The sequence below is a fragment of the Phoenix dactylifera genome, chromosome 1 (assembly GCF_051530095.1).
Source record: "Phoenix dactylifera cultivar Ajwa chromosome 1, Ajwa_hap1_PhDact_Kaust_v1.1, whole genome shotgun sequence".
Classification (NCBI taxonomy): domain Eukaryota; kingdom Viridiplantae; phylum Streptophyta; class Magnoliopsida; order Arecales; family Arecaceae; genus Phoenix; species Phoenix dactylifera.
This window is the reverse complement of record NC_143190.1, coordinates 60,979,799-61,051,887: the sequence shown is the minus strand read 5'-3', so window position 1 is coordinate 61,051,887 and position 72,089 is coordinate 60,979,799. Positions and strand designations below refer to the sequence as shown.

Below are 72,089 nucleotides of genomic sequence, written 5' to 3'. Positions count from 1 at the left end.
CTTAAGCTTCTTAAACCTGTCGGAGGGAGAAGTTCCACATTATTAAAATCACCACTTATCTCAAAAGCTAAAGCTGATAGGATGAGGTAGATTTATTTATATATTTTATATTTTCTTACACTCTTCCTTATACGTGGGCCGGACTTCTCTGAGCCCAACATAAAAAATTTTTAATAATTGGGTTAAAGAGTGCGGAAACAAAGTTTGAAATCAGAACCGATACCATGTTGAAATCACCACTTGTCCCAAAAGCAGGTTAGCCCAACTTATGAAATTTTTAATAATTGGGTTAAAGAGTGCAGAGATAGGGTTCGAACTCAAGATCTTTGCTCTGATACCAAGTTAAACTCAAAGAATGAGGTAGATTTATTTATATATTTTATATTTTTTTTATACATACGGAGGGATGTTTGCAAATCTTACTGCAGAATTCTTCATGAGAACAAGGCATTGTGCGGAGAACCAAAACCAGGTCTACCACCCTGCAAATCTTCTGTCCTTCCTCAATCAAAGACCAGAGTCTCCAAAATACTCAATTTTTTTCTCCCCACAGTCATCTGTTTGGTGATAGTTTTAGCCTTCTGCTTTTACTCGTTACTAGTTCATAGGAAGAAGAAGCTGCAGGTCCTTATTGTACCTATTGAAGCGCCAGCGTTAGTGGACCATAGACTGATTTCATACCAACAACTAATCCATGCGACAGAAAATTTCGGTGAAGCTAATCTAATAGGGGTAGGCAGCCATAGTTCAGTCTGCAAAGGCATATTAGATGATGGCATGGTGGCTGCGATTAAGGTCCTGGATCTGCATTCTGAGGGAGCATTTAGAAGTTTTGATGCAGAATGCGAGGTTGTGCGCAAGGTTCGACATAGGAATCTTGTCAAGATAATCAGTACATGTTCCAACTTGGATTTCAAGGCCCTTGTCCTTCAATTCATGCCCAATGGCAGCCTTGACAGATGGTTGCATTCTTATGACTGCTCTCTTATTCTCTCCCAAAGGATCAACATTTTGCTGGATGTATCACTGGCATTGGGATATCTTCACCATGAGTGCTCTGAAGCTGTGGTGCACTGTGATTTGAAGCCAAGTACAGGCCTCCTGGATGATAACATGACTGCACACGTTAGTGACTTCGGTGTAGCTAAGCTATGGTCTAGCGGTCAGTCTATAGCACAATCTAGTGCCCCAGGAACCATTGGCTACATGGCTCCAGGTATGCATTACTATCATTCAATTCATTCTTCATTATGATATGCACTAACGTACTTTCTGATCCATGAATCTGAAAAATCCAGCTTATATGACATGCTAAACTAGTCCGCAGCAAACAAAAAACTCAAGAGCATTCGGTTTTGTTTGGTCTAAGTTCAATTAAATCAGACATGAATTGATATTTTATTATCATGTCCATGAAATAGAAAACATGGTGCCAAATATATGTTGATTTTTCAACGGAATTACGAAGAAATACGACATAATTGGGAAAAAAGAAAAGAAGTGGTGCAGATGTTGTGCAGTATATTTTAAAAAGAAACAGATATTGTTCAGAATCATATGTAGCGTTTATGGTTAAATAAAGAAGATAATGGAATCTTCTATGCCAAATTTTGAGAACCAACTATCTTTCTGATGATCATTTTTGGCTTCCTTAATGTAATTATTCGATAATTTTTTGCTTTATCTAGAATGTATAATTTGTGCTAGGCTTGGAGGGAAACTGATACTTGTCATAATTTTGTTATTTATCTGATTCCATACAACAGAATATGGACTGGAGGAAGAGTGTCGATAAAGGGCGATGTTTATAGCTTTGGAATCTTGATACTGGAGACTATATATATAACAGGAAGGAAGCCAACAGATGAGATGTTTGCAGGAGATTCAAGCTTAAGACAGTGGGTGAATGATGCATTTCCTTTCAATACTAAAGGTTGTAGACAGCAATCTCTTGAACAGTGAAGGCCTGACTGATCTCGCTTTATTGGAGGCTGAATATCCTAGTATCGAGTGCCAGTCTCTATCCTCACTTATGGAACTGGGTCTAGCTTGTTCAAAGGAATCCCCTAAAGAAAGTGTGAGGATCCATGCGGGCGTGTGTTTAGTCCTACATCGGTTGTTCGCTGGGTAGATCTTGGGTACTTATACAGGATCGAGGAACCCAAATAATACCTTCCGACTAGCTATTTTGGGTGAGGTCCTAGGTTGTTACAAATGGTATCAGAGCGGATCCGGCCCATAATCTATGTGGACATTGGGGCTGACCACGGCCCATCGTGGTGTTTGTGATTAGATTTGAATAGAGTTGAACTCTTAGCCTGACGAGAACGTCAGGGCTTGAACGGGGGGAGTATGTGAGGACCCATGCGGGCGTGTGTTTAGTCCCACATCGGTTATTCGCTGGGTAGATCTTGGGTACTTATACAGGATCAAGGAACTCAAATAATATCATCCGACTAGCCATTTTGGGTGAGATCCTGAGTTGTTATAGAAAGAATCAGTATGAAGGATGCGGAAGTAAAGACTGAAAATAATCAAAATGGATTTGAATGCCCAGAGCACAATTGCTTGAGAAACGTCAAGCATAACTTAAGTTCCTCCACCCTTGGTCCAACAGATTTTGGAAACGATATTATCACAACCCTGTGTTTTATAAGTATTTTACCTTTCCGATCTTTCTAACCGATAATAATGTGTCAGATAGGAATTTGGATAGAAATAAATTACTAAGTGTAATTTACTTAAGAATATAAAATGTCCCAAACCTTTGTCACCAGATAAGAAGATGTATACCCAGTTTGATAACCCAATAGATATAGATAACTACAAATACGTGTGCTAATATGTCTCTTCTTTGCTCATCAATGTAAATTTCAGAAATGAATCTCCAAATCAGTATTGTGGATTTTTACAGTATTTTTTAAATATTTTTTCTGAAAACTTGAGGGGTACATAGTCGACCATCTTTTGCTCAGGGTATATCCTAAAAACTAGAGGGAAATTCTTTAGATCGTTACTTATCGAGATTAGCAATATGAGGCGTGTACGTGGGCATGGATCAGATTCCTAGGACTCTACGTCAATAAGAAGTGAAGATGGAAGCCTCCTTCCTCTCCTCCGCCGGCGCTACCGCACTGGTAGAGTGGGACGATAATCATGAGAAGCAGCACGGCTCTATCTCGCGCTCAAGGGAGGAGGAGGAGGAGGAGGAGGAGGCAGAGGAGGAGGAGGGAGGGAATCGAAGGGGTCTTGGCTGGTGCTGGGGCCGCTACCCCGGCCGCGGAGGCGGTGACTATGAACCACCTACGGGCTCGGACCTCCTCTCGGAGAGTTGGCCTCCCTCCGGCTCCTCGCTGCAGCTTGTCGCCATCTATCGCGGAGGCCTCCGCACTGACCTCGAAGACGACATCGTGAGAGAACCCGTAGGGTTGAAAGAAACACCGAACATCGCGAGGAAATTACTCGTATTAGCCAGGCTCATTTCCTCTACGACGTTGTTGTTGTTTTTTTTATTTTAATACATTGGCGACTCACAACATAGGCGCAGGTGCACCAAGAGTTGACGAAAGGCGGAAAGAACAGCTTAAAGAAATTCTCTCAAGTAATGCACAGCAAAAAAAAAGCAATTCACACTATTCACTCTCCTAACTACGAAAATTGGCAAGCTCTCCAAAAATTCGGTAGATATTTCGAAGCAGCAGGTGCTGACTGCCAGCTATTACGAATTTAAAATCATAGTCTCGAATCACAAAGCGCACTCTCCCTCTACCTCCACCCTCTAAAATACGGTTATCTAAAATAACCTCCAGAAAGCTAGGCATACATAACAAGTGTCGGTATTTAATTGGACACAAGCAAATGCAGTATTTTAACTAGGGGTGGCAAAATATGACCCGACCCGCCAACCCGACCCGCGTTCGACCCGCCATAAACAGGTTTGGGTTTGGTCTAAACGGGTTCGGGTCGGATACGGGTTTTAAATGTCTGACCCGTTTATTAATTGGGTCAGATACGGGTTTTAACTGTCTGACCCGTGTAACCCGTGTAACCCGTTTAGCTATTGGGCTGATAGACCCGCTTCAGAGTTCAGCCCGTTTTATTTGCATCAGCCCAACGGCCCAACTTCCCGCGTCGGCCCAATTTCAGCGCGACCCGTTTAAGGTTTAAGTTTAACACCGCCCGTGACTTGAGAGTTGAGACTTCTCGACTTCGTGAATCGTGAGTTCGTGGCCTTAGGGATTTAGGGTTTGTGCTGCCGTCCGCCGTCGCCTCTCCTCCCGATTCTTCGCCTCCCAAGCTCTCTCCTCCAGACCACCGCCTCCGCCCTCTCCTCCAACTCGTCATCAGACCTCGCCACCGAAGAAAAAAGAACCAGAAATTTGAGCGAGAGAAAACGAGAGATAAGAAGAAAGCCAACACGATCTTTGTCGTCTGAATCGAGAGGGGAAAGAGGAGGGTTGATTGCTCGGTGTCTGTGTCGCCGTTTCGTTGTTTTGACGTGATTAGGCAGATCGGAGCGGCGATCTCCGGAGGCGTCGGCTGGATCTCGTGAGGATCTCCTTTGCGCCCGCATTTGTTTTATTTTCTGTGGTTTTTGGAAGAATTATCTGCTTCGTTGGATCGGTTTATGATTTTTCTGAGCGGATCCGTGTTGCGTTCTTCCCGTCTTCCGCGGATGTCTGATCTTTGTTGCAGTTTTTCGTTAGGGTTTTCCGATTTTTGCGTTTTGATTGCCTTTTTGAAGTGATTCTTTGTTGATTCTCTTTCCAGCGGATCCGTGGAGATGTTCCAGTTGTCAAAAAAATGTTTTTTTGAATGTGTTCCAGCGGATTCTTTGTTTTTTTGAATGTCAAAAAATCCAGTTACAATCCTAGATTTTTTTGAATGCTGGTAAAACCCCAAGATGCATGCCATCATGTTATACAAAATACTGTAGCTTTCTTAGAATGAGAGTGTCATTTTTTTGGAAAAATAATAGTAATAAACAGGTTAAACAGGTCGGGTCAGCATGGGTTAGACTAAACAGGTTAAACGGGTCAGGTCGGGTTGGGCAAACAGGTGACCTGTTTATTAAACAGGTTAAACGGGTCGGGTCGGGTTACCTGTTTATTAAACAGGTCAGGTTCAGGTTGCAATTTCTGACCTGTTTAATAAACAGGTCGGGTTCAGGTTTATGATTTTCTGACCCGACCTATATATGACCCGACCCGTTTATGTCCAACCCGACCCGATTGCCACCCCTAATTTTAACCCTTGATTAGCCCAGCTCATTACTTTTAACTTTATCTACAAGTATTTTAATCCTTGTAGATTGCTTTCTCGGGGGGGCTGCCGGGCAGGCATCCAGCTATATGGTCCGGAAAGAGAGGGCAAGAGGCGTGGGGCGAGATTGGAAAAAAGACCTCGAATCCTAGGGAAGCTGGATACTTTCTAAACAGGCCCTTAATTGGCCACGTTGACGTTATGGGCCCCCAAGAACGCGTGCTACAAGTTGGACGCAGGCTTACCGCATGCTTTCAGAGTAAGACACAGAAATTCGAAATCAAAACCAATTCTCACTTCATCATCCTCTTTTCTTCTCTTCCGGAAATCACCATGTCAATGGGCTGACATTCAAACCAACTAATCATAATATTTTAATTTTATCCATGTTGGCTATTTCACTTTGGCCTGACAGAAGCTTCCATAATAAACTCAAAATGTTAGTGCAGCTGGAATATTTATGGGCTCTTTTTTTTTTGGAAGAATATTTACGCGCACATTTATAACAAGAGCGGAATTCTCCCAACAATTGCAGCCATGAGTAGAAGCTCATGGTACAAGACCAAACCCTTAATGCAATTGCTGCTGCTGGGGCTGCTTGATGGTCAGCTCAGCTCTCAAGTGAAGCACATCATTGATGAAGTAAAGGCTATCATCCGCCATGAATGACGTCCATGGGATGCCAAAAAGATTCCGGTACCCAACGGCTTTACCGCCTGTGAAGGTGTAGTTCCCCTTGTATTTGCTTGCAAACTCCCCGGACGGCCTTGTCCTTGCAGCAAATTCGTAATCCACCGTGAAGCTGACAGAGCCCTTTTCTTGCATCCCCAAGAAAAGCCCGAAGCAGTGGCATGAGTTCTGATGGTCGATGTTGCAGTGTGCCGAGAGGAAGAAGCCTTGGCCGCCAAGGTGGAATGCTTGGGAGTACACCCGAGCCGATGGAAACAGGTTTCTACACTCCCCCCGCTTCAGATCCAAAAAGACGATGCACTGCGGGTGAGGCAGCTCGAACTCCACCACCTTCACCGGCCGATACTTGTAGGCCCGCTCTAGAAAGCGCCGGTTGGTCGATTCGTCCGCGGCGAGGGCGCGCTGCCGACGCGGGGCCTCGGCCTTGAAGAAGAGCGCCTCGAGGACAGCCTTGGATGCAATCTCGTGGTCCAGGTCGTTGTGCGTGAGGACCTTCCTAAGTTTCCTACAGGTCATGTAGGGGAATCGTACAAGGCGCCCTAGCCGGGAACCTAAGATCTCCCTCCGCTCCTGCAAGTTGGGGTAATGACGACGGGTCCACTTGAGCACAAAGTCATAGACCGAATCCTCAGAGGCAACCTGGAGGTCATCACTGGAAAGGATTGCCTCGATGCCGACAAGAGGAAGATCCAACAGCTCATCTTGCGGCCTGAAAATAACCGACAGATTAAATTTAGGCTTCAATTAAAGGTAAATGGTTGCTGATGCTGATGCTAAGAACAAAATCGCTTACTTGGTCAGGTCTTTAAAACTAGCGGCAAGGAACTCCCTCGCCGCATCGGTCAACGGCTGAACTGCTGAGGCCATCGAAACACTGGAAGGGAGCTCCAAGTAGAGCAGTGCAGAATCTTTAGTCATGGGCAAGCTCCTGAGCAGCTGACTGCAATACCTCATACAAGAAGCGACCTCAAATTTGTCAGCAGCCATCAGCACATCGAGCAGGAATTCAGGAGAGGTAGTTGACAGCTTCCCGCTGTACATAAAACCTAGGAGTTCCATGAGAGCAGCTTCCTCTGTTTCCAAAGGGAGAGGGGGAACTGATGTTACTTATAAAGCATTAAAATTAATCAGGCAGAATAGTCTTGATAATTACTATTCTTATGTCAGCACAAACTGATGATGTTTTTAATCACCAAAAATGTAGTTTTTCAAATTAGGGCGACAAGTGCAATTGACTTGTTTAAAAAAAAGGGACAGGAATTCCAGAACTGTATCTTAAAAGGTACTCGTACACTTTATAGTTCTAAATTAATTTACACCAAATTCTCATGGTTTAATTCTTCTCATTAAAAAAGTTATATTATGATGATTGTATATAATCGCTTGCATATAAGCAACTGATGAGCAACACTCACATAAAATTGCAGTAATATTTTGTTTGCATAAGCAAAGAGTTTCAAGTCTTTAAGAAGCCATGCATTTAACTAACAAAATCACTGAAAAGCAAATAACCAAGGAATACCACCTATCACTATAAGTTCTGGATTTAATAATCCAATAAATCTGCTGCTTCAGTGACTCGGGCTCAGGCCTAAAATACCGACATGAGACGCATAACTGAAAAATTCAACCCCCAGGATAATTATGAGGACTTAATTGATAATGACAGGTCAATTTGTTTTGAACATGTAAGGCATTAAGTATATACCGCATTATCATTCTGTGCGCCCCCTAATATCACTTTTATTTGCCCCTCTCTCTCCTCGCATTTTTCTCTTCCTCTTACAGTTCAATTATTTTTTTTTCATGTTCATCAGTTTAGGAAATTTTATATTTTAGCCGCTATAGATCCTTGATTGCTTTCAGACGTGTGTGTGTGTGTGTGTGTGTGTGTGTGTTGTGTTGACATGTCGAGAAATGCTGCTACAATATCTTTGTACAGTATTTTCAGGACTGTCAACATGCTCAGACTGGTATTTCCATCAGACACTTTGCGTGTATGAAATGCACCAAAATAAGGTCACTCAAAAACATGGTCACACATTCCAACTAGATTGCCCACTCTTGCCTGCCTCCAGAGTTTGGGTTGGAAAAAACACAAAGAAAAACATATGCAATTCAAAGTCAACAAGCGGTGTAGGAAGTTGTGTTGACATTTGAATGTCCAGTTTCCTCATTCAAAATTCTCAGCTACCCCCCCCCCCCTTCCTCTCTGCGTGCCCTGCACCGAGAACAGGTGTCCAATAACATTCATTTTTGTTTACAGAATAGTTGTCCCAAACAGTAAAAAATGCAAATTAAATATATATTTTCTGAGATATTCTCATGTTTAGGAGTATAGACACTTGGTGCCCTCCTAATAGAAAATAAATATATTTGACAATGCCTTCACCTGAAGAAATATGGATATACTAACTTTCTCACATGACGGTAGAATTTGTAAGGTAATCCCTTTCCTAGTTAATATCACCAGAAACTTTTTCATATATTGTTGATGCTGCAATTCCTACTTTCCCATGAATCATCTTGAACTCCTGCTTACTCTTAGTAATCCATTGAGCAATCTGCCATTAGGTTAAAAACCCCAAAGCATTATACACACAAATAAGGTTTATAATCTTCATTGACTTGACCACTACAACACCTTCCTGATAAAAGACTATACATCTCATTCTCTTGAAGATCTTGGCACCACCTCTAAGTCTAACCATCCAAGCAAACAAACAAATTTGTATCCACCATCAACTTCTTATTATGTGTTTCTAACAAATATTTATTTTTCCTCACTGCTACTGCTGTATATGCCCAGATCCCATCACAAAGCATCAGCTCATCAAGGGTGGAGAATGGCAATTAGGAAGAAAGGTTTGATGACAACCACAAAAATGTGGGTTCAACTATATCAGCAAACAACAAGAAAACTGTGACCTACTAAAGTGTACGCCATCAAACATGTATAGAAGGAAATACTATGAGGATAAATTAATCCGGTGGGAAAAGGATATAAATGGATATTCAATATTAAACAACATGAGACTTCATCCTGTTGCCAAATACCACTATGGTGGAGTAAACATTTCAGGTTAGCAGTATATCATGGACTGGTAGGGTGAAATTTTTCATCCTGCCAACAAGAATTAGCAGATTAACTTTTTCCCTTTTAGATCAACATATTTTACTTTTCAAGATTTAAAAAATAAATAATAAGATTATGATCTGCTTCAGTTACAATAAATAATATCAGAACAACTATAGCACAAAAAACATAGCAATTTGCTTTTGAATTACCTGAGGCATTTATTCGCAAGGTAGCATGCCGCTGATCAGATTCTCGCATACCATTTGAGAAAAGCTAAAATATAGAACACAAAATTAGTCACAAAAAGAAAGAGGAGGGTGCTGTCTAAAATATATAATATCTTACCTTGTAGAAGAAAGGGCTTTTTGCAGCTAATATTGCAGAACTGATGAATATAGATCTTATTCGACAAACAGGAGAAGCATCCATGCTCCAGGAAGAATCACTGCATTGCGAAGGCTCATCACCTACATCATAAAAAATGCACCATCCAGCTTAGAACATAAACAAAAATATAACACTCTGGAGGTTTTAGGACAATAGAAATTTTGTATCGATGGGCACAAATTTCAAATCAGGCAGGTGCTAAATAATTCACATCCAAAACATGATGGTGGAAGTGGAACAACCAAAACCATGTTACGCTTTCCTAGAAATGGAATTTCAGAAGGCTTCTTCAGGAAGCAAAACTTATACCCCAAGCGAGAACATTATCAAGGTGAGTAATTGAAGGTGACAGTAAAGAAGGTCCTCCATGCAAAGAAGAAATGGAGGGAAAAGAGAAAAGGAATTAAAAATGGCAGATCAATTAATCAATGCTTTCACAAAAATCTAACAATCCCAAATTATGTCTTCCAACGGCTATTTGGTTATTTTTTGACCATGGTACAGGTCCCCTTGTAAATCTCTTCATCACAATCTAAGGCAGTTAAATAGGGGTTCAGAAACAATCTACTAATTTGGACATTCTTCCAAAAAGTACCTAATACTGGAGATCAAAATATCATAAAAGACAGAGAAAAGAAGATCAGGATATCCAACCACGACTGAAATACAGTTGAGAATTGATAAAATTTTTTTAGAAAAAAATTACTGCAGATGCATCTGCATGTGGAAGCACGAGCAAGCACAGGGTTGGAGACAAGATTCTGAAGGGGGTGTGACTTTCAAGGTCAAGGATTCAAACTCCAAGGAAATGACAGAGTTACAACTTCTGGGTATCCAAATTTGTGTTTGAGGGCATATAAACTGAAATCAGGATAGAATTTTCAGAAACATTTAGCATCAAAAGTTGTGTACATTAGAGCTTAAACATAACTCCTTTATTTCACAAGAAAAAAAAAATAGACTAGAACTTCCATCATTTTTCCTTTTTAACATGTAAAATTTTACCAACTTAGAGATGAGAAGGTGATGAACTCAATTCATGAAGAAAGACTACTTAATTGTATAAACTTGACAAAAACCTGATGGAAATTCTTCAAGCATTGCCACAACTTCCTCATCATGGTTTTCATATGTCACATCATCCTCAGTGTCAGGTTGGTTGCAATTCTCCAAACTGTGCATTGAAGACTCCACAGCTAGTATAAAACAGAAATAAACATCGTTATTTTTGGAAAATTTCCCAATAAACAATGGATGCATGAGAGATGCAAGATTACCACAAAAAGAAATATGCAACATAAGGTTTTATGTCGATATAATGGGCAAATCAAGGTGAACATCTAATTGTTGTATGGTGGCACATATGATGGTTCTGTGCCACTTAGATACAAAACATATACAAAGTAAAAGATCAAAGGATACCATGTCTGTAACTAGAATGGGACATCTCCCATGTCAGAATCAATGCATAGGCATCTACAATCTGTCAATTTCATGGTGTCTTTGATAATCACAACAGAATGGGTGGGGAAGCGGCGATGTGACCCAATACCATAATTTTGAGAAGCAAGTGGAACCAGAATGTCACAACCCAAGGTGAAAACAAAATCACATTTTCATTTCCACTTGTCCATTCTATCCTATAATGATTTTCTTCCTCCCCTAATCACTTTCTCCTTTCAATTTTTATTTGCAACTTGTACTAGGTGGTTAGAAAATTATGGCTATTTTCATTGACTATAAAAATGACTTTATAACCAATTTAACAAGATCTTTTTTCTGTCACCATTTTGACTAATCAGTAAATCCCTAGTTCTTGGATGCTAACAGGACCCAAGACCTCCTGTCTAACATATAGAACTTTTAACATTTCAGTTATGAATAAACCAAGTATGACACCCTTCCAGATCATAGCTCCATATAATATAGTTGCAATATTCATATAATAAGCACACACATTTCTTTAAACAAACATTTTTAAAATTACTTATAGGCATAGGTACTTTGTTCACAAACTAAGAGAAAACATAGAAATTATGGATTATACCAAAAAATGAGAAAACGTCGAGCCAAGACTTCATAGGACCAAATAAAGGATCGTAAAGTGAAATTCCATCATGGTTTGAGAGAAGGGTAAGATTATCTATACTAAATATTAAGAATCCAAATCACTCACTTTCCACCTAGCAACAGAAGGCAAAGAAAATGAAGATAGACTGGTGCTGGTTCTCCCCGAAATATGCTGAAGCCAATAGTTGACTGGACATCTAAAAGTAAAGCATTGTTTCGGTGCGGGCCGCAAGAGCGGTAAATCATTTATATTTCCAATGTGCATAAAAGTTGACTCTTAAATTGTCCTAACATCACAGCTGAAAGCCACAACCAAGGTGCTAATTCGTAACACTCAATAAAAATCAGCAAAATAAGACTTGTTGCATAATCTATATCTATAATTCTACAATACTCCTAAAAGCAAAAATTAAGGAAGGTGTCAGTTCACCATGATGGTACATTCTCTTGGTGGCCATACTGGCTAGCCATAAGATGATTGATGCTCAGTCTAGATAGCAATAGTATCGTTTAATTGGTCAAAAAAAGACTTGCTGCTTGTTTTATGAGGCTAGGACTAAAGATAGTCACAAAATATGTCCATCTTCTTCAATTCATGACAAGATGATGGTTGAAATGTGTATACCCAACATGTATAAACCTGCTTGATGCAACTTTTTTGTTCTTCCCATTCAGACTCTCATAATAAATTTAAACCCCTCTCCCTGCCCAACCACTTCTTCTCATCCTGGAACAGCATAAGCTATTTTGCATTCTAAACTATTCGATCATAACTCTATCCTCTCAATCAACCAAGTCAGCCTCAACATCCTCATGTGTATAAAATATGATGATCAAATTAAGTGCAGAAAGCTTTGTCGCCTGCAGCCTGATCTCATAGCATAAGGAAAGCACGAATTTTTTTCTTTCTATTTTTTTTTAACAAAAATGTTGTGCGTTTATCGCACCACTTTTGCCCAGCCAAATGGCCTTTAGGGCGAATTTGGACTCCAGCAGAGTATCAAAAACGAAGCAAAATTTAAAATTTAACCGCGCTAAGTAGCATCCACGAAATAGAAGAAATTAAAGATTTACACACACTCGCTCAAACCCTAGTATTGTACAAATTTAGACGATAACCACAACAAACAAAAACATCATCCAGATTCCATTTTTTTTGTGAAAAACAAGACATGTACGTTGAAATGATAGGATGGTCGCTTACCTTTGTCCTTCTTGATCTCCTCTCTACGGCGCTTCCGGTGCCGGTCCCAGTCGGAGACGCCGACGCCGCCCTCCCAATCAGTCCTGCACTCCGCCGGCCCCTCCAGTATCTCGATCCGAAGGATCCGATCGGAGAAGTTGCTCGAGTTGAAGGCGAATTCGAAATTCTGCTCGCCGCTTGCGTGGGAGAAGTCGGGATCCATGGCGCGCCAACCAAGCCCAATCCCTTCCCCTTCCCCCTTCCTCGCGATAAACCCTAGCGCATCCGGAGAAGCGAACGACCAAGAAGAACACACCCTCGCTGTAATCCCAACCCTAACCCTAACCCTAACCCTAGCCTTCGAACGGCCCGATTTGGGGGCGAAGAGAGAGGTAGAGAAGGGCGAGAGAGAAAGAGAGAAATCGGAGCTGGAGCGCTTTAAATGGGAGAGGCACGGGAGCGAAGCCACGAACACGAGACCCACGAGGGCCAACCTAAAAGTATCCGCGTGTCCCAACCTCGCATAGATTTTAGCCGCAAAGACGCGGTAATTAATGTCCTCTTCCGTTTGGGACTATTTGCGAGGATACCGCCTTCCTTGTTCGCTGCGTCTCGAGTCGGTTTCGCTTTCGTTGGCGATGTGTTGGGTGTGTGCCCCTGCACAGTTGATTCAGCGAACAATTTGCCAAAAACAGTAACTCGAATTTGATTTTGGATACCAAAGGAGCCAAGCAACGTGTGCATCGGACGAAGGAGAGAGTTTGAAGTGCTTTTAGATCTGTGCAGAGCGTCATACAATGATGAACATGGTGAAAAAAGATCAGTCATTCTTCGGTTCGAAATATACAACCCAACCCAAATGGTTCATGCCATTATCTATCAATGGAAACATTTTCAATGGTGTTGTCCTTCAAAATCTCGCAGATTTCATTACCATGTAAAGAGAAGGGAATCCCACAATGGCTGGTTAACGCCAAAGCTGAAGAGTGATACGAGCAAAAGTAGTAAAGAAGTATAAAGAGATGAAAAAAAATCATTATCTCTTTAATAAGATTTCGATGGTAGGACCTGTCTCCCTCTTTTAATAAAAATAAGTACAAGAAGATGAAGGGATGTTTTTAGTTTGTTACAATATTATTATCTCCATATAAAATAAAACAAAAAAATTACAGTTTTATCTCCACGCCTGATCTTTCAAACTAGCAACCATGGGATCTGCTATCATTGCAAGCCCTAGAAATTCTTTACCTGAAACCAATGCTAGCTAGAACTCGAGCAAGACGGATATTATTAGGTTGCCATCCCTTCTCTTGGTTAGTGGACAATAATACCTTGATATTTTTTTTTCTTGTCATTTCTATGTTCTAATCTTTATACTCTTTGCTTTTGACGGCAATCATGTTTTGATTAATCATGTTTGAGTAAGTAAATTCTATAGCTAGAATATAAGTGACATGTCTAATATGACAAGTCAAGTTGTGCACTCAAATATTTTCATGAGATATAGTATAGTTGTCAAACAAAACTAAATATAAGAAGTCGCATCTCCATCGGTTGCCAGCGGCATGAACCATGAATACGGTTCTACTTCGTAACAAACACAAGTTACAGTTTGATATACCAAACAACGAATCCTAGTCCTATCCTATCTAACACAATTAAATACGAAGCAAAATAGATAACATTTCAGGGGGACGATGAGAATAAATTAACTCGTAAGTTGGTATTAACCCAATCACAGGGTGAGCATTCTCATAAAAACCTTTTTTTATTTTTTTTTTCAGGAATAGGGATCATGAAACGCATTAACCATGCAAAGCGATGGAAAATAGCCAAAGAAGATGAGGGTCGATTAGTAATTGAACTTAACGAGTTCGGGTCGTCAGCTCCGGTGGTCAACGGGCCGCCGGTCTTTGCCGGGTCTATTCTTGCAGGTTCCAACCCCGCGTGGACGGTCTTCTAAGCGCACCAGGAGCCGCCTTCCACACGTCGAAACGAATGGGTTTACTTCCTTTTAGCTCGGTCCGCGCAAGGATTGACCAAATATTATTTTATGAGTGGGTTGGGTGCTTCAATGTTTGTGTTGATCAACTTTTCGAATTCTCTATGGACTTGGGAGACCATGTTTCTTTCTTAATATTTCTCCTGGTAAACCAACTTGAATGATGCAAGACTATCATATAATCCCAGAGATTTATGACTAGCTACTGTTTTTGGATGCTAATTATTCTCATATTTAAAGTTTACTCGTGAGAGGTCTGTATTTTTTTTAACAATATTTTATGCTCCTTTTATGTGAAAAATTAAAAGGAGAACGATAAAAATATGGATGACGTTGAATTTATGGACTGGGCTTGTACTTTTGACGTGAAAGAAGGATTCTATCTTTGTTCAAGCAAATTCACAATTGGATCATCTGCTGCTTATTTTGAGATCTGTGCAGATCGATAGGTAGAGTTCGGAGTATTTTTGAGATCTGTGCGGTGGATGATTCAATGATGGAATTGTTGGCTGCATGGCAACGACGAAAAATAGCGAACTATCTTGGTTGAGCTAGGAGTTTGGGTAGAAGGATATTACATCTTCGATAGCTCGAGGCCCTCACCCTTGAGATTTTCTTAGCAAATCATGCTTTAGAATAGTTAGGCGAGAAACTATATCCTACAACAGTGCATGCACCATGTCTGTAGTGCATCAGAGGAACAAACAAAGATGAGGTGTGCGGGCAACAATTCGAGATAATCGTCTGGTGAATGGGGCCTTCAGAGAGACGTATGATTGGTATGGTACACCACCATATGGGGCAGGATAGAATTCTAAAATAGAATTCTAAAATAGAATTAATTCTAAAATAGAATTAATTTTTGAGAGGAAGGAAGAAAGAAAGGGAGGCCCGGCACTTCCTAAAAACCTGTTTAAGAGAGCGAAAGAAAGTCCTCTTTATATAAAATTGAATCCAAAAGGATGGAGAATCTTTGACTTAATACTAATCAATGAAACAAAAAAAAAAATCTTTGATCCAATGCCAGCCGTCCAAAGAAACGAAAGACACACCGCGTGTATCCCTATTACGCTTTTCTCGTCAAACATGTGTCCTCTTCTGTCCTACTTGTTATTTTAACCAAAATATCAAAAATTAGAGCTAGCTCTCCTTCTAACATTTATTTATTATTTATTAATATAACTTTATATTAAAGATTAGAAAAATAAACTTTTGAATCATTTTTCACTATTTATTTATCATTTATTTATATAATTTTTATTTTAAATTGAAAATAAAATAATAAATGTATAGTCCGCACCACATTTCATTAATTTTTTTTATAAAGAACGGATGACTCGAGATGATATGGAATGGTAATGATCACTTGCCATGCAAAGAGAAGTCGCACCATGTGACTATTTGTGGTAGTTGCCCATTTCTATGAAACTAATTTATCAAACGTTTATCACTAAGGTTCCGTTTAGAGGCCCTGCTCGTAGTAGAGTTTTTGAAAGTAGAGCTTTCTAAAATAAAGCTTTTATAAAAAACTGTTTACTGTTTGGTAACTATATTTTTTAAAGTGTTGTGGCACTTTAAGATTTGCTGAGAAAGTACTTTTGGTATGACAAAATGATCATAAATGATATTGCATAGTATTATACAACAAAACATAATAAAATATAATATGTACTAATATATAAATATATAATATAATATAATATTACTATAATATAATATAATATTATTATAATATAATAATATAATATTGTATACTATAGTATAATAATTTAATATATTATTAAAATTATTTAACATAACATATCAATGTATTATGATATAATCTAATATAATATTATATTTATAATATAATACAATAACAAAGGTATAACATATTATAATTATTAGCATAAATTAATTTCTCATAATATAACAAAATATTAATTTATTTAATATAACATATTAATGTATTATGATATAATGTAATATAATATTATATTATAGTATAATATAATGATAAAGATATAAAATATTATAATTATTTGTGTAAATTAATTTTCCACCGTCATGCAGATTTTTAAAATATAAAGAGATATTTTGTATAATTATTATATTTTATCATAGGTATTTTGGTAAAAAGATAGCTTTCTGACGGGATCTAATTAAAAGTACTTTTTCCTAAAGCTCCAAAATGGAGCTTCTTCCAAAAAGCTATTTTTATCTTTCTAGAAAAGCTAAAACAGCTTTCCAAAATTTTTACCAAATACCTCTATTTTATCTAAAAGTACTTTTGAAGGGTCAGAAAGTGCCACAACAATATATTAATAATATTATATTGTATTATATTACAGTAATATTATACTATATTATATATTTATGTATTAATATATATTATATTTTATTATGCTCTATTATATAATACTATATAATGTTCTTTATAGTAATCTTGTCATACAAAATTATTTTCTCAGTTTGTTTACCAAACACATGTTAAAAACTTAAAGTGCCACAGCACTTTAGAAATTTAGTTACTAAATAGCAAACAGATTTTTGTAAAAACTCTACTTCAGAAAGCTCTATTTCCAACTGCTTTACTTTTAAAAGTTCTATTAGCCACAGCTTTTCCAAACAAGGCCTTAGTATGAACAGCCATCCGCCATGCAAAGCCCAACGCACCAAGTATTTCTCTAACTTTTTTTTTTATATAAATGTGATGGTGTACAGGCGGACTCTTTTTGAGAGGTAATAAATGTTACAATATCTAATGCAGGCAGGATATGAGAAGCATTTACATTTATTTTATTGGAAAATGTTTACATACTTTTAAAAATAATAAAAGCAGGTATTTACATGAAGCATTATCGAAAATGGTTTATGTCACGTATTCATTTTTTTGCTATGTGGTCCACTGCACGATGATACCGATTCCACGATCATCTATGAGCTTTTTTTTTTTTTTTGGGTTTCTTCCAAGAAGGTCCACCATCCTGGCTATAGAGTGGTCACAGCATTTGGAGTCTGGCTCAATGCATAAACCTCAGTCCTTCCCGGAAACTGTCAAGAAAACTGAGCTGTGAAATGTGCATGAGAGAGTGTGTGTGTGTGGAAAACTTGCACTGGATGTTTAATTAGAGAGAGAAGGAGAGAGAGAGTTGAAAAATTGCATTAAATGCTTGATTAAAAAATAGAAGTAACATAAAAGGAGGGGCTACCCAAATACTTTAGGACTTATGAAGCAGGCGAGTGAAAGATACGGGAAGGAGGTCATCGAAGATATGAAAGGGGCTGGAGCCAACCATATGGAGTCATCCTCATGTTAGACAAGAAAAATATATATAAAAAAAGAGAGAAAAATATCATTTAATAAGGGCAAAAACTGTCAACTAATGAATTTATTAACATTTTTTTTTATCATAGAGTTGATACTTGAACTCATGCGTTCTACCATTAAAAGCAGTCATTATCTCTGGACCATGTACAGTGATGGCAGCATATTCTAATAAAAGAAGAATATAAACTGTCATTAAATTGCGTCATGATTTCACACACAACCACATGCAGATATACACAGACATGCAAAAAGAAAGGTCAATGCATAACATAAAAGAAACGTAAATAGTTAATATATATTTCTAAACGCATCACCGGAACAACGTACCTGATGAAAAGAATAACATGAAATACTTTATATTTTAATGAAAGTTATCATGAATTCTTTTTCTTTTTTTTGGTCAAAACCGTGTTTCATTTCCAACAACTCAAGTTTGTATTCCTTAGCTATTCATACGTCATCTCTCTATTGGGGAACACCGAACACTAGTTAACGGAGCTCCCTTCAAGCAAGAAAAGCCATCACCTTCTTCTCAGCAACACCCAGAGAAAAGTGAGCCTCATTAATCCTCAGAGAAGAGGAGTAGTTGACGGGGCTCCCTGTCGTCCTCTTCCATTCCCAACCTGGCCGGGAGAAATGAGCTCCAGTAATCCTCTCTCGCACATAAAGGGGAGGGGAGAGGAGAAATACATATATATATAGAGAGAGAGATCTATGCGAGGAAGAGCAGTTGACGGGGCTCCCTTCACTCCAAGCAGGGAAGGAAGTGGCCCGTCATCCTCTTCCATTTCCCACCTGGGGAGAAGTGAGCCCCGGTAATCCTCTCTCGCACATAGAGGGGGGAGAGAGGAGAGATAGAGAGAGATTTATGCAACGAAGAGTAGTTGACGGGGCTCCCTTCACTCCAAGCAGGGAAGGAAGTGGCCCGTCATCCTCTTCCATTTCCCACCTGGGGAGAAGTGAGCCCCGGTAATCCTCTCTCGCACATAGAGGGGGGAGAGAGGAGAGATAGAGAGAGATTTATGCGACGAAGAGTAGTTGACGGGGCTCCCTTCACTCCAAGCAGGGAAGGAAGTGGCCTATCATCCTCTTTCATTCCCCACATGGGGAGAAGTGAGCCCCGGTAATCCTCTCCCGCACATTGAAAGCAAGGAGAGAGTAAGAGACGGACAGAGAGAGAGAGAGAGAGAGATCTATGCGAGGAAGAGAAGTGGCCTGTTTCAACCCCTTCTATTCACCATCTTGGGAGAAGCGAGCTCCGGTAATCCTCTCTTGCACGTAGAGGTGGGGGAGGAGAGGGGGAGAGAGAGAGAGAGAGAGAGAGCGAGAGATCTGTGAGAGGAAGGGCAGTACTTGATGGAGCTTCCTTCAGTCCAAGCAGCAAAGGCAGAAGCCCATCATTCTCTTCTCTCCCCCGCATGGAAAGAAGCAAGCCCCAGTAATCCTCTCTCACACAGAGAAGTAGGGTGGAGAGAGAGATTGTGTGTTCTATGCGAGGAAGAGTAGTTGATGCAGCTTCCTTCACTCTAAGCAGGAAAGGAAGAAGCCCGTCATCCTCTTCTCTTCCCCACCTCGAGTGAAGTAAGCCCCAGTAATCCTCTCTCGCATACAGAAGGGGGGTGGAGAGAGAGTGTGTGTGTCTTATGCTTCCTTCACTCTAAGCAGGAAAGGAAGAAGCCCGTCATCCTCTTCTCTTCCCCATCTGGAGCAAAGCAAGCCCACGCAGAAAGGGACGGTGAAGAGAGAGAGTTCTATGCGAGGAAGAGTATTTGATGGAGCTTTTTTTACTCGAAGCATGAGAGGAAGAGAGCCCTCATCTCCTATCCCCACCAGAGGAGAGAAGTAAGCCGGCCCCAGTAATCGTCTCTCCCACGAGAGAGAGGGAGGGAGAGAGAGATAAACAAAACGTACTCGCTCGCCCAGGGCGAGGATTGGCATGGGAGAGGAGAGGGCAATGGGACGGTCCATATGTAGCCAGAGACGAGCAACTGAAAGCTGGACGCAATGAATTAAAGGATATCTTAGGTACTAATTAAAAAAAAAAAGATATGCTCGAAGATTTCTCTTTTCGTGGCAAGTGGTCGATTTTGGAAGGTGCGGAGGCCCCAGCGGTACCGGGAATTGGAATCAAATATTTCCATTCTAAAAGGCAAGCCACCCAGGCCTTTGCCCAGTACCAGCAGTTATGGATTCACGCACCCTTCCACTTTTTCACTGAATATTTATGTCTTTGTCAACGAAATCTAGTGTTGATCTCGATATTGGATACACTGGGATATATAGTACGATAGTCAAAATTTTAGTCCCTCTAAGATGCTCTCATCTTGTGCGGCCTATATTTGTTATAAAGGAAATTTTGAATTTTGATGAAAATAAAATATTTTAATTAATAAAGAATTAGATGAAATTAAAATCCTAGAGAAATGGTGGGAGTCTTGTGATTATCCATCAAATAACTTGGGGTTGCCTTGTTCAATTTTGCATGTTATAGGCACAACTTGAAAATGAGACTCCCATGCTAGCCATAGGAAATACATTTAAGAAGCAACATCCAAGGAATTATGATGTTAGACATAAAAGTTCGGTAATGTTATTAAAGTTGTCGAGACTTACAAGATACCTAGTACTTGCTTACCCGATAGTTGAATAATGATGCTGTATATTTCTAAAGCTTAATAATTGACAAGACGTGGAATTCTAATAAAAGGAAAAAAGTATGCCGCCAAGGCGGTAGCTCAGTTGGAACGGAGCTCGGCTTCTAACCAAGTGGTTCCAGGTTCGAAACGCGCGGGCGTCGATTAAATGTGGGGACCGGATGCCCCTAGCCTGGACACGGGGTCTAGAAGTGCTACTGATCGGCTGGTAGCCTTGGTGGTGCCAGGTGTGACGTACTCACACGTGGTTCTCGAGCCGGAGCCCAGAGGGGTAACCGAGCCGGGGTCACGGGTGGGGAGGGTATGAGTAATATATGGCTGGGGTCTGGTGAGCTGGGCCTATACCAAACGGCCATTCTGCCCGAATCGAACATAGTCCTGGCGGGGGCGGGGCCCGGTTGGGGTTGCTACGCGGGGTGGGCTTGTCCCCTCCCCCCTACCTCCTTTCTTCCAGCAAAAAAAAAAAAAAAAAGGAAAAAAGTATTGTTTAGTTATGATCCTGACAATTCAGATTCTTGAAAAAGACAAACTAGGGATAAAGTCTAATTTTTAGCTTTTTTTGGGCATAAAGTGGCTAATACACGTAGAATCCTAATAATAGATGAAAAGAATTTGACATTCATAATTAGAACATCAAACTTGGCATTTTGATCTAAAGTTTAGTATGACATTGCACGTGAAATTTTAATAGTAGATAAAAAGTTTGTGCTCATATTTTATGATTACATTGTACTTGATGCCAGATATTCAATAATGATGATAAATTCATCAAATTGTAAATTTAAATTAACTTTTACTCGGTCTATATTTGTAAAGTTGCATGGAATTCTATTTAGAAGTTAAAAAGATTGGGAGAAGCTAGATCTAGGCACTAGATTTACAAACATTTTATGTTTAGCCTTTAATGTAAACATTTTATTTGGGGAAACTTGCTCTGATTGCCATTTTATTTAACATCCATGTTTCATGTGTAAATCATGCAGAATTGTATACAGGAATCTATAATACTCCTAACAGAAAATAATTGCATTTTGGTCATACGTAGCAAAAAATCTGAACTAAAATTCAATAAAAATTTTATAAACTTTTTATTATATATACAAATAATTAATTAGCTTAGACAAAAAAAAATATACATATGGCTTAATACTAGCTGCACCTATAGCGATCTCAATTATAATTATTAACACTCAATCTTAATTAGTTATTCACCCATTCTCCAAGCTTCACTGGATAATATATTTAACCAATTCACATCTAATGGGCTTTTCCCCCTACAAAAACTGATGAGTTACTATTGTCTCCATTATATCGTTCTTAATAAGAGAATTTAAATTGTTGATGGTAATTAATTTTAACTTAATTATAATTAAAATTTTTGGCAAGAGTTAAATTATCAGATATTAATAGTTTCCAAAAGTTCTCCACATGCATGGTATGAGGACATTACTAGAGGATATAATAATTTATACAAATAGATCAAAAAATATAACAAGGGTTAAAATTCCAATCATCAATTATTGAACGATTAATTGTTAAATAGCTATCAATACCGAGTGTTAAGTTTATTGAAATACATTTGGTAATAGCCTATGCGCAAACTAATTAATAGAGATTAAGGTATGTCGTTTTGGTACCCGACTACATGCAAGTACCATCTTATTACAATATTGGTATGTCCGGTATAGAGCCGGTTCGACATATCAAGTATCGGTATGCCTCTCATATAATGTATCCATGCCAAATAAGTACAGTATGGTGCTCCATATTGATCCATGCGGTAAAGTATCATATAAGATTAACATTTGCTATAGAAGGAAACACCAAAAGAAAATAAAAACACCTTAAACACCATACCTTCCTCGAGAACACAAGACCTGGATATGACTTGGCCGTTGTCCATGGCCGAAAACCTATTCAATAGTGGATGTTGACAATACTTACAGCACACCCTTAGGTTTAAAATTAAATTATATCAGAGGTTTAATTTTTTCAATGGAGAATTGGAGGTTTAATGGATCCATGTTGAGGTAATGACAGACTCCTGCTTGCGTGCCATAAATGGGGTGAAATTCGGACGTGGAATCGCCTTAGAACCAGTGTTTTCCCGTATCTGGGCCGTCTGCAGGTCCAGTTACAGCATCTTAGGTGTATTTGGGCTGTTTGGATTGCAGCAGCTAATGGAGCTGCAGGCTGCAGCAAGTCTAAATGCTAGATTGGGCTAAGATAATGCAGCCCAAGTTGCGTCCAAGTGGTTACGGGCCGAGAAACGAGAGAGCCCGTGGGTCCACACGATCTGACTCCCCCCCCCCCGCTGGGCCGCCCTCCCTCGACCGCATTCTCCTCCTTTCCCAATGTCGCGGGCCATCGTCAGCTCGACGCCGTGACATTAGCCTCCAATTGCGCCATTGGCAACCACCGCACGTTCTCCCCCATCCTCAAGGCGTCTTTTCGCTTTCTTGACATCCAAGAAGACCGACAGATCCATATGCCTATATGTTTCTTTTACCAACTCTACTGTCTGCAACATGTGCGTGAGAAGTATTCGATTAAATGTCCAAGAAGGACGCAGATGCCATGATTAATTGGTATGCACGGAATGAGTTGCCTATGAAGTTCCGGACCTAATCTATAAGCTCTAGCTTGCCGATGCGAACTTGCGAGATCACCATGGTCAGCATCTTCTCCCATATTCTCACCCGCAACATGCGCGTGGAAAGTGCTCGATGAAGTGCCCAAGAGAAATACGATTACTTAGAACAACATGAAGTGTCCGTTTCGAGTCTCATCCTTTGAATGGCAATGCTTAGCAGGTGTGATAAGAAGGCAGTACTCCTATGGGATGGTCAGACTCCTCTAGTTGATTCAGAACTTGTCTTTTATCCTTGCAATTGCTGCAATTCCACTTGTCTGTTACTCCTATTACAATGTGTCTGTGGTTTAAATTGGGGGCATCTTTGGTTGTTCTTGGGTGCAGGAGCAAGAAAAAAAATACGAGGTTTGGTTTGTTCGCTGTTGACACATTTCTTGAAAGGTCTGGCTTTGATGCATTGGGTCTTCTCTTACAAGATCAATGTGGGTCTTCTGGGCTCTGCCCATCTGGGTAAGCAGCACAAATGGGCTGGGACCAGCATTGTTCCATGTTTGGTCTCCCCTTAGTAATGGAACATCTAAGCAATATTCAGTTTGAAAGTTGTTTTCATTAATGGTATCTTTAATATTAAAAATTGTATGTTCTTCTTGGTAAGAATTCAAATATAGCTAGTGAGAGCGGAAGAAGAAGCAGCAGCAGCAGCAGAGATCTTACAAAACAAATTTGTCATTAGAATTTATGTTTCCATGCTTCTATTTGCTTCTCGGTAGGGTGCAAATGGATTGGATGGACGCTCTTGCATTCCGAAATTGATCCAAAGCTAATATGGTATGAGCTGATCGGAAGTTATTTGGACGAGGCTCAAATTCAAAAGCATGATCTGTTTTGGATATGGATTGGATTTGAATTCCTTCAATTTTCAATCGAGTCTGCACTAACTCGAACCAAATCCAAACTAGTATATTATGTATGTCAAGACCTTCTTAAATATAAGAAATTGATCTTCTTCCCATGATGTAATTCATCAATAATTTGTGTTGCTGGTTACAATTTTGTGTTGTTACTAATCAAATCCTATGTAGAAAATCTTTTGGTAATGCTTCATACTGCATACTTTTATTTTTATTTTATAATATCTATGTAATATAATTAAGCAATCAATTTATAAATGTATATTATGATTTGTATTTGGATTTTTTGCAAAAAAAAAACGATGGATTAATAAACTATTATAAGTCCCTTCAAATCAAATCTGAAGGGAATTGAATTAGATTTCAGATTCGATTTTCTTGTACGATTCAAATAAGGATTGGGTTTGGGTGCGCACATATCTAATCAAACTTCACCTCACCTCTTTACAGCCTTAGTTCTTGGATAATTTTATCAGAATTACTTATATTATTTTACTCAAAAAATAATTTTTCTTCGTTACTCGGATAACACTCCTCTACTCCTCGCCCCTTGAACAGTTAAACCTAATTGAAGCCTGATGAGCATCAAAGAAGTTGTTTCGCTAATTAAAATTGAAAAAAAAAGTTAAAAAATAAATTTTGTTCAAATTTATTTAAGAACTAAACAAGTAAACAAATGGTACAGATGCATGCAATTATCATAGTAAGATGACATCCATAACCATTACTTCAATATTATCGTAATTGCTGATAAACAATCTTGAATACATAACAAATGACAATTGACAAGTTTCACTTGAGTTTTTTTTTTTTTTGCCCCCCGAGAAAAAGGTATCCTTTCTTCACTTGAGAAGTTTCAACGCCGGTATCTCAAGAATTTCAATAGGTGGTCGATATTGAAACAAAACCAAGACGTCACTACTATTCATAGCTGCATCAATTAAAAATGTTCAAGAAAATAAACTAAACAAAAATAGCTAAAACAAAATTGCCTCCTATAAATTAAGATCCATCTTTGAATACTAATAGCAAAGAGAATGGTATAAAATTGAGTTAAGAGATTAACAAATACAGTTTTTAAATGAAATATTAACCGAATATTAAAATAACTGATTTAGCGAAGGCTGTCATTAAGTATACATGAACTATCAAATTTCATGGATATAATTTGCTTATTTAGCAGGTAATTAGGAACTAGTAGTTGCATATACGGAATAGCTTACGTACCAAACAATGTTTTTGTTACCATGCATCTTCCGTTCCGTAAGCTAACGTGGAGTTAAAGCAAATGCCTTGTAGAATTGCATTATCCATGCATCGTGGGAACTAAAACAAAGGTGACAAATGAAAATGGTTTGTTCACCAGGGGCTCGGAGATGAGGATGGGGGTGGGCTCACACTAGAGAAAAAGACAGAAACAATCAAAAGGTGGAAGGAAAAGGCCAGTGGGGTAACGTTGGCCTAGGAGGAGATGGGACCTTTGAGGTGACCATCGTGTGCCAGCCTCCCAAGTCCCAAACCCTACCAAAGAGACCCAGCTTTTAGGGGTGCCCTAGGGTTTTAATTGGGAGCGAGACGTCATGCTTGTGGTTCTGGGGACGTCCTCCTGCCCGTTTGCACACGGCTCGCCTAACTTGAGAAAAGATAACAGGAGTTGTTTCGTTTTATTATATATATATACGGTAGATTTATTGAAGCTATACCAATTAGCAATCTAGTCAGTAGCATTATTAATTTTTTTACAAGCGTGAACTGCTTTAAAGAACTGTAAAGAGGATACCAATCTCCTCAGCATGCATTAATCTTTGAGTCTTCAGGAGCTCTAAGCATGGTAATAGTGAAAACCAGTCCGTCCCATGCTCATCTCAGCTTCGCCATGAGCACTGTGATGTCAAAAATATGGCACCCTCAAGCGGCCTATAGGCATGTTTCTGGCCGTAGATGATTATTTATTATATATTATAGTCTTTAATTTATAACACAAATAACAATTTATTGTTATTTTCATATATTGTTAAAAATATTCTATGAAAGTTTGTACCGGAAGAAAACGTATTTTATTTAATAGTTAATACATAGTGATTTGGCCGATGATTCTATTGTTTTTCATTATATTATTTTAATGGTTATTATTATGTTTGTTATTTTAATATATTTTAATACATTTAAATAACTCAGAATCGGACAGATAATAGTTGTTGTAACTGTTATAATGGCAAAAATTAGTGCTGACAAGGATTTTTTGTAATGGAATAATATTATCATTGAAACTATATTTTTGAAGATCAGTCCTTTCTGTAATGATGCTCAGAGGCCGAAGAGTCTATTACCCATGTCCTATTTAGTTACTCACGGACGATTCAGATTTGAAGGGGGGGCCCGGGCTGTCTCGAGCTTTTTGTAGTCCACGTCCTAGATTGAAGACTTTCATGGCTACTTGAAAGATTCTATGAAGAGCCCCACTACTGTAGCTTGGGGTATCGAGTGTGCTTATATGACCTACTACATTTAGCTAAAATACTCACATCTTCGAAAACAAAAGAATGCATCTGAGGATCGTTGTAGACATGTACTTCCACATGCTATTGAAATTACTTAACCTATTTCTTTGTTTCATTTGGGACGGCTAGAGACATCTTGGACTCTCATTCAGCTTTAACAACGATCAGGATAATTTATATCTCCTCGAACATCCCACTCTTGAGCTTTCTCAAGGCGAACTTCGATGGCAGTGTGACTGATAGTGGCAGCAGGGGACGTGTTGGTTTTGTAATTAGGATCACGACTCCAGACTAATTATTATCGGGGGTCAACACATTTTTGATACGTCTGTCCCCTAAGTAGAGCTGAGAGCCGTTTGGGAAGACTTTACCTATGTGGAGTTCATTTTAGAAGTGGACAAAATCCACTTTGAAGGAGATTCCGTCATGATGATTAAGTGGATTCAGGGTCTGCATAAGACCGGTGATGGACACCTACTGCTACTAGACATCTGCAAGTTATCGAGAGGTTGTGGTGCATTCAAGGCCACTCATATCTACCGGAAGATGAACAGGGCTGCCAACCGAGTCGTCTCCTTCATTGCACAGCATTCGGATGGGTCCTCCTCTACGACAATTTTTTTTTCAACTTTTTTAGTTGTACTCATATCAGATCAATATGAGTCACGGTTGTATAAAAGAAAAAAAAAACTATATTTTTGATTGTTTCATTTCTCTTATACTTCTCACTAAATAAAAGTCAAAATAATTAAACTATTTACGACAAAAAGGGCATATGTTCAAACCATGTCAAATTGAAGGGCATGAGATAATATTATTATATAAATGGCCGCTCAAATCTGCTCAAAGGCTCAGGAGGTTTGCATCAATAAGCAAAGTGCTCCTTGTGGACTTGATTAGGCCTGGCCTAATCTTTTCTCAAAAAATAGAAATAAAAATGCTCGCTGTATTGCTAATTGGTCTTGTGATAAGTAGATTGGAACGATCTACAAGATAATTATGTTTTATGCAAGTGAGTCATGATCTAAAGCATCTATATTCTCATGCGAATCCAGAATCTCCGTTTGCTACTTGATAGGTAAAGAGGTATATATGATCAAGTGGATACAAATTAAGACAAGTTTTGGTAATAGTTTTGGGCCTTGTAGTACTTTAGCGGCTTCTCTCCCCACCCCAAATTGAGGACACTTGGAATTCAGTTCCTGGTGCCGTTCAGATCAAGACTTCTATATAGATATATATTAGTGTTAGAACACGACGAACGCAAGGCTGGCTACACAACTAAACTCGCAAAGCTAGTATCGGACCTGCCTTTGTCGTACGTGGATCCAAAGTCCAAAATAATGTAGCTTAACCGTATTCTTGCAAAGACTTGAACATTTATCTCCTCGGATCCTATTATTTAACTTTAATCACGTAAAGATTACACAGTAAACATAGCTGTTGCTTCTGAATCCAAAACAAGGTCGGAATGCAGCTCAGATGACTCTGAGGTCCGCAAAAACTGAGCTGAACTAGTTGACCGAGATGGGGATAGCTAGTCTGCTCTGGGACCTGGGTATGGCATGTAAAAGTCCGTTTGCCTGAGAGTTTTCGACGGGGGATTATCCGATGTTTAAGTTAAGATAGAAAAACAGTAGTATGGAAAGAAAAAAGTCCCTCCAAGTATGGCATGTAAGAGTCCGTTTGCATACCTCATGTCTCTCAGACTATCTCTTTTTATAGAAAAGTCTATTTGTCGTTTATCTAGGCTGATATGGCGTACACCAGTAGTCAGGTGTATGTCTATGGCATGGGCATCGCTCCTTGTGGGTGGCGTATGGCCCGGATCGCGTGCCGACTACAATGCTGCCATAACTGTATGCTGTCGAAACTGTCAATTATTGTCGGCACGTTTCAATTAGCTCTTCAACTAGTCAGCTCCTTGGCTAGGGCCGAAGTCATCCGGTCCAAGGTACTATCAGTAGGTGTCGAATGGCTCCTCGGCTATGTTCAAAGTCGTCCATCTCGATTATACCGAAATCAAAAAAGTCGGTAGGTCTGAAATTGAGATGTCCAATATTTTCTCTAATAGCAACAAATTTATTTTAGACCATGGCTCCACAACTTAGTCCTCTGAATCCCACTCGTGTATCATGAGCAAGTTTATATGAGATATTTTTGAGAATAGTAAAACAAAACAATGGTACTTCGGATGCAAGGTCATGCTATTTCCTATCTAGTCCATTCACAAGAACTTATTCTTCACTAGGTGCCTACATCCCCCCACTCATCCCTCCCCCACCCCACCAAAAAATCAAAAAAATGCCAACCCTACTTTGAAAGGAAAGCCCAAAGAAAAAAGAAGTACAAAAAAGAGACAAAAGGACTGAAGACCCCACAACGCAACAAAGAAGACCATTGGACTGTCGAACAAAATTGCCCCTCCCTCTTAGTTGTATGTCAAGTTACGGCACCTCATGACTTTAGCGAAAATGACGAGTCAAAAATTATGATTTAAATTTTTTAGCTCTATATAAATATTTAAAACCTATTCAGCTAATAATTGATATGTGATTAAACATATTACCACTTCGATTCTCATGCTCTCTATCTAAACTCTGATGTCTGGCCTGTTAGAGTAAAGGTACAGATTCTATCATAAGCAACCGTTCAATCTATGATCAGTCCTAAAAAAAAACATACTTTAGTGCCCATAGGCACTATAGATCAAATCATCTTTAGCATCATTTGTAATAGCGATGATATCATCCCAAAAAAAAAGTTAGCGAAAAGTTGTTATTTGAGTTTTTTTTTAGTTTCGTATCTAAAATCAATCGTTACATAATTAATGTGAGACTAACAAGAGCCTAAAATGTCAAGTGGACATGGATAGCAAATAAACAAAATCAACATTATATAAATTGTTGTTGAATCTTATCCACCATCAAAAGATGAGCTTCTTTAGCCCGGTTGGGTCCCTCAAGCATGTATCTCGCTTTTAGCATTGACACCTATTTATGCATGCGACATTCCGAAGATACACTTTATTTTAATAAATAAATAATTTTTTTGGTTCACTAGCCCCTATATGAAAACTCATGCGGATGTGTATTTAGTCCCATGTCGATTATTCACTGGATAGATCTTGGATACTTATACAGAATTTTGAAATCCAAATAATACCTCTAGCTAGCCGTTTTGGATGAGATCATGAGTTGTTACAAATGGTATGAGAGCAGATTCAGCCCATAACCTATGTGGATTAGATAACACTGCAGCATGGACCATTAGGGCTGACCACAAGTTGATTGTGGTATTTGTGATTGGATTTAAACTCTTAGCTGAACGAAAATGTTAAAGTTTAAATGGAGGGAGTATGTGAAGACTCGTGCGGACACGTATTTAGTCTCAAATCGGCTATTTGCTGGACAGACTTTTGATACTTATACAGGATTGAGAAATCCAAATAATACCTTATAGCTAATCATTTTAGGTGAGGTCCTAGGATATAGTTGTTACACCCTACTAGATAGTCCTAATTTTAGCTTCCATCTAACACTTACTCCTCTGTACAATTATTGCATATGTTTAGCTATTGTATATGATTAAATTTGTTTTATATAATTAGATCTAATTCATGTATAAAGTCATGCAAGCATTGTATAATATTTTACACACATAGAAATTGAACATAAAATGATCATCAAAATCAAGAATCAGACAAAAAGAATTCGAATCTATGCAAACTAATATAAAATAGCAATTGCTCCGATTAATAAATTTTAATTTCCTTCAAAATATAAGAAAATATATCAATTTAAATATATCAAACAAAATGATAAATTTTTATTTATTTTCCTATAACATCCATTCTTTCCTCTCGTCCATTCCACAATATTCCAAGCACGAGTAATTGCTGGTAGCTATGCGGTATCCTAGCAAACACTATTTCATGAACAAAATGGCTTTTTTTTTTTTTGTTGCCGATTGCTCTGAAGATCTTCTATGGAATGAAGAGACGGAATTGCTCGGTGCTTTCCGTAATGTATTTTTTTTATTTTTTTAGTTATATTTATATTTTATTAAAAAAAAAAAGGAAGAGAGAAAAAGTGAAAAAAAAAAAAAGAAAAAGAAAGAAGGAGAAGGAAAGAAAAGAACAGAAAACGGCTAGAAGAGCTCGATAGTAACCAGCGTCACCTCCGTTTTTAAATATATCTTTGCAGCCAACTGGGGATGAGATGGCATGTGAATGTACTTGGAGGGAATTCTGGGAAAACTTGACGTGATGTGACAGGAATAGCTATTTAAATGGTCAGAGATGGAGGGAGACCAAACCAGCTGTAGTTTGAGACCCGGTAATGCTCTTTTTATGGGACGACCAACTTGCCATGCAACTCAGCTTGCCCTGGAACTTGACATCGGCTGCGTTGGTACTTGTATCTGCCCCCACCTTTGATTCTCCTCCTCCCTTTTTACTTTTGCTTTCTATATTTCTAAGTGAAAACTATTTCCAACGCCCTCGTATCTTGTATTTTGCATTAAACTATACACCTAGACAGCATTAGAGTATCTCTCTATGTGTGTGTGTGCGTATATATATATATATATATATATATATATATATATATATATATATATATATATATATGTATATACATTACTACGTGTTGATAGATATAAAATCCTAACTACACATGCCTCGAAAAAGGTGGTGTGGTTGTTGAGATTTGGGCACTCTGGAAGGAGGGTGGAGGCATTCAGAAAAATTCCAACAACATATTGTTCTATAATTAAATATAATTTAATTAGCATATCTAGTGGCTTTCATTCCTTATATATATATAACTGATAAAAATAATAAAGAAAGATTTAGAGTGAAGTAAATAGTGCTTCTAAGGGTCATTAATTTGTATAAAATAAATTATATATATATATATATATATATATGTATATATGTGTGTGTGCGAAAGTTGAGATGAGTATTTGACACAGGATTAAATTTATGCAATCAACCATTTAGCATACTTTAAGTGAAATAATAACTTGTTTCAATCATTTTTTTTTAGCATGTAGTTTCGTCATCTGTTATATTATAAGCTAAATCTCTTTATGATGAATATATAACTATTACTTCAACAAAAATGAGTACATACCTAGCATTTGCTCAAAAAATATACTATACCGGATAGGCCATGAATGAATCCACCCCATATATCTAAATTTAATACTCACAGTTGGCTCCGTACGGTAGAGCAAGTAATAGTGTAATACCATTCGTTCGTACACCAAGTCCTCCTTGGCGTTGTGCATCGAAACACTCGAGAGTAGTACCCGGGAGAATCTAAATAAAGAAGCAACTCTTTTACAAGTAAGCAGGGTTCGAACTGCAACAAAACCATTATTTATCCCCTCAAAAGCCGGACCGAATTCATCAGGGAAAAAAAAAAAAAAACCGGACCGAATTTAGAAGCAATTAAACACGAGAGTTGAGAGAAGGCATTCATGATCACTCTGGCCCTCTAATGATAGATGCACGCCCCTTGCTCAGAGAGAGGGCTCAAGCAGGGGTGCAACCATCTGAAAAGGGGAGCCTACGTATCAAGTTCCTTTTAGACTTAGGGACTCAAAAAGATAAGGATGCGGTGGCCTGAGGAGAGATTTCAAAAAGCGAACATGGTGAAAGGGTTGATTGGACGTAGGAGGTGGGCAAAGGGAGCCTTTTGCATTTGAAAAGACCGTTCGCAGAGAGGCAGAGGGAATCTCGTCTCGTCTCACGTATGAACGAGCGGAAGACTTCAGCAATGAAATCTAAAAAGATTGAAATTGCCTGCCAACTTTTGTCCCTTGTACCTAGAAAGATTATTTAGCATGGGCTAATACCAATATACCATCATTAGTGGTTCCCTAGCCAACTTCTTCTTTTTTTTCTTTTGGGGGGGTAAGTAATTATAGCATTAGAGGAATATAAGTACATTAGCTAAAGTCTCTGGGTTTGAGAAGTTTGTGGTTTTGTGTTGGAATTCTAATGTGAATGTAGAGAAAAGAAACTTAGAAAGCAGACATATATGGGAAATGGTATGAGTAATTGAGCAGTGGATCTTTTTTGAGACGACGGCCCCAGGGCCGTTTCGGGTTGTATTTTTGGCGAAGTATGATTGATCTTCTTCCATAACCATTTGATCACATCTTGCGCACATCTCAAAGCATTTTGAATGATCCGACCCGAGCCTTGCATGGATTTCTTGATTTCTTCATTTTTTGTGGAAGCGTAACCCTACCAACTAAGTGGAAAAGATCATATGATGTGCTCCTCCTCCAAAAATTTTGATTTTTGAAGCTGTTTTACAATGTTCCATTTTTGTTGGAGATAATTAGCAACTAATCTGTTTAAGAAATACGATTGGGATGTCATTAACAAAGTCTGAATCAAATTTCAGGTCCTTTTAAAGTTCAACATAGAAAGTAAGAGATCTAGCTAATCAGTTATGGCACACTTTGGGACTCATGTAATTATGACCATAGTGCATTACACAAAGACTCTTGATTGTCGAGTCAGATTTTTCGAGTTTAACCTTGAATTGAAGAGAAACTCAATTCAAATGGGGAGATTCCAATAGTAGGATTGGCGAGCGAAAATGTTACTAGGTGTTGGCAAGATAGAAAAAAAAAACATTTAATTAAAATGTCACTTCGAATGTAATTATTTGGAGAAAAACTAGTTTAAAAAGGAGGCCAGACATAAATCGAGAGAGCCTAGAATTTGGCATGTGTGATGATATATACTTATAGCAGGTACTTTAGATGATTACAAACCCTGAAACTAATTTATATTTCATATGTTTATATACTTATGAAGAGAGCCTAGGATGGTCATAGGGACTCCAATGACTTGCTTAGCTAATGGTAGACTAAATGAGTTACATTAGTGTGAATGCTACTTTGATGCTTTGATGCAGCATTGCCCTGGGCCAATTGAACTCTCTGTAGAAGCAAGGAAAAAGAAAAAGGCAAATCCAAGTACTCATGATCGCTTCCGTTTGCTTAGAAATTAACCTTTTCCCTTGGTGGTCCCATAAATCCCTCACATCTCATAAGATTCTCCAAATCATCCATAAAGAAAGGTTGCTGCTTACCAAAAAAAATAAAAGAAAGGTGCTGAAGAAAAGTTCAGGCAAACTATTTATATCGTACTTTTCTTGTCAGGTAGCATAATGGAACTCATTTTCAAGTTAAGGGTTCTCATTTTTGGGATAAATAGTACATGGTCACTCAGTAACTCCATAAGTATCCGCACTATTTTTCGAGCGTTTTGTACAGTGATTTTATTATATTCTTTTTGAACTAGCTTCCGTGAAAGGTGGCTCCGAACTAGCGACACGGGAAGTGCAATTGCAAAAAGGCTCATGCAAGAGACGAATTGGGTAGGTGCCGACAGTGGTATTTGCTCGATTAAAGAGACTGTCCAAATGGTCAATTGCCAACTTGAACCCAGCAAATGTGTTCACGTTCACGAAAATGATGTTTGGACTTGTACTCTAACCGGATAGAATGTAACAAGATAAACATAAGAATGTATACTGCTAACATGTCCTTTTATAGTGATGATAAAGGTTATCTCAGTTGCTTCGCAATTTTTTTTTTCCTTTCTCAAAGAAATAGAAAAATCATAGTCTTGCTCTTCCCTTGATAGTTCTTTTTGTCTACATTTTGATTATTTGTCAGCTAGAGAATATTTAAATGCAAAGCATGATATTTTTGTTTTTCCTTGTAAAGCGAGGATAAATTCACGAAAAGAAGGGTAGAAATGGCTTTTGAAGCCAAAAGTCACGCCTGATGTAACTTTTATGCAAGTACTCTTTTTTTTTTTTCTTTTGAGTAGGATGGGATGTGATATACTATTTATAAACTATGTATATATAAAAAATTATATGATTTGAATATTCTTGGCTTATACATCAAGATTTTGGTACGAATAGAATGGAGAATCTCATTAGCCAATAGTAATATAATATATAACCACTTTAGATATATGTGCTAAATGGAATTTTTTTATTCATAAAAGGAAAAAAAATGTTTTATATAGTTTTAAAGAATCGATCTTTAGTATAAGAATGCCATAATTTTTTTGAGAGAAAAAAAAGGAGATCCATCAACATATAGTTACCTGGATCCCAGTATCCGGGGATACATTAGTCAAAATTTAAGTCAAAAAAAATATTGAACAGATAAGGAATGACCATCAAGATAAATCCTATTTTTATGATAAGGAATGTAATTCAAAAGTTTGAAAAGATAGAAGATACCAATTTCATCTCTTGGGAGAAGAAAACATCAATAATTAAGAACTTTGATTAGTTTCTAAATTGTTTCTTCAATTGTATCACAACATGATTGGGATCTTCATTGTAGATTGTAAGATATGATAATGATAAATATATTTTATATTCTAATACATTTTGATGTAAAAAAAGAAAAAGTATCTTGGTGATGCAAGAGGTTGATGTTATACTAATAGCCTAGTGCTCAAATATTTTTGTCCTTACGCAAAAATAGGTGAGGTCTATTAAAATCTTCAACATTTGTTCAATCTATTTTGTTTTTACTAAAAAAATCTCGTGTCTAATATTCTCTCTCTCTCTCTCTCACACACACACACACACACATATATCTATTTATTTATTTATTTATTTATATATGCAACAATGCAGTTTATCCAGCGATAAAACTAATTGAATTATAGAGTTATGATACAATCGTATCCAAATAAACAAAATATGAAATTGAATCATACCACTCTATACTAGGGTTTATTACTCATTTTTGTGCTTATTGTTTTATTTTTTAGTTATTTCTTCAATTGAAAGAATAAAAAGAATAGTAGGAATTTTGTTATCTCAATCGGAAAGATACTATGCTCATTATTATTTATGACTATTTTTGTCTCTAGCATGACCACTCAATGAAATGTGGAGGAAAGCGAGAGAAATGGCTGATACTAGTAGAAAGATTCCTCTTTGTTTGATAGCTAATGTAATCGGTATTCTTGTGATTGGTTTAATAGGTATTTTCTTTTATTGTTTATATTCCAGGTTGAGTTTATCTCTTTTTCAAGATCCAAACTGTGGGAGGAGAAGGTGACTAGATGAGAGAGAAAACTTTTCCACCTATGAACGTGCTTTCGACAAATCCTGTCACTTGGAGAGAGAATTTTAGATTGGATCAGCAACTTTCTTTAGAGCCAGATAATCAAAGAGACCATGCAAATAGATCTCCTTCTTATATATATATATATATTTATATATATATAGGGCTTCAACCTGGATGAGATCTAGTATGATAGAGATCCACGCATTCATATTTGTTTAGATCTGAGCATCTGTTTGATGCTTCTTATCATATGATACATTGATAAATGGTTTCTACCTTCTTGACTTGGTTATCCAGCCTTCATAAAGCGTGGCTAGAAGATTTGATCGTTGAAACAATCAACAGCATATTTTACTTCTATTGGAGCTTGGAATATAGTTAAGAGGATAGCTTCCTTTAACCAGCCTAAAGAACTACTAAAGCAATGTGCATTTCTTTGGAACTTGTTGCAGACTAGATGACCACTGCATTAGGCATTTAAAAAACAGCCAATAACCTTGTTCTCTAATAAGTGACTGTTCAAACTACTTCAAACTTAAAATGCATGCCTCAAAAATTTTCTTAGCTCAGAAGCTATTGGTTCTATTACTCCCTATAACCCCCAAGGGCTCGTTTGGATCGCGGGGAATATTTTCTTTCCTAAAAATATGATTTTTGGAAAGCAGATTCTTAGGAAGAGCATGTCTGAAAAACTATTTTTGGCATATTTAGTTGGCAATGAAAAAATGATATATTTACAAAATACTTATGTTTAATTGATCATCTAAAAGTTATACATAATTTTTATTAAATTTTTAATAAAAATTAGATTTTTAATATTTTTTAATGTTGTAGATTTTTTTTTAAAAAATAAATTTATTAAGAATTGTCTTTATAAAGACAACAACAATCATAAATACTTCAAAAGATCCATGTAGGTTTCGAGCCAAACTAATACTTGCAAGTTCTTCGTATGACCTGATGCCCATTTTAACACCCTCGAAGGCTGTACTTCTTTCTATAGTATTATTAGGGCTTTGGGGCATAACAAGTGTATTTAAAGTCAAAAAAAAATCAGAAGACCAAAGGATGCCGACAAAAGGATGGACTAGGAGGTATGGAGTGTCGCCTCGAAGAAGAGAGAAAATGAACGGTTGCGTGATTTGTTTAGGTTTTTCTAAAGAAAACCCCATTTCCACTTGTTCAATACTGGTCCAAGTAAAGTAATTTATTATATACTGGGTACTGATGTGATGTCAGCTCCTCTCTTTGTTATTTAAGGGCATTCTTCCAAGCTGAGATCCATGGGCTTACTCGGTGGTTTGGAAGTGCTCGAGGGAATCACCTCCTAACCTTTCCAGTCCCTCTTCCTTAGATCTTATTCCCCGTAAAAGCATGGTTGCTTTGTTTTTGTTAATGAAAGAGATTCCTTGTTTCTCTTCTGCTTGGTCTCATCCCTCCTGAGGCCTCAGGTCTTTTCCCTCCTCTCCTTGCTTCCTTCCCTTCCTCTCATATGATCATTGGTCTGAAGCTAATAGAACAAGATTGCTTAGTTTCTTTGTTGATTCTATAATTTTTTAGAGGCTAAAAAATCTTCTTGTTTAGAAGATAAAAGACATGGTTTTCTGGTTGGTAGATCTTCCCTTGCATGCGTGGTTTCTTTTTCTGAATATAGATGGTTTAGATTTTATCTTCCTGTTTTGAACATTTTTTTGCTGATTTCTTTGGTTCATGATGTGAGATGGGTTAGGCTAAAGAGAGCTTCCTTCAGTCCACTCATGGGTGGTTGTAGGGTTGAATTAGCTGCCGACTCATTCATCCAACTACCAAGAAGGTGTTTGCTTGGTAATCGAGTGAATGATGCGGGAGATAAAATCAGATCCTATGCTGCCTATGCTTGGACTGAAGGGAGCTCCCTTCTCTACAACCCCGTGCATGCTATGAACCTTGTCGAGATACTTTTTTTCTCTTCAGAAAAAAGGAAAAACTGTCTATTTTTGTTTACTTTCTCTCGTGTTTAATTTGGGTTCTATACAGGAAAAACCAGGTTAGTTAAATCTTCTTTCGTGTATGTGCAACATGAAGTCTTAATTTAATCCTATCTATTTGTTTATGTGGATATTTTACCTATGCAGACCATACGACATTCTCATTCCAAAAAAGAGAAGAAAGAAAAAACTAAAGTGGCTTCATTATTCTTGGCGCTTAGCATATGCTTATTGTGACAAAGATGGTGTTAGATAAATGTTTCATTTCCTCTACGAGTCTAATCACACGTTAGTGCTGCATTTGTATTCTTTAAAGGGTCATACTCATATCTAATATAAAGCAATGACAAGCTTTATGCTAAAACTTGTTGTTTGAGTGCTATTCTGCTAACCAATCCATCATGTTTATGATATAGTTGGGTTTATCTTTTCGTAAACATTGTATTATTGTCTCTTAAGCTCTCCTGTTGTGATTCTTTTCTTCCTCGTGAATCTTTTAAAACTCTATCTTCACCAGTCCAACTTTAGGTTTTCGATTGAAGCCTTCATTTCAGTATAAAGCACCCAAATTTATACAAACAGATCAAAGAAAGGCTTTATTCTGGAATTCTATTTATATATCTATAGAATGTTTTGGGACCCATCTGGTTCTTTCGCCCCATTGCAGGTATAGAGTACAGACATGCAGAAATTTCTGCATTTAATTCACTAGTTGCCTATTTATCTCCTTTTCTGTGACCTATTTTACTTTGTAATAGCATATGCTGGCTTTATGGATGCATTTTTAAAATTAAATGTGTAGTATATACTATTGCTTTTGTTCTTTTGCGGTAAAGCTCTGATGAGGTTTTGCAACCCAATCTCCTAACAGAGGAGAGATTGGGGAGGACATGCTTGCTCTATTAAGGTTTTTGCTTTGATTGTCAGATAATTTGAGACTTTTTGCAGCAATGAAAAAATAGTTTTAATGCCTCAGACTTCTGCCTGGCTTTGTATTTTCTCAGTCTTGAACCGTATGGTGATTATGGTCTTTGGAGGAGGCTCCATTGGTGCTTTGAGTTCTACAGGACTGCACTTAATGCTCATTTTTTCGCCAAAAAAAGTTCATCATTCTCATGCCTAGATATTCTATTTTTATTGCTTTGTATACTTATTGCTGATATGTTATTCTTGTTTGTTGTCTATTTATTATGGGTGAGGGTTCAGCGAACCTATACTAATTTCTCTTTTATATTATTTTTATAATGGATTTGATGATGTCTACCGTCTGTATGTATCTCTGTATTTATAATCCTGCAGATCTTAAGGTCGACAGAAAGCATTAACAGTTCTTTTGTTGTTGTTACTTTTCTGTGTCTGGTAACCATGTGATGCTATACTTGTCTGTATGTATTTAATCATGTTATTTCATCAGAAACTAGTTGGTATTTTCGAGTAGTTTGGTTTATTGGGCATTAATGCAGCCTCAAATTTCTCAGTTCAGCAGTGGAAATGATTGGATTTGCAATAATTATTAGTGAGAATCTGGAAGTTTTGTTAAACTTGATGTTTTGTGGCATCCCATGCAATGCGGGCAATGAAAGAGCTGTGATTACTGATTTTAACTTTGTTAATTCCTTGGTGGGAGATCTAGCATCCATATTGCTGTCGTATTCTTTCTGTGTTCGGCTGTTGGTTTTGCTCGGCACTTTCTGAAGTAAATAAGAGTTCTACCAAGTGTCCAGGTGCATAAATAAGTTCATGGCTCATTTGCAAGTCATCATATGTTCTTCATCTTACATTTTCTTTGATTTTGTGAAGATGTGATCTGATCAGTTGTGGAATTAATGGATTCTTATCAGTTCATAAATCCATTGAACAGGTTCCAATGCTGCACCGCCAATTAGGTGACTCTACAGTAATTTATAGTGGCTTTATGCTTTACCATTCTGCTGTTACCTCGTTACAAAACTTGGTTTTCTTTACTTTTTTTTATTTTTGGTAGGGTGGAAGCCAGGCCTAAATCTGGCAGGCATTAGCTAGATTCCAACTTTATTTTTCTTTCCAACCTTTTCTGTTCTTTAACATTTTGGTCTTCTTGCAAAGCTGCGGCGCGTTTTATTCGCTTGATTTGAGTGGATGTCTTCATGGTTATTTGCCATAGTTTAGGTAGCAGCAGCAAGAATATGTAAGTGGAACTGCTAACTCTTATCCCTTCACCTTTTCTTTTACCATTTCTCTATTCGTACTTCATTTTCTAAATGAATCAGTTCTAACTTCTTGTTTGTCTGATACGTGGGGAACAAGGGGCAAGAGATTGAAGAAAGATGGTAAATATGATGACAAAATTAGAGGCGTCCTGTTCTTTTTTGAAAAGAAGCAAAGCGAAATTACAACCAGGTTGGCTTGCAGAGAAGGAATAATTAACAAATCAAAGGAAGAAGTTTCTGGAAAGAGCCAAGTTTATGCATCCATCTGAAGTTGACGAGAGCCAAATGAAACTATAGGAAATTCTTTCAGCTCAGCTTGTAAAGGAATCCGTGTAAATATTTTCATGAATGAAAGAAGTTCCACTTCCTTTACTAAGATGATGAATAACTTTTTCTATGAACATGAGCTTGATACAAAATCCATCCATCCATGGTAAGATCTTCCTCCCAAATTTTCATATCAGAAATATCTAGTATACACATAGGAGTGAACTTCCGAGTGAAACCCTAACCCTAATGGGGAAGCAAGCTGCTAAGTTTGTTTCTACACGTGCGAGCTGAAGCCCAATTCGTGTCCCATCTCCAGGAGTGGGAAGAATCTCTTTGGGCTCCCCGCCGCGAGGTGGCCTTTAGTTTTTATTCTTCCCAAGACTGGTGTTACTTTTGGTTTGGTCTGGTGGGGGTGTGGGCTTGCCCCCACATGAGATAGTGTGGGAGCTTTTCCCCAAGCGCTTCTCTCTTTCCAGCGGAATTCCCGCTTTCCCAAACCCAGCGGTTCCTTCCCCATGGGCTCCGCCAATATCTTTTTCTTCATCTCGGACTACCTTCTGTTAAGTACCCCAACTACCAGTACTTAAGGCGAGACAAGCGAAGTGCTTTCCTGACACGTGTAGGTGCCCTAATAGGCTCACGTGTGGCTCAACATGGGGTGCCCAAAAGGCCGTGTTGCCGCTCTTGGCCTCTCGGATTTTGGTAACCACCTGGGGGTTGGTATCCTTTTATTTTACCGCGCTTGGAGGGGTGCTCCTGCCCTTTCGGAAAGGTGGCATCCTTCAACCAGGGTATTTATACAGAATTAAAAAAATTTAAATAATATTTTTTATTATTTTTTGGGATAAAATTTTGGGTTGTGATAAATGATATCAGAGCAGACCCGACCTATGTGGATTAGGAAATACTGCAGCACGCTTCTATTGGAGCGCTGATTGTAGTGCTTGTAATTAGATTTGAATGAATTTGAATTCTTAGTTTAAATGGAAAGAGTATGTGAGGACTCATGCGGGCACGTGTTTAGTTCCACATTGGTTATTTCTTTCGGCTGTTGCGTTTAGTTTTGCATTGGTTATTTCTTTCGCCTGCTGTGGTTCTTAGGTATGTGCGTTGCTGCTTCTTGTAACCAACATTTTGAGTTCGTAAATGAGCAAGGTGATTTGAAGGGAAGTTGGAGCAAATTTTGTCCGCCGGCTGTCGTTATAAAAATGAAAGTAACTACTATGATAAATGAGCAAGAACCATTGATTGTTGGGTCGAGATGGGGGCAGATTCAGATTTTGAGCCTCTAAAAGGAGCAACGATGATTTTTTTTAAAAACATGGCAACACCATTAGGATAAAGATCTAAAATTCAGAAGAAAGCCTGGAAAATTCAACAAAATTTAATAGTTTACAATGGTTTCATTGTCAAAGTTGATAACTGGAGTCACAAACTTGCTTTGTAAGGAAAAAAGGTCACAGCGCAATGAAAACCAGTGTTCAAAACCTAAGCGTGATTCTCCAAGGAAAGTGCAGGACGACAACTTCCTTAGGCATAATAAGAGGAGCTGTCTTTTCTCAGCAATGCCCTAAGAACTAGGTTCTGTATTCTTAGAGATTCTGCAGATGAAAATACCCTACCTATGTGGCATTGGACCCTACATTCAACATCAGTTTTGCCCCATATTTCATATTCAAAAGCTACACTTAAGACCCTTTCAACTGGCTTAATCTATAACTACGAAGAGTGCCAATTGATCTAAACAAACAGACGCTGACCGCACTCAGAATCAAACCAAGAAAAACCAAGAAAAATCAAGAAACTCCATCGTGACAACAAAATAGATCTTGCTGCAGCTGAAATACATTGTGATGAGTTTGTGTAACTTTCATGCCAGGGTTTCAAGTATCTGTAAACTTTCATAACATTTGTCATGCAGGTTCGCATAGACCTAACATGCGCCCATCAATGCAAGGCAAGAAATGCAGCCTGTATAATCAACCAAAGCACTTACGAATCTTAATCATGTTAGACAAAATCAAGCAAAAACTAAGACATAAGGATATATATTAGCGGACCTTTACCTTCCCATAGATTTCGCATCTAATGGGGTCGTCCAACTCAGCTCCTGAAGCCATCAATTTTGCAACTGTGCTGTGTATTTCCGATTTTCCATCACTGTAAAAGACAGCATCAGAGAGTAGTTCTATGTTCTTAGGTCACCAGGATGCCGAAGTAAGTTTTCAGCAGAAGATCAACTATATGGGACAAAACTTTCAGCCAATCCAACATATATATAGATTAGCTAAAGAAAGACTTTTTTGTTCGTTTATTAGCATTTTCTTTTACAGGAGGAAGACTTATCAGCAGCCCGACTTGAGCAAGAATCAGAAGCTGATGAACCAGTGTTCCATACCTCTGATAAGTGTCCCCGATCTCAAGAACAGCACATAATCATAAGATGCGGTCGAACATATAAGCAGCATGTGAAATGCTATATGTGCGCCATACATGGTCCTACTCGAACTGAGCTGGAATGCTTACATGGCCTTCACACGTACCAAGTTGCTTGGCATATCACAGGGCATGGGCTCGCATTGCCACTGATTGCAGAAAATGATTCCACTGATTGCAGCAGATGATGTGCGGATCCTGCATGTGGTGCAGAATTTTGTTGCATGCGTGTCGTGGCATCGTGGATCACAGGAAGACCATTTAAAAATAACCATCTAATCATCACAGGAAGATCTCAAATGACATGGAAGGTATTAAAATCTGAAACTGTTTTGGCTTCTATAGGCTATTTTGGCACCAAATCTTTTGCAGAAAAGGGAATATTTGCAGAGGAATGGAAACTCCTCTATAGAGTCAAGTACAGAGAGGACAAGTTTCAAAAACAACAAGCATCATAGGTGGCCTTTCTGTGCATGGTTTCAGCAGAACAGCTTCTGTAAGCAGCAACAGCAAAAGAATATGTAACAACCCAAGACCTCACCCAAAATAGCTCGCCGGAAGGTATTATTTGGGTTCCTTGATCCTGTATAAGTATCCAAGATCTACCCAGCGAATAACCGATGTGGGACTAAACACACGCCTGCATGGATCCTTACATACTCGCCTCGTTCAAGCCTGACGTCCTCGTTAAGCTAAGGGTTCAAATCTATTCAAATTTAATCACAAACACCACGATTGGCCCGTGGTCAGCCCCAATGTATCCGTACTGCAGTGTTCCCTAGTTCATAAAGGTTATGGGCCGGGTCCGCTCTAATACCATTTGTAACAACCCAGGACCTTACCCAAAATGGCTAGCCGGAAGATATTATTTGGGTTCCTTGATCCTGTATAAGTACCCAAGATCTACCCAGCGAATAACCGATGTAGGACTAAACACACGCCCGCACGGGTCCTTACAGAATATTTCCAGAGGGATCTTCGGTTCTGTTCTCGACCAGCTTCTGTGTGTAGATCGGCAGCCTTCTTGGTCACGCATCAAGGTCTATAAGGTATCAATTATTTTGGGCAACCAAGCTATGCTGTCCCAACCCTAGCAAACATGAAAACTAATGTCACTTGTCCTTTAATAGGTTGATTTGGGACTAGAAACAATTAATCTAGAGGCATGAAATATAAGGATGATTATCCATTTCGACGAACACTTTCCTCATTTTAGCTAAAGCTAGCAATAAAATGACATAAGGGCAAGTCTACATATAATAATAATTGAGATACCATGCAACATTATCCTCAACTAAAGCAAAGACTTGTAAGCTAGTGGAACACCTTCTCTTCAATAATTCTTCACAAATTATTATTTTGGTAACTATCTCCTTCTCTTCTTCCTTACAAAAGTTGCTTTCTTCGAAAGCACATTTCATGTTGAATGAGCCCTAAAATCCTCAGTATATTTCCTTAATTGATTCACTCCATACTAAAAAATATCTAAAATATATTAATTTCTATGATTAATAGGTGACCTAGCTCTTATAAAAGTTCTCTTTACTGTGTGATCCAAATCTAATTACTGTACTGCAAAATTCTCAGCTGACACTATATGGGATGCCAAGAACCCAATCAAAACATAACCACAAGATCCCAAATCAACATCACAAAAAAACACATTCTTCACCAGTAAAATCCAGAATCACATTCTACTAAATTCAGTCTTATTTATCCTTTTTTCATTGGAAAAATGGTTTTTTTTTTTAATTTTAAAGTCAGCTTCGATTTAATTGAGCACCAAATCCGTCCAAGAACCTTTTTCTTCATTCAATTCCTTTTCTACGTGAAATAATAAATCAAGCAAACTGTTTATATTATGATACATTGAGCATCTGACACTGCACGGTGCAAGTAATGGATGCAAAACTTGTTATCTTGCAAAAGATTTTAATAGCTCGCAGAATTGCGATGAGGCTCTCGGTAGCTTGAGATTATTTAAGCGAACACCAACCTATCAATAATTTCTTGAACATAAGAACTCCTCGACCACACATCCAAAGAAAAGCACAGCATGTATCGGAAACCCGATCATCATATAATTCAACACCATCAGCAATACTTTTACCAAGGAGTTAAATGGAAGTAATAGCTAGAAATAGATAGGTCATGGAGGACATACGCGAAAGGGGTAAAAAAAAAATAATTAACAGAAGATAAAACGGAGGTAAAGGAAGAGACCGACAGATTTGAGTGCAAGGTTCAAGGGGCCGGATTGGAGCTCGGCCCATCTGAGAGCGGGCATATTGACGGTGAAATCCAAGCCTTCCGTGGAGAATCAAGCGGCTCTCGGCACCTCCCGGTGGAGCTGCAGCACCCGTCGGAATCCTACCGTCCCTCGCAGAGGTGGAGACCGGACACAGAGAGAGAGAGAGAGAGAGAGAGAGAGAGAGAGAGAGAAAGTCGGAGTCCGCCCGAGTCCAAGATAGCAAGATCACTGCTTGGGCTTCTAATGGGCCGGTTGTCCCAAAAAGATTTACTTATGGAACTGAGTCGGGCCGAGCCTATTGTCAGCCCAAAATCATTTCAGCAACCGATAACGAGAAATATAGCGTGAATTTTGATGTGTCATTTACTCATTTTTAAGATCGTCGCCAGCTGAGAAGCAGACACAACTAATTTCTGCTAATCAAGAAAACAACATGAATACTTCGTCGATTCATTATACTGCTCAAAAGCAGCAGATGCAAGCCTGAGAAAAACCAAGAGGAGGATCAGATCATTTGGAAGTCAAGTAGCAATGGCAAATTTTGCACAACTTCTCTATACCTGTTTCTTAATAGTAGGAACATTAAATGCAGGTTCGCATCGTCTCTTTTTTTTTTTTCTTTTTTTTTGCTTGCTCGAAAAAAGGAGAAGGGGGGGGGGGAGAAAGGGACAAGCCCACCCCCGCGTAACAGCCCCCACTGACTCCTAACCCCGTCAGGAGAATGTTCGATGCGGGTAGAAATGACCGTGTGTTGGATACCCCGACCGATTTTACTCATACCCTCCTCATCCGTGGGCCCGACTCAGCTACCTTTCTAGGCTTTGGCTCGAGTCTCACGTATGAGTACGTCATATCTGGCACCACCCGGGCTGCTAGAGGTTTAAGAAGCGTTCCTATGCCTCATGTCCAAGCAGTGGCCGAAGCCACATTTTAATCAACGCCGCAGCGACTCGAACTTGGGACCATGAGGATAGAAATTCCGCCCAGTACCACTAGGCTACCACCTTGGTGGCACATCATCTCTTTTGGAGTCTTTTTATCCCACTTAAGATTAATGTTTCCTTTGGTTGTGTTAAAAAAACCTAAATACTAGAGGGGTAATTGGAAAGAGACTTGGCAAGAATCTTGGCGGACGTGTATCGTGCAACTAGACTTTAGAGATAGTGTCCATATTTTTTCTTGCTGCCACTTCTTCTCATCTATTTGGAAGGCGGCGTGCTTGGGTCTTAGGGTGCTACATCCTTAATCCTCTTTTACTTTTCTTTATCTCATCTGGATTTAGTGGAACTTTTATAAAAAGGTTCAGCCGGTTGTTCTTATGCTCCTCGCTGCTATTGCATGGGTGTGTTGAAAAGAGCGGAATTTCAGGATTTTTTTTAACAAACATTCATCGGGCCATAGCCTCGGACATCCTCAATGGCTGCTCTACATTATGTGACTAAGATCTTCTGTTAGAATTCATGAGAGTTTAGATGAAGGCTAGAAAGATTTCTAGAGATCTTTATGAAGGCTGATATACAAGTTGTCCGGTTCTTTCTTCTCATTTTTTTTTTAATCTTATTCCATATACCAGCTCTAATATGACTTCCTTAAATCTTCCCTCTTCCCTCCTATAATTTTTTTTTTCTAATCTTCAATAAAATCCGGGCGCCTATCCTTGTCTTCCTTCCATTCAGAAAAAAAAAAAAAAGATGAAGAAGAATTTCTATATACATATACAAGAAAATCTCGTGTACTGCAAGACATGGATCCTTGCAGTGCCCGATGAGCATGTAGCATGATTCATCAAAAACTTCGAATAAACTGAGCTACGAGATTTGAGGGGGTCAATTTCTCTTGCTCTTGCAAGGACCAAGAGAACTTCCTCTGTACAGGCTTAAATGCACAGATTTCATTTTTAAAAAGGCGACGTACATACCGTTGTAAAAGGAATACAGGAAAATCAGTCAGCAAAAGAAAGGGCTTGTGCTTAAATCTAAATCTGGACTCGTAATATTTGTCATTCCTATTTGTTTGGAACTTGATATTACCGGGAAATCAAAGTACAAGAAGATCTCTAACTGTGGTTTGTGAAGCATACAAGACTCATAGAACGAGCTTAAATTTTTCTGAGAGTCATGCTAAAGTACATGATGATATATGCTCAATTTTGTACTTCATTAAATTTTCTTTTCATACCATGAAAACTCCTGCAAACAAACCAGCATTTGTCATCAACACAAGGAAATTCTGATTATTGCATAAACAAGAGAGATGAAATGTTCATACTAATAAATGTTCAACATAAATAAAATAAAACGTAATTCTCTCTGTGAAGTAAAGCTCTTGCCATATTTCTAGAATAACAACATTATCAGAATTACTACCTGACCTTTAGAAGCAATTGTTTGCCTTGGTGGAAGACATGTTCTGACTATTCCAAGGAGTAGATTCCAATCTGATGCAATAAAGGGGCTGATGAAGACTGTCAGATGTTTCAAAAAGTAAATATAGTGGAACCAAAATATTAACAGATGGCTGTCTGGGGAAAAGCAGGTAGCCTGACTAGAATTAAGTGATGGAAGGCTAAGATTGTATACGAATGAAACAGACTTTGCAAATTCAGTAAATAATCTTAGTTCTATTTTTTTAAAAGAGAGAGAGAGAGAATCATCTAAACGAAAAGCGCTAGATTGGTAGAATTTGCATTTTCTCTAACCTAAAGGTAAAAGGTGTGATGCATCTCAAATCAAGATATAGAGATTTGTTCTTTTTCAGTAGCGATTCTAATTTATGCAGAGTTGTCCTACTTCTTGTTTTTTACCTCATAAAAAAGCATACTGGTTTGCACATCATGTTACACTAGATACATGCATAACAAATATGAACATGTAATTTCTCTGATGATATCTGAACACACTAATATGCAGGGGATTGCAGCAGTTTTCATTTTTTAGTCACAGGCTAGTAAGATATGAACATTGAATCCCAAACACTAATATACTCTAGAAATAACCAGATAGGTAATCTAATAGGCAAAAAATGAAACCTAGCTAAAGTAGCTGATAGCCGTTACACAATCGAGGCAGTTGTAGTAATTTACTAATCTTGAAAAAATGCAACAAACTTGAATGAAATGCTGATCACAGAATAAATCTTATAAAAAAAAATTGAGAAATACAACCAAAGTGAAACAACCAAGCTACTGATTTCAGGCTACAGATTATGTAACCATTGCAGAACATTTTAACTCCTGCTAAACAGATGAAATTCCAAATTTACATCGCTGAGTTCCACAGAGAAAAGAAATTGAGATGATGTTTCCTGCTCAGAAAGTATCATTCGCAATATTTGAACAATGAGGCATCCAAAAACAAACTGTCATCTTGGTCAATGTAACTGCAACTGCTTGTTCCTTTTAGTGATAGATCCATTTGAGGATCCTTTTGAAGATTTCTGACGAGCATGCCTTCCCTCCAATCTTGCTTCAAGTAGTTTTGCCTTCAATGTGCTCATTTGTGCCATCTGCGGTAGTTTGGACGAAAACTCCGATATCTCGAGGTCAGCAAATACATGTTGATGATTCCACTGCTGCACCGGACTAGATAGACTGCAGAAATCACCTAAAGAATCATCCCCACCAACTGGTGCAAAATGACCTTGCAATAAAAAGTGATCGCAAGACTTCCTGATATTCCTATGAGGATTAAACTTTGTGCCTCTAGGAAAATCTGCCTGGTTTTTCATTAAGTTACCGGTTAGCTGATCAGATTCATGCTGTTTATCCAACTTCTTTTTTAAGTTTTGATCACCATCTTGAGCTTGACAGATTTCAGAATTCTGGGCTGCAGCAGGTTTGCCTTGATTTACTTCTATGCATCTGGAGTCAGCATCAGTATGAGCAGGCAAGTGAATCTCATTTAAGCTATCATCAACATGCACTGGGTTTCCATTACATAGCCTGGTCCTATCAGTTTCTTCCACAAATTGTACTTGCATACCAGATACATCATGATCCTTGTCCTTCTCAGAATATTTCATATTCTCATTTGTAGAACTAGATTTCTTTTTTTCTTCTGATTTATCTATTCCATTTTCACCTTGCAATTTAATTTGGTCATAAATTGGACCGCCGTTGATGTTCATGTTCAGCTCAAAGCACAGCAAGTCACTGGCCACAGAATCATCATCTTCAGCATCTTGAGGTGCGCTGGTGGCTCCATTTAAGTGGACAGATTCTAGGGAATGGCGCCGCACACTACCATTTTTCCTGGCCTCTGTACGATATGCTATACCATTCTTCGAGCTATTGGATCTTCTAGTCTCAAGAAAAGATTCTATTTCACCACTCAACCTCTCTATTATCATGTTTTTTTCTGCCAGATTCCCCTGTGCTTCTGCAGTCTTCATCTGCAATCGCTCATCCAGCCATGCTTCAGAAACATGAAGTAGCAACCAGTCAAATCTATTATCAGTATCTCGTGCTGATTTTTGTTTCAATTCTTGTATCTCTTGTTCATAATTTCCTATTCCCTTTGCAAACTCATCGCAGAGGTCCTCTAGCAAACCACGTCTTTTTCTTTCTCTTTCCAGCTCTTTCAAAGCTTTAAAAAATGCCGACTTGACTTCATTTATTTCTTTACCCAATTTGCGGTGTAAACTCTCCGAGAGTCTCCTTATCTTCTTCTCATTTTCAAGCTCTTCCTTTATGGACTGGACTGCTGCTTTAATCCTTTCTTGTTCCCTGTTCTTCCTAATTAGTTTGTCCTCTGCAACTTGCTTCACCAGATCATCCATTTCATGGCGACAAGCTTGCTGTTCTTGCATCAGTCCCTGAATACGCGATTGCGCCTGACCTAACTCCACCTTCAGTGCTTTGACCAATGATACACTAGATGCATGCTGTTCCTCCAGGCTCCAGATCCGATTCAATACTTTCACTAATTCTGTCGATGCCTTAAGGTTATATCCCGACTCCCCAATCCTTCCTCTGCAATTTGTGGAACTGCTAGGAGTCATGACCTGGTTCCATGAGAGAACCTGCAAGTGCATGACAAAATCAGGTGAGGAAAGATTTGAAGATATTCTGCAAGAGGACCCAACTAGTAAAATCCTTGTACAAGTTTTTAGGTGATATATTTTGATTCGGTCAAGGGCGTAACGATTACAACACAAGAAGTTTGAAGAGCTAAATATAAAGTAGGTTACCTCCATTGAGCTACTATAACTTGCACTTGTAGGGGACACAGCTTGTAGATCGTGATTATTCGTTTCAATCAGCTTCTGGTGCTGAATCAATGAGGCCACAACATGTCTCCTTAAAGTGCCGGCACTCTGAAGCTGGTGAACATGCAAGATGTTAGTTAGCAGTAGAGGAAAACTCATCATTTTCAATTTTTATATGTATAACAGGTGGCAACAAGTTCAGCAAGGAAAAATCAGATGCATATAACATGGGGAACTTCAGGTATAAACTATAAACGACAAACAGGGCAGAAGATGGTGAAGGAATTACAACAAATGGAGGACTGAAGCTGGAGTCTTGGAGAAACAGGGTTACAAAATTAATTAGCAAGTTAGAATTCAGGCATTCTCTGATTATATCTGACATGATGCTATAAGAAAATAATGAAAAAGGGGTGAAAATATCCTGCAGTCAAGCATGGTTCTTATAGTCATGCTATAACAGAAAATTTTCTTGCTATGCCTCAATATCATCCAAGAAGAAAAAATAGTTAAAACAGTAAGCTTTCCATCATTCCACAACCAAGAATATATTTCCTCCTTGTCATTCTCTATCTATTTACTAAATTTGAACCATTTTGTAAACATCAAATATTGTTGCATGCCATCTATATGAAGAATTTTTTTTTTTTTTGAGGATGAAGAATAAAATTATATGGCAGACAATTCCTCCACTGCTATCAGAAGGCTGGGGATTGTAGGGGATGTACCCAAGGTGAAAGAATACGTTAATCATCTACTTTAGGTTTGTTATTCATGAAGTGCACAAAATTATTCATAGCCTGTAACTAGAATATCTTACATTAAACGAAAAAAAGAAATAGTTAGAAGCAGAAATAAAGAAAAATAGTTAGCTCGACATTTCAATCAACAAATTAAACAGAGAAAAATTGATGTCATCAAGTCCTCAGCAACACACATCAAGCATGTCAGAAGAGAATTTCCTCAACAAACAAACCAATTCCCACTCAGTAACCTAAATACCATATCATTTACCAGCAGCAAGTTGAACACATATAAATAACCAGCCACCCTAATCAAAAGCATTTATTAATTAAAGAGGAACAAATATCCTCAGCACCAGAGCTAAGCTAGCTAGCAGAGAATTAGCTAGTTTTAAGCCTGAACAACAACTGCAAAGCAAAGTTAAATGGATTTGGTAAGGAGAAGATCTTTTTTTTGTAATCAGATAAATCCATCAGAATAATAAGAGCATCGTAATCCAAAACAAAATCACAACCAGGACTTGAAACTTTACTCGAATGGGAGAAGCTTGTTCCGAGGAACCAGGGAGGTTGAGGGGCTCGCCGCACTTGTCGCGGCGGAGCCTTTCGCCTCTTCGGCTCATCTTGGAAAGGGGCAGGTGGTCCTGCATCTCCCAGAGACTGGCCCCAAGCTTTCTAGCCGAGACAGCGGCGGCAGTGGAGGAGTTCCCTGAGGCCAAGGACACGGCTTTGTTCTTATTGGGTTCCAGCAGCACCCAAGGGGGGACCGGGGTGGAGCGGCCACCCTTTCTCCCCGCTGATATCTCTCTCCTTAGCTTTGAGCCCAGCAGCTCCTGCTTGCTTCCACCAAGACCGCCATCATCGCCCCCATTGATTGCTGCCACCTTTTCTCCTTCCATCAAACTTCTCCCTTTATTTGGCCTAACCCTTCCTACTCCCGGAGTAGCTCCCTGTTCTCCTTCCCATCTCCATCTCTAAACTTTTCCTATATTGTTACCTCTCTCTCTCTCTCTCTCTCTCTGCGTGCTTTGGGCTTTGCGTGTCCAAAATGTCAAAAAGTTGGCTGGGAGGGACGGTTTGGCATGGAAACCGCCTGCTGACGAAAGGATTTCACCACGCGGGCGCAGCGTTTTGCGAGCTTTACAGCAGCAACACTATTCCTCACGCGCTTAGCACGCCGGTCCTACACTGAAGCGGGTGATTGGCTATATCAAACGAGGCTTAATTATTTTATTTATTTATTTATTTATTTAGCTCATACTGTAGGTGTAGTTAACAAAATTAAAAAAAATAATAATAATACAAAGGAGAAGGCACCGACACGTAGTCATCCTAAATGAAGCCTCACGAGTGGACACACTTATTCTTCGTATATTGAACTGGTCGTTAATTGCTGTAGAGTGCTAATCTAACGAGCAAGAAATAAAATGGTATTGAACGATGTGTTTTAGGAAGAATAAAGTACTATAAAGTTGTTAACAAAATTGGAAGATAAATCATGTCAAGAGCAGCTCAAAGAATCATTATTATAATTTATAAATCAAGATAATCTTTGAATCCTTGTTGGGAGTGAAGAGCCATGCGACAAAGAGAAGCTACCTTCAATCGGCTAGCTAAGTGTTTTTAGCCACCCAAAATTAATTTAAGTGGCAGGAGAGCTTGTCGTCTAGGGACGCTGCTTTTTACCCCTCATTGCCATGACTCGGCACCATTCTCCATTTTATAAAATTTTTTTATTCATTGCTATATAATTATAAAAATAAATATTTTTTAATATTATTTTATCATATCATGCTTTTCGAAAATAAGTGTTGCGTGTACACTCTCTCTCTAGACTAGGAGGCGCCTTTACTACTCTATATCTACTCGTCCTTGGAGGCTAATTTTAAAGATACTTTTAGATAAAATATAAGTATTTAGTAAAAATTTCGAAAAGCTGTTTTAATTTTTTTAAAAAGCTAAAAATAGATTTTTAGGAGAAACTTCATTTTGAAATATTCTAAAAAAGTACTTTTAGACTGCATCGAAAAGCTATTTTTTAACCAAAATACCTTCATTTAAAAGTCTCTTTTTTCCCCCCAAAACACTTCATCCCACCGCCTATTCCTCTCCCACCCGTCTCCCTCCCTCCTCTTCAAGGCCACCCTCAAGGCCCTCTCCCTCTCCCCCGCCGCGCCCCCAACGCCCTCTGCCTCTTCTTCCTCCTCCTCTGCCGCTCCCTCTCCCTTAATCTTAGAATCATAGAGAGCAAGGTGGACGGGATGGGCGATGCGTACGACAACTTCGTGGCAGCGGCGATGCGGTTCCTCCAAGCCAAGGAGGTTGCTGGCGGGCGGCGGACAGTGGCGATGGAGGTGGCGGTCGAGAACTTCAAGAATCGGTGGGAGGGGTTCAAGGTGACGTGCAATCGGATGGAGGAGATCGTGGAGGCGAGGTGGAGGATCGCGCCGGAGTACGTCGTACGTGGATGTGGCGGGCAAGATGGCGTCGACGGCTGCCATGGGGGCGACGAGGGTTCCACCGTTCAGCATGCCCCAATTGGAGTAGGCGCTCCATGTGGTCCATTCGATGGCGGTGGATCTCCGGCAAGCGTCGGGCGGCGCCGCCGCTCCCTCCGCCACCATCCTTTCCTCTGATGTTGTACCGCCATATGAAGAGAATTATGAATAGTTGATTCTTGCCATTTCTTGATAACATCAAATATTTATATGCATGCTGGTTGTATGGTTCATTGAAAGATGTTGATCATCTTTAGTAATATGAAAATATAAACATCTTGAGTGCAATATATATATATATATATATATATGATTGAAAGTGCAAAATATAATCTTGAAAGCAACGTGGTACAAATATACAATTTTGTGCGCTGAAGGAACCTTTGTGCGGGCACACACAAGTAGACTCGCTTCAGGTGAGAGTTTCCACCATTGGACCCTGCATTTGTTCTGGATTACCACCTTTCCATTGATGAGGCTGTCCTAGTTGATCAAGAGTTGGTTAGGGTGAACTTTTTGCTAAGGGTAGAGTAAGAACTTGGCCATTTCCATCTCTTGTCACAAGTAATATGGAACAAAACTACCATCTCGAACTCCCTTGATCCGGGAAATTGATTAGCGGGTTAAAAAAAAGGTATTCTAGCGAAAGTTCACTTGAGAATGTCCCCCTTCTTTGTTTCCGGTCACATAGGATATCGTGATGAGGAGCGTCCATCACATGCTTAATAATTAGGTTAGAACCAACAAAATATATAAATTCTGATTTGTAAATCTTTTTTATAATATAAATCATGTTAATAGTTTGTATATTAAATCTGGATGACTTATTATCAATTTTTATTGAAATTACTCTTCTATAATAATTCGAGCTATGTGGTAACTTACGAGATGCAGCAGACTGGTATTTGAGGATTTGGGCTGTATTTTTCGCACAAAAAAATGGTTCATTTTCTTTCATGACAACAATTATTGACAAAAAAAAAAAAAATTGGAGTGCTCTGAGATCCATATAAGACGCGATTCAATGATTGACATCGCGAAAGTAGATCAATCATTCTTTCTGCAAAAGATCCATGCCAGCCAATTGATAACACCCAGGCGAAGGCGTGGTTCTCTCAGAGACCTCGGCTTTGGAGTTTCTTGGATCCAGGGACCTAGGCTTTGGGTTTTGGTTTTGAGTTACTACCCCACTCCTCATCAATCTCCAAGTCGCTTGTTTGCTAATTTGGACTTTCTTGGATCCAGGGACCTAGGCTTTGGGTTTTGGTTCTGAGTTACTACCCAACTCCTCATCAATCTCCAAGTCACTTCTTTGCTAAGTCTGCCAACTGGTCCAGGCCAGACCACCCCATGGACGGTTGATTAGGCTGGCTTTGGGCTTGGGTCGAGTCTCGAATTTAATGGTCCTAATTAGGTTTTAAGTAGGTCCTAGGAATATACCTTGGTTAAGAGACCAGGACCTGGTTCCCGTTTAGCCAATCCTGCACAAATATGGTCCAATAATTTAATTAGCATACCTACTTATTATTTTCAGATGTAATAAAACCTGCAGCTCAGCCAAGGCCGACCTATTGGAGGATCTATTGGGAGAACAAATTGTGTTTAAGATTTCCTAGGATCAATGTGAGGCAGACAAGAAACATAAGCTAATTTTATGTAAGATTTCCGAGGATTAGTGTGGCCAAAATGAGGCAATCATGAAACATAACAAGTATTCAGAAGCAAGAAGGATAAGGATAATGTGATTACCCATTTACAATTTCACATAACCAAATCTTTACGGATCTTTATTTATCAAATTCAGATCGAATTCAAAATTTCGCATACCGCTAGGATTGACTACCAACCTTGTTCTAAATTTCCGTCTTTTCCATGAGTAATTGTTACAGAAAAAAAAATGAAACTTTTGCAGATAACCTCCCATGAAACTTCTACATTTCATACAAAAATCCTTTGCTATATGATAATTGTCCACACCTTTTACAAATCTAATTGTGGTTAGAAACAAAGACTGCCCATAGAATTTTAATAAAAGAATGATGAATATTCTGTAAACACCCCTCCTCAACAGTCAACAATTGGTTGTCCAAACCTGAAATTCATACCAATGCATCATGCATCAAAACGTAAACAGGAAACAACCCAGTGGATGAGCAGGTTGTGAATGCAGGCGAAACAGGACAGTGCAAATGATGCAGGGACATGGCAAGTTTAGGATTGATGTGCCCAATGTTTTCCGCCATTTGTAGTCCACAAATGAAACCTTTCAAACGAATCCCACCCTCTATATCTTGTCACTTGAATCGCATTTAATATGAGCTTGGCAATTGACTGGAGAGAAAAAGAAAAAAAAAAAAAGAAAAGCTGATGATGGATGGTTGCTTCCTACGTCTGGGAGGCTGGCATAGAATAAGCTCCAACTTAAGCCAGGCCTACGGCGCCACAGAATCCCAGCTGCTTCTTCCACAGTAGTAGGTTCCAAAGTGAAGCAAAAAAGGAGAAAAATGCAGCTAGAGACAGGATCTGCAATAAATCAACAAACAACCAACAAAGTGTCTGCCAGCTCCGGGACAAATGCAAAGAGACGAACTAGCTTATCACAAGAAGCCAAGCACAATTCCAACAAAATCTAACCATGAGCCGGGACAGTCCTGAGTAGTGTTGACAAGAGGCGATGGCCTCAGAGTTGATTCAAAAGTGCCCAGAAATGGGCTCAGTTGTCTGTGTCCCCCGACCAAACCTCTGAGAGAAGGCTGTCAACAAGGGAATCACCCTCCTCCATTGGTTTATCTGAGGCCCAAGATCCCTTCTTCTTCTTCTTTCTGTGGAATTTCTGTGGCAAAAAGCATTACAAAGATAAAGAGTCTTATTTGCACCTTATACGACAATCATGTCCTGTTTTCGGCCCTCTTTGAAAAAACAGAGGCCTTCATACCTTTACAGGGTCTTGGTAAGGAAAGAATCTCCCTCACAGGAAAGAATATCCTGTGCTTCCGTTCCTGGTAGGGAGTTGGTCATTTTAGGCAGATTTTAGGTTGCCCTTTTATCTAGCTTCCACCAGCATCTGAGAACAAATAGATGTATCTCAGATCAAAACAAAGGCAATGCATTGCAGAACTTGGATGTCTAACATTGTTCAAACAAGAATTACCAATGCTCACCTCGTAACATAAATTGGTTATAAGATTTACATAACTGAAATATAACCAATGAGATATCAAGAGTAATCAACCCACCTTACTGCTTACAGTGTTATCTAGCTATATTACAAGCTGAAGATTTTTCAATGGTCCCTGCAAGTTATTTATAAAGCAGGGCGCAAAATTTATTCATTCTAGTAAATACATTGGCAAGGCTTCTTAAACCTTAAGATGGGAGAACATGAAGAAAATTCGAAGGGGATAGCAGAATCCTGACAATTGCGACGAGAAGTGTTGGGTGTGCGATTTGCAATACAAACCTGAGTTGAACATCTGTATGTACAACAGGCAATGAGATATGAAAGCACAAGTGGATATATATCAAAGAGAAAAGGAACATTTAACCTGAAGCTGACTAAACAAATGAGTAAATTAAATATGTGCCCTAAGCACATCAATGTGCCTTAAAACACACATTTTCTTAAAGATACTGCAGTCAAAGAACAAGGATTTGGATAATGGAGCCAAACTTCTTTGAGATTTGATGCTACTCAATTATACAACGAAGGAAATGACCAACACCAGAAAATTTCTGCCTTTTTAAGTGGCGTTCATAACAAGTATCCAAATGCTATGCATTCATCACAAAAAATGAAAAACCACCACAAGCAAGAAGGAAAATATCCTTTTCCAAACTGGTAAAAGAAGACAATGATGGATACAAACAACTTTTAAAACATATATGTGAGTGAAATATTGATATTGATAAGGGAAATAAAATTATTGAAGATTAAGCAAAACAGTAAAAGAAACACAGCAATTTCACCAAATGATGCAGAAATTGTCGTCACAGGACAATGGGAGTCGGCTCCTCCTGACTTTCTACACATCAACCGTGCCAGAAGACATCACAGTATCCTGTCAATAGAGATATGAAAGAAAAGAACAAGGATCGCCAGCAACATTTTCAGAAATCGTTTACTCTATAACAAAAACAATTTCTGTAAGCTCCAAGCCCCACAAAAACTTTCATAATGACCCCAAAAACAGCAAAACAATTTATAGATCCCTATGATTCCATCAAATCTAACACAGAAGAAAGCAATTCAGGAGGCCACTTCAAGCCTCGGTTCAAAGCAGAAACCAGTGAAAAGCTGAAGAGGAAATCTTTTTGTCACAGGGCACTTGACTGACCATTTCCATTGCTTCTGGCTCATGTCAAAAACAAGCAAGGCAGTAGCTCCATAGCTCTGTATGTATATGAGATCACCAGTGCCACTGCTTGCAAAAACATCGTCAAACTCACCAAATCCTTGGAAAAATCTGTGCGGCATTCGGGCAACCTCTTGCCACCCATTCTTATGAAGCTCCCAGATGCCTATCCCCTTGATGATGTCTGGCCTGTCGTATTTTGCAATCCCACCGACCATGACCAGCCTCTCTTTGAGGTTCATCAGCCGGCCACAGGTGAGGAAGCAAGGCACTGGTATAAAGGTGCGCATCAGAGAAGTGCGAGAAGATTGGGCCGAAAGATCATACATGATCAGACCATGGCGAAGGTCAGCAGTTCCTAAAACACCAGTAGAGTGAATCAAACAGTACAAAACTCCATTACAAATCACGCACTCATCACCTCCCCTCCATCCTGTCAAAACCTCCTTAATGGATGTGACCCATGATCTACTCCCAGACTCATATATGTGAATGGAGAAGTCCCATTGAAGGAAATCATCTGGCACCTGCTTAGATTTTGCCACGACAACAGTATAATCATGAGACTTCCTGTCCACAGATATAGCAACGGTACTATAGTCTGGGAATTTTGCACCTGGAGGTTCCAATAGCATCTTCCAGTCTTTTGTGATCGGGTTGAAAACAAAAATACGGCTCCTACTGTCATTGTCCATGGAGCAAACTAATCCGCAGGAGGAAGAGAGAAACCAGCTACTTCTCTCGATGCAAGGAAGATCAAAATTATACCACTTCCGAAGTATTGGGTCATAAGCATAACCAGCTGGAGACTCGCAATAGGTAAACATGTAGTACCATGGCTTCTGAGGCAACTTGTTGGCCCATAGAAACCTCTTTGAATAGATGATGTCATACCATCTTTTGCATACAGATGCAGCTCTGATAATGCTTGCAATGGGCAAAAAGGACAGGATTTTCTCCAAGATATCATCCGGAAGAATGCTATCTAAAGAAACCAGTAATCCTTCGCCTTCATCATTGCCCTCAGAAACTGGTTCGATGTCAGCAACCTCACTTCCAGAGTGGCTAATAGAAAGAGACTCCCATGATGTCTCACCCTCCATGAGGATAACGATAGCATTCGACAAAGGCCAAAACAATAACCTGAAAGGATCATAAAAGAGATAGAAGAGTGGAGAGCAGAGAAATATAAACGATCAGCTTCAAAACTACATTCAAAGTTCCAAAAACTTGAATCCAATTCCAAGCAGAAACTATTCTTGGCCAGGGAAGAAGGGAAGGGACAAAAACAAAGGGAGAAAAAGAAAAAAGAAAACTTTTAACAAAAGAGCAAGCTAAAATTCATGGAAAACAGAATTCTGTGCACCTTCAAGCATTTTATAGCTGACGTGGTAAAGATAAGTTCATCCGCACAAGGAAAACACAAGTATAAAGGTTTAAACGTTACAGCAGGAAATATAACTAAGATTATAAAAAAGGAGAACAAGCAAATCCTATCAAAATCTTTCACCTACTAGAAGGAAAGGGATTAAAAAAGGATGTAACAGAACAGATAACATATCACCAAGCGTGCCATAATTTTCGTCAAAAAAAAAGCATGCTATAATCTAATATTTAGACAAAAGGCATGATACGATAAAACCCAATCTTCCGATACTGAATCTGTTCACATAGAACAATATTGTAAAACAATCATAAAAGAATCGTCATTCCTAAGGCCGTTTCAAAACTGTTTTATGTGAGTAATCTCCATAAAAGAGAGAGCATTTACCTATCTCGAAAATTAAACCCTAGATTATGTTCTTCTCGAGCGTCTCAGCAAGAGAGATACCACTACATCACACAAACAAACCCCATGATCTCATCACATAATGTGCGAGTATTGTCGTCTCTATCCATCCTTAAACCTCAAGCACTAAAAAAAAGAAGAAAATCGGAAAAAAATGACCTCAAGAAAAGGACATCGATCAAACAAGAACAGGGCCAAACTAAAACCAACAGCAAAAGAAAAAAGAAAATGCTTTCTTTCCCATACCTCAGGGGTAACAGATAATAGAAAGAAAGGCGCACCAAAATCCGATCTTTTTGGTCCCTCTCATTCCAAGATCCCGCCTTTCCTTCATTCCAGGGATCATTCCACCCATTGCTATCCAAAACTCGGGATTTCGCGGAGGAATGGCAGAGAGAGAACGTGGATAAGGGCTACAGAGGCCTCTTTTATCCGCTTCTCACAATCTGGCGAGCGAGATAGAAGGGTAAACAGGGGAAAGAATTCAGGCTTCGGCCGTATCTATCCTAAGCCTTTGGATTTGGCGGAAGGAAACGACGACGAAGGGGCCGAAGAGGAGGGGAGGGGACGCAGAAAGGCCACAAGATGCGGTCTTGCTTCGGGATCAAGATCGAGTGAGGCCGAGAAGGCGCGAAGGATATAAGACAGATACAACAGTGGTTTCGGCTCCAGCAAGAAAACAAAACGACAGGCAGGGAATACCGACTGGCAAGGTGGTTTTCCTCGGAACTCTTTGTTATGGAAGAGGAGATGGGATTTGGGGAGAGAGAGAGAGAGGGGGAGGGAAAGGTGGTTTTCCTTCGGGTCCTTGTATTTTAGAAGAAGGGTTGGGGTTTGAGAGAGAGAAGGTGGGGAGAGAGGAGGCTATTGAGGGATGGGGTGGTCTTGTGGCCATGTAATATATATATGCGACCTCTCTGGAAAATAAAGGGACTTGCTTTGATTACCTTTTAGGGCTCTCGGTGCTCTCTTCTTTGGGGGCTCATTTGGTTCATGGAAAAAAGAAAATGATGAAAGTACGGTCGACCAAAAAGTAATGAGATGTCTCTTGTTTGATTAAAATTTTCAAAGGAAAGAGATGAAAAAGTTGCATTTCCATGAAAATATAATTCCCATATTTAATGGAAAAGTCTTTCCCATGAGAAATATGAAAAAGTTACTTTACCATGAGACGGAAATCACTCCATTTTTATTTTTTTCCCAAAAATGTTCTTCAGCATTAAAGAAGCATTAAACACCTAATTTTTATTAAGGATATAATAGGAATTATATATAACTTTTTCAGGAAAGTGGATGGTCAACCAAACATAAGCACTTTGTAAATCTATCACTTTTCCATGGTCAACCAAATATGTTAAAAGTACTTTCCTAGATATTCTGTTCTTAGAAATTTACTTCCTAGAAATCATATTTCTACGAGGAAAAATGCTTCCCGCTAACCAAACGAGCCCTCTTAGGTATTACCTTTGTATAAGCTCATTGTAATGCCTTTCCTACCTAGTTTTCTTGTTTTACAATGGATGACCTCCTTGGCATTTTGGGTAGAGACAAATATCCCAATGCGTAATGTTATGCTGCGCCATTCTGTTTCCTGATCATTGGTAACCTTCCATAAACAATAGTGAAATATCTTCCTGCCAATCTAGTGCCAAAATAGCATTGAAATTTCATAACCAAAAGCTCAAATATTTAATAGGTATCTTTCTTGTTATTATTCTAATTAACAAATTACAAAATCGCTATTTGGTACCAATGTTAGATAGCGTCGTGAGCATTATAATTTCTTTGTTTTTAACAATATCAAGAAAGGTTTAAATGTCACTTACAAAAACTCTTGAGCCATTTTATTAATAGCCAACTGCTTTCGTAAAAGCCTAAATAAGCCAACTGTTAGCAATAGCCAACTGAAAACCTGAACCCTTTGTTAGCAATAGCCAACTGTTTCATGAAGCACAATGCTGGCATATTGCTAAAATCTCACTGTACAATGCTCAATAACTAGCAGTAAACTCATTAACAAGCTGCATTATTGTGATTCATGAGATGGCTGCATCAGTGCCAAGTTAGGTAGTATAGTGTGTATTATAACTCTTTTTAATATCAAGAAAGATTTAAATATAACTTGCAGAAATTGTTAATCCTTTATTAACATTTGCCATTGTTTTCATGCCACCACAGTGTTAGCATGGCAAAAAAAAATTCACATTAAAAGTTAGATAACTAGCAAGTAATTTTCTTGCTACCCTCTCACTAACAAGCTGCATAACCACCATTCATGAAATTGCTATGTTGGTGCCACTTTAGGTATTGCAGAAGTGCGAAATAATTTTTTATAATATAATAAGGTGTAGATGTCTCTTCTAATGTCCAAATAGTTTACCCTCTGTTAAAAATAGTCAAATGTATTCATGCTAGACTAGTGCCAGCATACTATTAAAATTTTAGAAAAAATTACAAGAACACCTCCTCAAATTTGAGTCAATATCAAAGGCGCTCCTCGATTTTAAAAAGTTTCAAATAGATTCCTCAAGTTTCCTAATTGTTCCAAACTGGTCCTTCGACTCTCCGACCAGCAAACGATGTTAGTTTGCTATTTCAATTGATGGAAATACCCTCTTTCTATTTTAGCTTATTCCAACTTTAAAATATGTCCACATAGTCACTTTGGATCTATCTAGAAGAATGAATATTTAGATCATGCATCGCATAGATTTCTGAAAGTAGTCCAAACTTCTTTGTTCATCTACCTACAAAGATCTCAAAGCACTATTCGCTTTGAGACCTGTGTAGGCAAACGAACATTTGAATCATCCATTAATTACTTTGAGATCTAGGCAAATGAATGAACGTTTGAATCATCCACTGTGCAGATCTATGCAGGTGAATGAATATTTGGATCATCCGTAGATGCTTTGAGATGTATACAGGTGGATGAATGTTTGGATCATCTGCAATTGCTTTGAGATATATGTAGGCGGATGAATATCTAAATCATCCATAGTTGCTTTGAGATCTATACAAGCGGATGAATATTTGGATCAACCATAGTTGCTTTAAGATATGTGCAGGCGGATGCACATCTAGATCATCTACGATTGCTTAGAGATTTGTGTAGATGGAAGATTGCTTTGAGATCTATGCAAAAGGATGAATAATCTGGATCATCTATGCGTCCACTTTGAGATTTGTGCAGGCAAATTAATCATCTAGATCATCCATTAGTCGGTTTGAGATCTGTGCAAGTGGATAGATGACCCTGGTCAAGCACCGGTTGTTTTGAGATCTATGTAGGTGGATGAATATCTGGATCATTTATGGTTGCTTTGAGATATATGAAGGTGGATGAATATCTGGATGGTCCGTGGTTGTTTCGAGATCTATGCAGGCGGATGAATATTTGGATCGTCCGTAGTTGCTTTAAGATTTATGCTAACAGATGAATGTTCGGATCATCCATGGTTGCTTTGAGATCTGTGCAGATTGATGAATAATCATGATCGTCTAATGATCGTTTTGATATTTATGCAAAAGAATGAGTAATCTGGATTATCCATGCTATCACTTTGAGATTTGTAAGGGAGGATGAATAATTTAGATCGTCTACTAGTCACCTTGAGATCCATGTAGGTCGATGATCTTGATCCTGCATTGGTTGCTTTGAAATATGTGCATATGGATTAATATAAGAGTTTGGAGCACTTTGAGATTTATGCGATGGATGATCCTACGGTGGATACGCATGAAGAAAGATGAGCAATGGGATCCTTTTATGACACGAAGGGCGGTTTGATCATAATAAAATGTTATGTATATCACTATGTGATGGTCATGCAACATCATTCTGTTAACAGAGATTAACAATAGGACTAGTTTAGAATAGTTTGCAATCTTAAGATTTTGTTTGAAATTTTTAAATTCACGACGGTATTTTCTGGATCGGCCTAGAATGTTTTCTTTCTAAAATTTTATATTAGAAGGTTAAATGACTAGCAGGTCACTTTCTTGTTATCCCTGTCACTTGCTCACTAACAAGCTGCATCATGGGCATCCGATGAGATGGCTGTGTTAGTTGGACATTAAATAATACTGTACGCATCATACTATTGTTTTATGATATGCAGAGTGATTTAGATGTTACATGCAGATGTTGTTAACGCAATACTATTCTTGAAAAGAAAGAGCTCCTCCACAGCTGTTCTCATCTAAGTGTCACACACCTTCACTGTTTGGGGCAAGTTGTGAACCCATAGAGCTGTGGACAGCAACAAGTCCATTCGGTCCAAACTGTTCTTCCTCGTTCCCTCCCTCTTCTTCCTCATTGTAATCTTTGTCCTAGCTAGACTTCTCATGTAATCCTTAGTCCTTTCTATTAACAAAGCATGGGGGAAGTTTAATTCTCACTTCCTCCACTTTTCCATCAGAAGAAAAGAAGAAGAAGAAGAAGACAATGGCCAATTGTTTTTATGACAGCACACAGTACTAGCCTAGTTTTGAAATTGGACATCAGAAGCCAATAACTTATTTTTGAAATTGTTTTTCCCATAATATCAGGAGGTCTAAATGTCTCTTGCAGTGTCAAGCTGTTTTACTCTCTGTTAAGATGATAGCCAAATGAGCTCATGATGGACCAATGCTAATAGCATACGATCGATATTTCATATTAAAAAGATGTACAACTAACAAGTTCTTGTTATTTTGTTCATTAACAAGCTGCACCATGGCCATTCATATGGTGTCTACATCAATGCCACATGAAGTACAATGTATCGGTGCTACGTAACATTTTTTCTTCATAATTGCCAGGCTGTATGTATCATGGGTACTCGCGATGGCTACATATGTTAGTTTCTCATTAAGTAATGGGGTGGTGCCATATAGCATTTTTTAACTTTTTGGTAATATTGAAAAGGTTTAAATATCACTTGCAACATCTAGTTGTTACTTTTTTAACAACGAGTGCAAAGCCCAAGCGAAGCAAAAACAGTAGAGAAGAAAAGCAACACAAACTAATCTCCAATGAAGTGAAATCGAATCATCTTAGCTCGTGTCCACAATGAGTTAGATATGAGGCACTTTACTCAAAGGAAAATGAGAAATCATCCTTTGAATATAAGGTTTAGTTGTTACCCTTTGATTAACAATAGCAGTGTTGAAATTTCATGTTAAAAGCTTAATTTAAGATTCTTATTGTTTCTCTTCTCAACAAGCTACGTACATCATGATTGTTTTTTTATAGTTTAAGAGGAATTTTAGCATCTAGCTCCCTAAATTTTCAAAGGCTACTTGTTCACGTCTTTCTTCTTCTTCTTCTTCTTCTCCTACTTCTTTAGGGTTCGATTCACTCACCTAGTCTCACCTAAACGACACCCGGCAGTACTATTAGTTCCATGACATTCCACACTACATTCTCCTTTTGCGGGAAATGAATCGCGTGGCTCTCGGTCATTGGCAAGGGTTGGATTGGGTCTTTAGGTGGTGGTTGGTGGACGCATTATGCGCCTTCTTTACCTAACCTCATGCCAACGCATGCTATCATGCTAATTTTAAGCTCCCCATGGTACGATGGTTCGACGCATCTTATCTTTGGCATCTTCTTCTAACATTTCACATCGGTAGCGGAGATGATTAGGCCCATGTTTCCATGTTTTCTTCTCCGCCAACTTTGCTATCAAAGGCAAGGTCAAGAAAAAGACAAACTGAGGCAGCATACTTTAGGACTCAGAGTGGTATGCAGCAAATGATGCTTACACTCCACGTCGTTTTACTATTATTATTTTAATTCTTGGGCGAGATAAAAGGTATAAAGTATGGACCCTAGATAACAAATACAAAAAAAAAAAAGAAAAACAATTGTCATAGAGATATTTTCTCGACTTTAAAAAACTCCAAAAAATTGGTGTCACATAACCATCACATCACATGGTAGTATAAAATTGTATTATAACTAAAATATTCTGAATATTCATATTAGTTACTTGTGTGGTGACATCCTGACATAAATCTCAAAAGCATCTTAGTATTTGACCAATAATTAAGGATCACCTACTGTATAGATCTCAAAGCATTCCAAACATGCCTGCCTAGATGTCAAAGTATACTTAGCACATGGCCCATAATTAAGCATTACCTACAGTACATATCTCAAAGTACTCCGAACACTTTCATTCATCTTTTCGAACAGATATCAAAGCACCTTTAGTATATGGCCTATAATTAAGAAACACCCACCATACAAATTTCAAAACACTCCTAACCCTTTCATTCATTTACTTGCATAGTTCTCAAACTACCCTTAGTATCTATAGCGAATGATCACCCACCGAACAAATCTCAAAGCACTCGGAACCTCTTCACTCATCCACCTACACAGATCTCAAAGCACACATAGTATGTGACCCGTAGTTAAGGATCATCCATGGTGCAAATTTCAAAGCACACCAAACCCCTTCATTTGACCGCTTGCATAGATCTCAAAACATCCTTAGTATATGGCTCATAGTTAAGGATCATCCACCACACTAATCTTAAAGTACTATGTACTTCATCCATCTGCATAGATCTTAAAGCATACTTGTATAGACTTATTTCACATATCTCAAATCACTTCAAACCACTTTGTTCATATGTACTCTGAAGAGGGTGACGGTATTTTGGTCATATGGAATGGTAGACTAACATTGTTCTCGGGTCAAAAAACCATAGGCCCAGCTTGAAACACTTTAGAAACTTGAAGGATCCATTGAAATTTTATAAAGTCAAGAGGGTGTCTCTAGGATAGGCTCTAAGTTGAGGAGGTGTTTCTATAATTCTTTTTTACTAAAAAGAAAACCTTTAGCATACTACCTCAGCAATAAAACAAATAGAAAAATTAGTGAGATAACCCTTCAAGTTTCTATTATTTACTGTTAGACCCTAAAAGCTTAAAAATACCGATTAACCTCCAAAACTTTAAATTTATTTCAATATGGCCCAGCTGTCTATCTAAATCTTAACATCATTAATAGAGTGAGAGAAAAGATAAAAATCCTCTTGATTCAGAGAGGTTGTCTTTTGTTATTCATCTACCGACATAGATCTCAAAGCGCTCTATTCTGTATAATCCATCCATCTACATAGATCTCAATGCGCTCCATACTCCATCGTCTTTCTATCTACACAAATCTCAAAGTGCTTCATTCTCTATTATTCATCCATTTGTAGAAATCTTAAAGTACTCCATCCTTTGTCATTAATTTATTTTCCAACACAGATCTTAAAGATCTTTGATCTCAATCATCCATCCACATGCACAAATCTCAAAGAGTTTCATTCTTTATCATCCATATGTCTGCACAGATCTCAAAGTGCTTTATCTGTGATCTATTCACTTGCACAGATCTCAAGCACTCTATCCTCTATCATCCAGTTGCCTACACAAATCTCAAAGTGTTCCATCCTTTATCATCTATCTGCTTACATAGATATTAAAGTACTTTATCCATTATCGTTCAAGTGCATGCATAGATCTTAAAGCACACCATCTTCTATCATCTATCTACTTGCACAAATCTCAAAGCATTCTATCCTCTATCATCTATTATTTGTATAGATCTCAAAGCACCTCATCCTATCATTAATCTATCTACATTAATCTTAAAACACTCCATCCTCTATCATTCATCCGCCTACACGAATTTCGAAGTGCTCAACCTTTATTATCCATCCGCTTCCACAAATATAAATCTAATCCATGCTCCATCATCTATTCACCTGCACAGATCTCAAAAGCACTCTATTCTCTATCATCCATTCACTTGCACAAATTTTAGAGAACTCCATGCTCTATCATCCATTTGCATCACAGATCTCAATGCTTCATCTACTGTCATTCATCTATCTATATAGATCTTGTTGGGGGAATGTAAGTCGCCCCCTAAGCACACGAGCGCACCAACGGCCCACAACCTCGGAATCTCCCGAACTGGCGCCCCACTAGGCATCTAACTTCAGAGCTCTTGACCTCGGAAGTCCAACCTCGCCGCTCACCTACCGCGGTCGCATCCTTCTGAAGTCCGGTCAGGGGCCATACCCTGCCACCGCCCCCAGCGTTTAATGCGCATGGTCTCTGCAAACCCCCGGCTCACTCAACAATTAATGCATATCTCCGACTCACTCAACAATTAATGCATATCTCCGACTCACTCAGCAATTAATGCATATCTCTGACTCACTTAACAATTAATGCATATCTTCGGCTTACTCCACAATTAATACGCGTGGCTCCTATTATCTACGGATCTTCAGTCCTTCACGGCAAATCAGCTCGGCAGCGTTCGGTCAGCCGTGACAACTCTCTGATCCCGGCCTCACCTCCGACATCAAGATATTAATTCACCCGATCGTGCACCAACTCAAGCGACGTGCCAAGTCGTACGGCAACCTCGTCCCATCACATCACAGGTAATCCAACCTTCCTATAAAAAGGGGACCCCTCCATCCTAGAGGGGGTTGGACTCTGAAATCCGGCAAAATATATCTTCCTCTTCTCTCCTCCTCCACACATGAGCCCCCTCTGACTTAAGCATCGGAGGGCCGGCACCGGAAACCCTGGCCACCGGCTTTTTTGCAGATCTTCCGGAGGATGCCGCCCACCGACGGATCACCGCCCGCCAGTTCTCGCCGGAGCTCCTCCTTCCCAGCGGACCGGTCGCCCCCGGGTCTCGTTTTCAGCAACAGTTGGCGCTAGAGGAAGGGCCCGAGTCGCGGCCATGAAGTTGAGAAGTAAGGGAGCTTTCCAACGCTTCCCGGCGTCTTCCGCCAAGTCCTGGACACTCTGTTCAGAACTCACCTTCTCCGGCTGATCCGGTTCCTCAAGTTCAGCCGGAACAGTTCAACGTCCTGGTGCAGCAAGTCTAGGCCTTGGCCGCCGCCGTCCAAGGCCTGCGGCGTGAGGAAGCCCCACCTACGCTCCCCCCGCAGGCCCAGATCCCGCCGGTGCTTCCTCCGAATGGCCCGATCCTCCAGGGCCAGAATCTTCATGGCTCTTCCAGGGCCAATGATGAAGAGCAAGTGTCCCCCCAGAGAGAGCTGCCGGAGAGAAGTCTAGACAGAAGACCGCAGCTCTCAGAAGCCGAGTCGGCCCCGGACCGCCGCAAGCCGGAGCAGACTACTATGGCAATCCCCCAAGCCGGGGAGCTCGATAGGAAGGTCGAGAATCTTGAGCGCCAGATCGAGGCGCTTCACAGCAGAAAGGCGAGGCACGAGGGCGACTTTGAGTCTACCACCAAGTCCCCCTTTTTCCACCAGATCGAGGATGAGCCGGTTCCACCCAGATTCAAAATGACCCAGGTGGAGCCCTACAACGGGACTACCGACCCCCTCGATCATTTGGAGACTACCGAGCCCTCATGGCGTTGCAAGGGTCTTCGGAGGCTGTGCTTTGCAAGGCCTTCCCAGCAACTCTGTGGGGATCGACTTGGCTTTGATTCTCGGGACTGAAGCCGAGCATGGTCTCCTCTTTTGAGTAGCTCGGCAGGCAGTTTGCCACCAACTTCGTCGCCAGCCGGCGCCAGCGGCGAACGTCGGACTCTCTCTTGGACGTCAAGTAGCGGGAGGGAGAACCTCTCAGGGAGTATCTCGACCGCTTCACCGCCGCAACCTGGGAGGTCCGCGAGCTCGACCAGTCGATAGCCATGTCGGCGCTAAAGACTAGGGCTCGCTCCTAAAAATTTCTCTTCTCCATCGAGAAGAGCTTCCCTGCCGACTTCACCGAGATGCTGGCCCGTGTAATGTCCGGGCCCAATACAGACCGGGCCCAATACTGTAGGGCCCAGTTGAAGGGATTGGGCCAGGGTGAGGGGTTAACAGCCTTGCAGGCCCAGGGAAAAAACCAGAATGCCATCTTCCCCGATGGCTGAAAAGACAGGACCACCAGGTGGCCAAAGAAGAGACCCCCACAAGCATGCACAACCAGAGCCCGCCACCTCCTCCTCCTCCTCGGCAGCTGAACCCTGAGCTGGCCTGAAGGGAGGGGCAGGTGGTGGCTCCCGAAGCACTGAGGAAGGAGAGAATGCCACCTCTCCTTGGGGTCAAATCCTAAGCCAAGCTTTTATAGCCCAAAGCCTGCAAACCCCCCCGGAACCTTGCATCTACCCTCCCTAACCTCTAACCCCCTGGAATTGCTGTACCAGGAAGCTAGTCCCAGGAGCTGGAGGTAGAAGGTACCCGCAGCCCCAGGAGAGGAAGGAGGGACTGTGAACCGAAGTGATACCCCACAGCTTCAACCGACCACAAGAAAAGGTAAGGCTCTGTAAGTAGGTCTCTAGGCAAGGACAGAGTGGAGGTACCCCTCTGTGGGGTATTCTCCCCTCTGTTTCACTGATGAAACAGAGGGGAGGAGACTGGCACAGAGAAGAGGAGACCGGCATGGGAGAGAAAAACAGGAGGAGGGCCGTGGGCCGGACCCACGGGCTGCGGGCCGGATCAACAGGCCGCGGGCCGGCCTGAGAACGGCCCAAGCCGAGCCCAACGCCACCCGGGCCGAGCCCAACCGGACTCGGCCTGCGGGTGACAGGCCCCGGCCATGGCTGCCCTAGGGCTGAGGGGCAGCCAAGGGCCGCCGGGTCTGCCGTGCCGGCGACCAACGCGGCCTCAAGGCCGCCAGCCCCAGCCGAGCCCCACCTTTCCGCCGGCCGAGAGGTGGTGGCGAGACTCCCACAAGAAAAAGGAAAAAGGGGGAAGAAGGAAACAGAAGAAAAAAAAAAAAGAAACATTAAAATACTTACCTCGGACCACGGCCTTACCTCGCCGTGGTCGGAGCCGGTGAAGACCCCCGGAGGAGGTCCGGCCTCGACCTCGCCTCCCGGCCCTCCCCCTCTTCTCCGGCATCACTTCGGAGAAGGGAAGAAGGGGTCGGCCTCCCGCCGTCGTTGTCCGAGGGAGGAGAACCCTTTCGGCCGATGGATCGGGGGCCGCAGCATCTCCCCGGTCGACTGCGAAGGAGGGAAGGCGGCCGGGAAGGGGCTTCGGCCGGAATAGGAGGGAACCGGAGGCGGAGGAGGCCGGGAAGGGCCTCGGCGGAAAGCGGGGGAGACGAAGAGACCGGAGGAAGGGGAAGATGGAGAGACACGGGCGAAGAAGGGGGCCGAAGTCTCTGGAAGCCCCCGGAAGAAGAAGAAAGAAAGAAAGAAAAAAAAAAAAAAGGGGGGGGGGGGGAGAAGGCCCTTAACGGGCTGCCTAGCGGGTCGGATCCAAGTTCGGATCCGAAACCCGTTAGGCCCAAATAAATGCAAATAGGTTTGGGTGAGCCCAATGATCCAAGCCCAATCGAATTAAACGAGTCGACTAAGCCTGATTGATGTTGGGTCTGAACCCGACCAAGCCTGAATGAACCCAAAATAAGCAATTGGGCTAAATGTGAACCCAATTAAACTCAATTCAGCTGGGTCCGAACCATGTTCATAATAGGTTGACCCCAGCAGGCCCAATTAGCCCTAAAATAGGCCCAGACCAGGCCCAATTAAATTGGCAGAAGGCCAAATTGGCTAGGAAAAAGTGGACTTAACAACAAATCAGGCCCAACCTTTCCCTTAGGGGCCCAATCAGGCCTGGTAGACTCAAATTTACTTAAATTGAGCTAAAATTTAGGATAAATAGAGGATAATGCAGGTCTTATATGGTTCTAGGAATTAAAGACCCGCCGTCTGGACTCAAGAATTGACAACAACTTATTGTAAGTAATCTGTCTTAATCCTATCGTAGATCTTGTTTTACGTTTTATAAGATGAACCAGTGTTTTTCACATAATTTGAATTGTATGCATGATTAGTGAAGAATGTAAGTAACCTGTTCTAATCCTGTTATGGATCATGTCATGTTATTAATGCTTCCTCAGCATTTTTTTTTTAAGTATATATGTTTCATGCATGATATGTTACAACGCATAAGTAACTTGCATGATCCCAGGAGCAATGGCTATGTGTGCAACATGATGATGCTGATATTTTAATCATGCATGTAAGTTTATAAAGTCTTAGCTAGCCAAGAGGCACTATAATGAACTCAAAGATGCTACTGATCGAATGCAACTGAGCTGGCCCTGCTTGTGGCCGAGAATGACTGAGCCTGCCCCGCCAGTGGCTGAATAATAACTGAGTCTGCCCCGCCAGTGGCTGAATAGTAACTGAGCTGGCCCCGCCAGTGGCCGAGACTGACTTCGCAGTAGCATCCGAGAGAATGGACCACGGCATGCCGGAGGCACGGTTTCATATGCATATTTTATGAAAATTTTTGTGATTTGCACTACTGCTTTGTTTAAATTGCATACATATTATGCCATGATGATTATTAGATAAACATGCATGTCAGCTTCTCAAAACCCTGATTTACATGTTTAGTCTACTGGTTGATCCGGTAGGATTATGCAGGATTACTTACTGAGCCGTGTAGCTCACATCTGTTTATGTTTCGTTTTCTTTCAGATCCTCACCAGTGATCGCCATCAGATATGTTTTTTTTTATTTTGTTACAGAGCTTCGTATTTTTGGAGAAGCTTATATACTTCTGTACATATGAATAGCATAGAAGTTCTGTATTTTTGGGTTTCAAACTTGAAGGTTGTACTGCAAACTTTTAATATAT

At 39.5% G+C, this 72,089-nt stretch overlaps 3 protein-coding genes, 2 long non-coding RNA genes and 1 pseudogene across 5 annotated transcripts; 2 read left to right on the top strand and 4 right to left on the bottom strand.

Moving 5' to 3' along the window:
* Positions 1–4,815, top strand: part of LOC148715460 (uncharacterized) — a 14,841-nt pseudogene extending 10,026 nt beyond the window's left edge.
* A 797-nt stretch (positions 4,816–5,612) lies between these two features.
* LOC103713494 (BTB/POZ domain-containing protein POB1-like) lies at positions 5,613–13,190 on the bottom strand. Its single transcript, XM_088708512.2, has 6 exons — positions 12,693–13,190; positions 10,498–10,614; positions 9,377–9,498; positions 9,241–9,304; positions 6,746–7,025; positions 5,613–6,661 (listed from the first exon to the last, which is right to left on the bottom strand). The coding sequence occupies exons 1-6, from the start codon at positions 12,892–12,894 to the stop codon at positions 5,833–5,835; spliced, it is 1,614 nt and encodes a 537-aa protein (XP_088564638.1). The 5' UTR covers positions 12,895–13,190; the 3' UTR covers positions 5,613–5,832.
* Positions 13,191–36,691: 23,501 nt separating this feature from the next.
* Positions 36,692–40,303, top strand: LOC148715458 (uncharacterized). Its single transcript, XR_015971953.2, has 2 exons — positions 36,692–39,905; positions 40,025–40,303. It is a non-coding gene; the product is annotated as an uncharacterized LOC148715458 (long non-coding RNA).
* A 1,236-nt stretch (positions 40,304–41,539) lies between these two features.
* On the bottom strand, positions 41,540–45,092 carry LOC148715457 (uncharacterized). The gene is made up of 3 exons (XR_015971955.2): positions 44,857–45,092; positions 42,264–42,357; positions 41,540–42,168 (listed from the first exon to the last, which is right to left on the bottom strand). It is a non-coding gene; the product is annotated as an uncharacterized LOC148715457 (long non-coding RNA).
* A 2,888-nt stretch (positions 45,093–47,980) lies between these two features.
* Positions 47,981–51,885, bottom strand: LOC103713496 (uncharacterized). The gene is made up of 3 exons (XM_008800452.6): positions 51,366–51,885; positions 50,072–50,203; positions 47,981–49,903 (listed from the first exon to the last, which is right to left on the bottom strand). The coding sequence occupies exons 1-3, from the start codon at positions 51,729–51,731 to the stop codon at positions 48,254–48,256; spliced, it is 2,148 nt and encodes a 715-aa protein (XP_008798674.4). The 5' UTR covers positions 51,732–51,885; the 3' UTR covers positions 47,981–48,253.
* Positions 51,886–55,322: 3,437 nt separating this feature from the next.
* On the bottom strand, positions 55,323–60,366 carry LOC103713495 (F-box/kelch-repeat protein At3g61590-like). Its single transcript, XM_088708502.2, has 2 exons — positions 59,718–60,366; positions 55,323–58,825 (listed from the first exon to the last, which is right to left on the bottom strand). Exon 2 carries the CDS (start codon positions 58,783–58,785, stop codon positions 57,577–57,579), a length of 1,209 nt encoding a protein of 402 aa, XP_088564628.2. The 5' UTR covers positions 58,786–58,825; positions 59,718–60,366; the 3' UTR covers positions 55,323–57,576.
* Between the last annotated feature and the right edge of the window lie 11,723 nt (positions 60,367–72,089).

Excerpts from the sequence above, each read along its gene's own strand:
- LOC103713494 (XM_088708512.2), bottom strand. The coding sequence starts at position 12,894 with ATGGATCCCGACTTCTCCCACGCAAGCGGCGAGCAGAATTTCGAATTC. Across the intron at positions 9,305-9,376 it reads AAAGCCCTTTCTTCTACAAG|CTTTTCTCAAATGGTATGCG; the intron begins GTAAGATATTAT and ends TCTATATTTTAG. Across the intron at positions 7,026-9,240 it reads CTTGCGAATAAATGCCTCAG|AGGAAGCTGCTCTCATGGAA; the intron begins GTAATTCAAAAG and ends CTTTGGAAACAG.
- LOC103713496 (XM_008800452.6), bottom strand. The coding sequence starts at position 51,731 with ATGGAAGGAGAAAAGGTGGCAGCAATCAATGGGGGCGATGATGGCGGT. Across the intron at positions 50,204-51,365 it reads AACAAGCTTCTCCCATTCGA|CTTCAGAGTGCCGGCACTTT; the intron begins GTAAAGTTTCAA and ends CATGTTCACCAG. Across the intron at positions 49,904-50,071 it reads GTTATAGTAGCTCAATGGAG|GTTCTCTCATGGAACCAGGT; the intron begins GTAACCTACTTT and ends ATGCACTTGCAG.
- LOC103713495 (XM_088708502.2), bottom strand. The coding sequence starts at position 58,785 with ATGGAGGGTGAGACATCATGGGAGTCTCTTTCTATTAGCCACTCTGGA.